The sequence below is a fragment of the Cupressus sempervirens genome, chromosome 2, assembly GCF_028749045.1.
Source record: "Cupressus sempervirens isolate cs-2001-9-10 chromosome 2, ASM2874904v1, whole genome shotgun sequence".
Classification (NCBI taxonomy): domain Eukaryota; kingdom Viridiplantae; phylum Streptophyta; class Pinopsida; order Cupressales; family Cupressaceae; genus Cupressus; species Cupressus sempervirens.
The window spans coordinates 473,080,837-473,152,925 of record NC_143119.1 but is presented as its reverse complement, the minus strand read 5'-3'; the positions used below and the strand labels follow the sequence as shown (position 1 = coordinate 473,152,925).

Below are 72,089 nucleotides of genomic sequence, written 5' to 3'. Positions count from 1 at the left end.
ACCTAACAACAACATCATCCTCAGATATTTCATGTATATTACAAACATTTGCAACCTCTTGGATGTGTTCTAGGGGGAGATGGATATTTCATCAGTAAACTCAGGTATACTTTTAAGAGCTGATAGCTAATAGGAGAGGACTTACACCATTAAAAGTGGAAAAAGCATGAGCTCTAGACATGTAAGCAAATGATTTATTGATATGAGTAGATGGTATTCTAGGTTGAGATCTAACAACAAGAGGAGTAGAGATAGATCTTATAGGAGTATGTGTTACTGCTGCACTCCTAACTGGTAATAGAGATACCCTAGCCTTTCTTTTGGGATTAGAAAAAGAAAGCTCCTGGTATTGGAACTTGCCTCTAGAAGATGCCCTAGTTTTAGCTTTAGGCATGAATCACAACAACTTGGTCTAGAAGCCAGATGTGGAATGAAGTAGAGCTGCCAAGTGCTTAGATATGAGCCTCTTGAAGGCTTGAAAATATTGAGAACAACACTATATTCTCAACATGAATTGAATCTTTACTTCTTGACACTAGTGAACTTGAAATCTTCTAAGCATAGCTCCCATCGGGCGTGCGAAAAAATGTTGTCACAAAAGCTTACACCCTTGTCCAAAGTTTTTACCTAAGGACAACCTTGTGAAACATGGAAACAACCTCCAAACTGTGGGACTTGAACTATGAGGTTGAGTATGCAGAGAAGGCCAACTTCCTCTACTATTAGGATGCACTTAAACTACACTTGAAGAGAAAAGGGAGAAGGAATATATGAAAGCAACTACCTAATACAGTCTATGGAGGTGATGCACCAAAATAGGATGTTCAATCCTACCTTTGCCCATATATGCACAGTTAACCAGTTATAACCTCAAAGAATACAGATTCAAACCTTGTTTACTCTAACAACCACATGTAGATCAGACAACAAAAAAATGCTATAGGAAGAAAATTCACTCAATAGCATTTAGATTCCAAAATAGATACAGCCACACAAATTGTAGACTATAGACAAGAACATTAACCAAAGGCAAAGGAGTCTTGCACAATGTGTTAATGGCTGAAAGAGATACAACAAAGAGTTACAATGAATTAGTGGCAAATGGAATTTAAAATGCACATGCAAAACATGCCAAGGAAAATAGGGAAGAATCTATATCTTGAGAAGTTACAAAAAATGTGCTTTTATAGCTAAAGCATAACTAGATATTTCTGACAGAACCACTTCACAACCACTACATCCAATCACTATTGCAAATCTAGAAAATATCTAATCCTAGGATAAAATCTAGAAATTCATTTTTGCATCAAACAAATCTCTGAGAGGTTAGGAATGATGGTCATTAACTTCTGACTGAATAGATGGATCAACCGATGGCAATGGAGTGTTCCTTTGCATTTATCAGACTTGGTGAATAATAAAAGTGGTTGTAGGAGATTGAAAAGATCAGATCCATCATCAAAGAGCTACTTCTACTGTCATAAGTGCACCAAATTAATTGTGTTATTTGGTCAACTGGAGTCAACCATCAAGCCTTGCCACGTAGACCAAACATCTTTTACTATTTTACCACTCTGTAAAGTCTTCATGCTTTGACCACCCATGATTGTAGCTTCACCAAAACCTTTCTTCAATAATAGTTCTTGTTTGTGAAACCATGACCAATTGGTTATTACTACTTCACAGCCTGCCCTTGGCATCTTTCATTAACCCCCACGACCTTGTGAAGATCAAGATCCTGACCGCATTCACATCGTCACCACCTTGACCCAAAATTCACCTTCTAACCTTGTGACCAAGAAAAAGAAATTTTTTTTCTTGATCACAACTTTAACCATAACTTCCTTCTTTTATGTTGCAGTAGTGCATTGGCCATAAATATGAAAGATCTAATAGTGCGAAATGCATCCTTGAAATACTAAAGATTTTGCCCTTACTGGACTGTCATGATTTTGAGCATTTTTGTGATTAGCTTGCACTTTATTTGCACAAGGTTCAATGCATGATAAAATAATTCAATTATGGGCTATCATTTCTTGTGAAATCAACCAATTCAATGTATTTTATTTGATTCATCATATTTTCTTCATGATTTCATGCACTTGATAGTTTGTGAAGGCAACTTGGAGGTCAAAGGAACAAAAAATTAAAAAAAAATTGTAAAGTGTGAAATCAAGGTGCATATGCTCCAAACCTTCTTATTTGCATTGTAAATATTGATCATTTTTTTCTTCTTCTTCTTCTTCATCATCATCATCAAATAATTTCTTTCTTTTTGTCAACTTTTTTGGCTTGTCTTCCTAACATTGAAAAAAGGGCTTAAAATCAATCATCATAATTGGATTCGGGCTTAAACAGAACCTCTTTGTCTTTTAATCTACAATATCATATTATTTATATTTTATTCTTACATCTTTGTTAAGGATTTTTAGGGGAACTTAAATAAGGGATCTTTATTTTAATTTTTAAGGGTTTTCCTAGAGAAGTGATCACTCTAAGGGAGAACCTCAACTCTTGAGTTCTAACAGAGTATAAATAGGGGGGCCTCAATCTAAAGACAAGCCTCTTGGAAGTAGAAACATTTTTAATCTTGGTTAAGCCCCAAATAAATTTATACTTTTAGGAAGTGAAGGTGAAGATTGGGTTATCGTTTCCTCTCGGTTGTTTGATAGTATTCTCTTTCATCTATGGATTTGGGACCCACCTACGTTGCATATATCGAGGACGTCCCTTAGTCGAGCTTGTACATCCTAGTAGAAAGTTGAATGGATTGTTGCTATGTTTGATGTGCTTGAACTTTTAAAACCTTCCCCACTTGAAACTAAAATGAGACACCTACATCAAATTGAGCCTTATGAATTTCACCTCTTACATAGTTTCATTATGGGTTTTAATTCAAAAAAACAAAAAAAATCATAAAACTTCAAAAGACAAAAATATGTTTTAAAAAAAAGTTCAAAATTTTTTCCTCCAAGCCAAAGTGTCAAAACTATCAACCATCACAACAACAAGATAAATGATTCTTTGGAGTCAAACTTTCTAAACTGAGCTTAAATGTTGTTAACATAGCTTTTTCAATATCATTCTTAGCTCTTTTTGTCCTTTGGTCTTGTCTTAACATGTTAGGATTATCTTTTAATGAAAATTTAGCTTGAGCTACTTGACTACAACCTTGGTTAGTGAATTGTTCACTTATCCATCTTCTCTTAGTATCTCTTTTATTGATTTTATATTTTCTTGTTCGCAAATGTCGTACATAGGGCATCTACCCATGGCTTGGGCATCTTGTGACAAGTTATCTTTTCTACCCTTTTACGCTTTTTCACTTGGGACAAGTCATGGACACTTTACTTATCTTGTTCATACACTGAATACATAGAGTTAGATGAGACAAATGATCCCACCTATAATGCCCACCCATAGTTTACTTTTATGTTTTGATTGTCAAACTCTTTTAGGCCTATTTCATGCATTTGTTAATTTTAGAGATATTTGATTTTCAATTATATGATATTATTTCATGACTTGGATTATAGATATATCAGTGATGGTTACTTAGTCCATTATATTTTATGTGTTGTTTGATAATTATGATTACTTGTGCATCAATGATGTTTTAACGATTCTTGGTTATATGAATGGGATTTTCCTTCATTATGATGTCATATGATGTCTTTAATGATGATTATTTTATATCCATAGTGATGCATTGTTATATCTGAGTATGCATTGTGATACCTCATACTTGCATGTGTATGATGCACACGTCTTTTTCACTTTTTTGTTTGACGTGTCTGATATGGTTACGGGAGGGAGTTGTAGTCGCTTGCTAGTCAGGATCTACATGATGTTTAGTTTATATATATATATATATATATATATATATATATATATATATATATATATATATATATATATATATATGCACATGTACATGCTCATCTTTTATGTAGGATGCAGGTACCAGGCACCGACTTCCCTAAATTGCCAAGATGAGCATGCCCTATCACAATAACTCAATGGTAAGAATGGAAAGATATTGATTAGGTCCAATCCCAACCATAGCCAAAATACTTGTCCCACAAGGAGGACTCATAACTTATTGTCTACCATTTTTTAAAACCCATGAATCTTTTTGTGTGTATGTTGTTTGATGTTCACTTTAGTTGTTTTTTCGTATGCATTTCATGTGATTTGACTATGTAATTTGATTGGTAGAAAGATTATTATGATTTTTGGATTAATTATTGATTTTGAATCATTAAATATTATTTAATTAAAAAGGGAAAAATATTAAATGAGATGATATTTAATGGTTGGAATTATTTGAATATTTGGTTAAATTAAAATATTCAACTCAAAGTCCTAATTTAGAAAATTAATTTGAAAGGATTAAATATTAAATATTGCTTTAGTATGAATATTTAAATATTATTGATTAAAATTAGAGTTGCATTTAAAGAATGCACTTTAATTACTTTAATTGATTAAAATAATAAATAATTATTTTTAATGAGTTTGCATTAAATTATAAAGTGAGCAATAAAATAAAAGAATCTTTTATTCAAAAAGTGAATTAAATGTGTATGAAAAGAATAATTAAATAAAATAATGTTGGAATTATAGATGAAGTAACTGAGAGGGGGGGGGGGGTGAATCAGTTACCACAAGAACAAATCTTGATCCCTTAGATGTCTTAAATAACTAGTTATTGTTGATACATGTTAAACACTTCACAAAAATGTTGTAACTTGGTAGATTAACTTGTTACTGATCTTTAAGTATTCATAATTATTAGCATGCATGCAAAATTAAATAACACAAACACAAGAAACACTAGATTTAATGTGGAAACCTAATATGGGAAAAACCACCAAGTAACTAGCTACCAATTTTCACTCTTCTGAAGTGAGCCCTATTAGGAGCCAACTCTGTTAAAGGTTACAATACACACTGTTAGGTGTGACCCTATTAGAGGATTTAATCACCCTGTTAGGAGTGGCCTTGCTAGAGGCCTTTAGAACAATTCAATTGAACTACCCACCTTGTTAGAGGATTTACAAAATGGCTATTAAACCAACTCTGTTAAGAGATTTTGAAATCATTGCTACAATGGTTAGAAAGTAATAATGAATTGACCTGAATATGATGCAACTAAATTTGCTAATTGCAGATCTCGATTCTGCACCATTAGATCCTCTTTGATCAAATATAGCTTTATTGCTCCTCAATGATCTCTGATCATCCTTCAAAATTTGCTCTTACAATAATTAGTCCTCTTTCATATTCATATCACATCAAATTCATCACACACTTAGAGTTCACAACTTGACCTCTTATATATACCATTTAGATTATCAAGTCGGCTCATTCACAAGTTACATTTACCAATAAACCATACATTAGTTGGCTACAAATATTACATTAAACAAATAAAATTTATTTCATAAAACAATGAAATCCTTCATTAGCTGACCCTGCTCGGTAAATATTGCTCAAAAAAATAATTTCCTGAGTTAACCATCTCAACTCAGTTAACACTGCAAAATCTGCAAAATTCTTTGGCTGTCGAGTGAACTTGGTAAGAACTAAATTTCCTTCGCTATCCATGAGAGCTCAGTAAGAACTGTCTCTGCCATATTTCCCTTTGATGACCAAGTAAGCTCGGTAACAACTAATTTTTCTTTGCTAACCTTGAAAGCTCGGTAACAACTTTCTGCACAAGGTAAAGCCTGAGAATGCTCAGTAGACACTATAAACCTTCTTTGCTAACCTTCTGAGCTCGGTAGACTCTGTCTGATAACTGATATGACATTTGTATAACATCAAAGACAACACATAATTGAACAATTGTATCCAAAAAATAATTACATTTTAAGGCTTTTAGAGAGAGAAAACCTAAAAGGGAGTTAAGGCTCTTTATTAGAGGTTTTTGGGTTATTATTGCACACATAGGTTTTTGGGAGCAATTTCAACAAGGGTTTCACTAGGTTGCTAGATTGTTAGCATTAGTGTGAGGTAGGGTTTGAAAACCCATGATTACATATTGCATTGGAAATGATAGGTTTGCTTCATGTTTTCTATGTACTTGAATCTTGATTTATCATTCCGTCTTATTCACTCTCAATCTGTATGAACGAAATGAGAATCTTATTTGTTTTCTACAAACAAAATTTAGGGAGAAAATGAATTTGTTGGGCTAGCATTTGATTGGAATCAAATTTAGGTTGAATTTACAATATGTTTTACAATTTTACTTTTTTTTATTTGTTATTTAAAAAATAATTACCTTGCTAGAAAAATTTGACCTCTAGACTTGTAGCTACAAGTTTTCAAAAAAAAAAAAAAAAAAAACTATTTTAAATTAGCATGATTAGAATGTGTGTGTATATATATATAGACACACACACACACACACACATACACATTTTAATCAAGCTAATTTAAAATACTTTTTTTTTTTGACCCCCTCCTTGGTTTGTATGCTACAAGGCAACATGCACAACTTCCTTGGCAGCACATGTGATTGCCTTAGCAGTATGTGTCCTTGCCTTAGCACCCCCTTTGTAAAGGAGGCGATGTGAGCCCAATGGGCTATGAACGCATGCCCCCCACTTTGCTTGGTGGTTTTTTTATATAAATTAAAGTAAATTAATTTAATTTAATTTTAAATGATTTTAATATTAAAATTTTAATTAAAGTTTATCTTATTAAATTAGTTTTAAATTAATTAAAGTATATTATTAATTTTTATTAAATTACTAATTAAAAGAAAAATAATAATATTGTATAGTATTTTAGTTGTGTTCAAATATATTTTATTAAATTTTGTTAAATAATGAAATCAATTTATAGTAATTTAATTATGATTTTCAAATAGAAATTTATTAAAATCTAAATATCATTATTTTGCTAAAGAAGTTTGGTATTTAAACACATCGATTTAAACATGATGACCCCTTTGACTTATAACATATAATTTTGTTTGTGAATGAGACTTTGACTGAATTTATATATTTATTTCATAGGGACATTATTTAATCTTGAAACCATATATAACTTGATGATTAAAATGACATTCTATTGGCCAAACCAGACTTCTCAAAACAAATTATTTTAACTACGTTACTTGAATATCTATGTTTTCTCCTTGTGTTTACCTGTAGTCACATGTTGTTCTTTTCATGGTGGTCTTTTCCCTGCAAGTGTTTAGTTTGCCAACTATGACGCACACTAGAGGCTTTTGTGATTCTTTTATGATATTTATGTATTTTTGATGTTGTAATGAGCTTATGTGTTTTAAAATTGAAGTTACATTTATGAGTTTTTCCTTCTGATGCATTTATGTTTACTTAGGTTGGGAGAACCAACTTATTTTTCAAGTGCCTATTAAAAAAACCAAGTTCAATCATTATGGGTGTTGTGGTATGGGAGAAAACTATGATCTATATGCTTAGAAGAGGTCATTTAGGTGCATGTCCTTGGGAGTGGCTTGAAGTAGGGGTCTGGGACCCAAAGTGGTTAGTGCCAGGGTAACCTATTGTAAGTTATGTAATAAGTGATAATCTAGTAATTAATATTTGGAAAATACACTAAAAAGATAAGTTAGAGATATTTACCTCGCCCATGCCTTTAATTCTTATATAGACTAAGGATCGGAATGGGATGATACCTAGTAAGAGGTGTGACTTTCTTTCCTCATCTTTACGAGAGAATATTTTGGTTCCACATGTGTCATGTTGAGGGTCTAAGGTCCAGAGTGACAAGTCTAGGATAACTCAATGCTTGAGGGTCCAAGGTATTATGAGAGACTAGTCTAGGGTAACTTAATTTTTTTGACTATGTGATTACACTCCCTAGAGTGTAGGCTGAGTCTCCTCTGTAATATTTTTATTTGCCTTTGGTGTAGTTATTGGCGTTTTGTTGTGGGATGTATTTATTTTTGATGATTTACTTTCATTGGTGGTTGTTGATGTTCAGTTGGTTATTGTTAGAGTAAATGATTAATTTAATTTAATTTTATTAAATTACCTTTACTCCCTTCTTAAGATTTTCATTTATGCACATGCATTCCCATTTAATAATTAAATATTAATTATTAAATTTCATGTACCTCTTAGGGTTTCCCTTTTAGGTTTTATGATCTCCTTCTATAAGGATTGATCAATTATATATATATATATATTCTTTCAGTCTGATAATATATTCTTGTATATTTTTTAGAGAAAACCCTTTCCTTCTCTTGTCTCTTTCTTCTCTGTGACAGGTTCTTGTATGCAGGTGTTCTACTAGATCTGTGGATTTGTTCTCATCAAATCCTTCATGGTATTAAAGCCATATTTGTTATAGCTTGTTCTTATTTTTAGAAAATGAGGAACAAGGGTTCAATGGAATAGATGTGACTTTTTCCAAGTATTTTTTGTGGAAATAGGGGGTCTCTAATTTTCAGGGCACTTTAAGTCCAAACAGACCTCATGGTTGGATTCAGAGGATGTCAAAACCCCTATTTCCATATAAAACACTTCATTTTTGGAGTCTGGGCATTTATGAGGCAACATTATTTTGCCTATTAGGGTCGTACAAACCTTGGCATGTATTTCTATGATTTTTTATTAAAAAAATACAAATATTAAAATCACGTTTAAAAAAATGTGTTTAGTATTGGAAAATTCCCTCCATGACCACCACAGCCTCCACTCGACAACTGAGCCACCATTGCTCAACCTTGCAGCCACTTCTGCACCACGTGGCATCATTGCTCCACCATTGCCAGGTCACCAACCCCATTTGCAAGTGGTTGGTCACATGATAAGCCATTGGGGTGGGGGGGGGGGGGGGGGGGGAGCTTCTTTTGTTTTGGCCCAAGGTTTTTTTCAAAGCCTTTTTTTTGCCTCTTTAGTACTTGTTGGTTTTTTGGCTCTATTAGGAGCATATGGTATCAAAATTTGGCAAACAAGATATCATCGGAAAGATGATTCTGAGATAGACATAGTGATAGAGGTTATACTAGTGAATTTTTTGAGTAAGATACCTATTTATTCTATCAAAATTAGATGATTAATTTTGCATTCTGAGGGGCATAACTTGCTCATTTTTGCTTCATTTTTTGATCCAGAAGAAGTGTCAGAAATGTCTCTTCAAGATCTTTCCAAATTATTTGTTATTTTTATCATATTTTTTCAAAGGTGCACATGATTATCATTTGAATTTTTTTCTACTCTTCTCATGCATAATCTTTCCTACTAGCTTCTGGGGTTCAATTTTTTGCATTATTATATGCTTGTTTTTGTCATTTACTCTAGCTAGAACTACATCAAAATAAAAACCTTCTAAAGAAATGGTTGAGATCTCTTCTTGTTGAGCACTTCTAACCCCACATAACTATTACACCTAGAAAACCTTGATGATATTACTTCTCCATTCAAAAGGATTATGGTCTTGTTTAGATGATGTGCAACCAGTTTTATAGAGGGCCTTTGAGGTCATGCAACACATGAACAAGATGGATGAGGCCATGGGGCTGATTTCTTTGTAGGTATCTAATAGTTTTTAGTCTCATCTTGATGGGTGTACTACTCCTTGAGAGGTGTGGAGTAAGTTAGAGGGCTTATTTAGTACAATGAATGAGTTTAGGGCACTTCAGATTGAGGTAGAGCTTACATCACTTGTACCTAATGCTTTTCTATCAATTGAGGACTTTTTGGTGAAATTTAAACATCAAAGAACTTTGTTACATGTTTGTGAGAAAGTAAAGAATGATAAAGAGTGCATTTATATGATTTTGTTAAAGCTTCGAGGAAACTTTCAAATTTTCTCTTCTAACTTTTGTTCCACTATGGATGGTTTGGGACCTAGATTTACCATACTCACATTTGTTGTATTCTGTAATTAGTTGACTAGAGAGTGGGCCAAGCTTACATAGTTGGACTCTCTAACAAGATCAAATAACTAGGCATTGGTTGCTTAGACATCTACAGGGAAGCCAAAGAAGAAATTTAAGCCCAAAATAGATTCAACTAGTAGTAAGAGTTCCTCCAATCCATCTCCTATATCAAATTCATGGAAATCCACACTAAAGGGTAAACCTTCAAAGTCTAGTGAGTTTTCCTCCAAGACTAAGAATTTTATAGATGATACTTGTAGTTTTTGTGGTAAGGAAGGAAATCCAGTTTCTAGGTGTTGGAAATATCTCAAGGCTTTAGAGGAGGCCATGTAACAACACATTAGTGATTCTTCGAAGCCACCACCTCCTCCTTTAGGGAAAGGACATGCTCTTTCTACATAAGATTTTCCTTCTTTTGCTACTTGGATCATTGATTTATTCCCACCATATGACACACTCACCTTAATTGGTTACCTCTTTCTTAGTTTTACTAGAACAATTGTAGTTGGTGAATACACACAACTTTTAGTTTCAAGTTTTGGCACTATCTCTTTGGAGGGTGGTTCCCTATATGATGTTTTATAGTTTTGGCCATTTCTACAAACCTCTTGTCTATCTATCAGATTTGTCATTTTGGATTTGGTAAGACAATTGAGTTCTCACCAAATGATGTGGTTATTTGAGACCTCCACAATCTTGATTTGGTTGTTGCTACTAGGAGTGTTGATTTACAAACTCACTTATATCATTTTGATGACTTCAAGAGCTTTGATTCTATAGATGTTTCTCTTGTTTCTCATGCAGACACAGTGATAAAAATTTGTCATGAGCCTTTTTGGCCATGTCAACTATAGATATCTACAATATATGAGTACAAAGGAGTTAGTGACTGGCTACCTCAAATTTCTTGTGGTAATGGTGTTTGTCAAGGTTGTGCACTTGGAAAACATCACAAAGATCCTTTTTCGGTAGGTATATCCACACAAGCTAAAGCACCATTGGAGTTGATACACAATGATCTTATGTCATTCCCCACTCCATCTTTTTCTGGTGCCCAATACGTACTTACCTTCATAGATGATTTCTCTAGATGTACATGAGTGTAATTTTTAAAGTACAAGTTTGATGTGTTTGATTCATTTCAAATCTTAAAGACATTTGTTGAGAAGCAGTCTAATCTTTTTATCAGGTGTCTATGCATTGATAATGGCAGGGAATATGTGAATTAGTCTTTCAAAGATTTTTGCACTGAGCATGGTTTGTAGCATCAGTTCACAATTCTACATACCCCTCAGCAAAATGGGGTTAGTGAGAGAAAGAACATAACATTGCAGGAGATGGCCAATTGTATGATAAAATCTCAAGATATGGGTTCTTCCTTTTGGGCTGAGGCTATCAATTATCCCAACTATACTCAAAATTGGATGCCTCACAAGGCATTATGATATTTGACTCCTAAGGAGGCTTGGGATCATGTCAAACTTGATGTTTCTATATTTTGTATTTTTGGTAGTGCAGCCTGGGCATTTATTCCAGATGCACAATGGAAAACCATGGAGAGGAAGAGCCAACCAATCATATTTTTTGGCTATTGTGAGGATGTGAAGACATACAAGTTGTTTGATTTTGATTCTAGATAGGTCTTGTTTCAAAGAGATGTCCAGTTTGTTGAGTATTATCCTCCAATGGAGATTCCATCACTAGCTTCTCCTTCACTACCTAGTACTTCTCTTCTCTACAAGATTCTTTATCATTAGAGGAATATTTTTATGATGATCCACCTATTGGTTACCAAAACTATAGATTGGAATCCTATGAGTCTTTCCAACTTGATGTTGGGATATCCAACTAGTTATGGCCAACTTGACGGGATTTTGATCAATGTGATCCAAATCCCCTGTGCTTCTGGCTCTATAAAACCAACGCGAGCGTACTTGATCTTCAACAACAACCTTAAATTCAAGATCCTTAAATAAGATTGGTTATAACATAAACACAATGAAAGTTTTCCAAATGGCAAGAATTATAGAAAACTTCAAATTTGCAAATTATGAATTAAGAATAACGAATGAATATATGAATATTTTTAAAATAAAATGAGTATATATTAGTGCAACAAATGAATATATTAATTCTTCAGGGGGAAGATATGAAATAATTGCCAGCATATGGATTATGAATCAAAAGTAATATAAAGACCAATGCTTAATTAAATGGGCAAATAGAGTCAATATTATAAATTGAAACATACAACTTTATAAAGTTCAATGTACTTAAACTATAATTTTTTTAAAAATAATTTAGACATGAATGATCAATTATATGAATGAAATTTTAAACTAGTCTAGGATGCACTTTAACTCCTGTGGTATGGAGACAAACTAGGTATAAATACATAAATAATTAAATATTTCACAATATCTATGTTTATGAAATTTAAAATGCAATAATGACCCAATCCACTTATCTGAATTTTAAAATGTTAATAGAAATTAATAAAAATATTTATGAAGGACACAACTTAATAATAATTTAAAAATCTAATGCAAAAAAATAAAGTATGTCAGAAATAAAAATTGCAATAGAGAGAATCCTTATGGATGATCCATCCAATGCATTTCAATTCCGAAGTCATATAAAAAATTTCTCAGAAATCCACAATCCACAAGCTTAGTTCAAAAATTCATTCATTCACCAATGAAGGAATATAATATATCAAAGTGCATGTCAAAATTAAATATGAATATCTAAGTTTTGAAAATATGTGAATCGTCCCCTATTTTGATTTTCATTGCCTATTTATAAATGTATAGATAGTTATACGGTTGTCACCCAACCATTGTGTCTTTTCATAAATGACAACCAATTTAAAACTAATTGCCCAAGTTAGCCAAATTATATTCTAAGAAAACCTTAGACATATAATTATTTTGCTCTATCTTAACATTGATTTATTTTCCATAAAACCAAAGACAATGATATTCCATATAGAATAAACACTCAAACATTGACATGAGCATCTTGAGTCGATGAGCTTCCATATTGTGCTCCTGGTTCAAACAGAAAAGAGTATTTATAAAATATGAATCTTCTAGTCCCATTCTACACATGTTTGACACTCAAACTAGGATATATCCGACTCTCGTGTCAACTGGTGCCTCATACTGGTGATGCTTCTTCTAATCGCTTATCATATAGACCTACAACCAAAACAAAATAACATTAGAGATGTAAAATATTAATCAAAGCTCCTCAACCATCAATGAAAATCTCCTTACTCCAACACCTTTGTTCCTTCCACAATCATCCCCAAAAATTGACCTTAAAATACTTCCTTGCATTACTGCTAAAGAGGATACATTTATCATTTTCTATAGATGGAGAAGAAATTTTTTATTGGATATAAATTAGTGTGATCATCATTCATGCCTTATTTTCCTATAGCCGTCTGTTGGGTTCCCATGGTTAAATTGCTTCGTATTTTATCGGGCCTCTTCAAATCCTTGGACTGTCTTTCATCAGGCATATATTTGTCACTATTCAATTCTAATTTTCAATCTGAAGTGGCTCCTGTATCATTATTCCTTCTACTTCTTGATTGGGAGTCTATGAATTCCTTTTTATATCTTTCCATTCACTCCTCCCATTTGATAGTCCTGAGATTACAATATAGAATGCACTAATGTTGTTGACTGAGGGTGATATATTCCTCTGGTACAAAAGAAAACTATCCCTCAATCTAAAGAATGCCCATTTATCTTTACTTGGTAGAAAAGACTGTGTGAGATTTGTTCAATCAAATATCTCCTTTCACAAGTGCCGTACAAGGCCTTTTAACATCTTGAAAGACATATCATGTCTGTTCAAGATTTCTTTGGATTCATTATTGAGAATGAAATGTTTATGATCTTCAACTCAAAATCCATGTCATTCGTGAACAAAACTGTGGAAACCAAAATTTCTATGATGACTATTTCGACTAGCAAAATTACTTCAAGCAGTCAACCATTTTGTGATATCTGTGCAAACTATTATAATGTTTTGCTAATCATTTCTTTGTATCACCATTAACCATGTTTGGAAGTTCTGTCTCATACAATCATTATATGTAGATTTTAGAAAAATAATTTATTTGAATCAAAGGAAAAAATAAAAAATAAATTTATATTTCCAGTCCTTAAACTTTAAAGAGAGACATATTTGGTTGTATGCTTCTTTGTCATCAAGTTGAAACAACTCCAGATTCATATACTATTCCATCAAATGTTTTTTGTAGTTCTTAGTAGCCTTAAATATCTATCAAACTTGTGGCATAGTTCAAGATCATTATTCTTCAAATCACATGAACGTAGTTGTTCTTTAGATTTGTATCAGCCATTGCTCTTTCTCTCAGCACTTTCCAATGCAAATAAGTAGCCCCTTTTAATTTGTGTTATGTCCAACATAGTGTGATATTCTTTATTGACTACCTGAGATTGAGATTCAACGCATGACCAAGTGTAGAATGTTCATTTTATGCTCTTGATTACCCAGTCTAATACAATCTGGTCTAGAATTTAGTACTTCCTTAAGTATGTAATTAAGGATGCCCCTTCTCTTTTTCAATATGAATAGGTGTCATTCTCTTTGTAATGTACTCATAATTGGCAGAAGAATCCACTTTCAACAACTCCTATATCATTTCTAAATGTCCATCTTCCCTCGATATGGCCAAGTGTAATGGATCGCTCCAAGCGTATGATATCTTCTGAAGGTAGACACTTTAAACAAGTCTTTCATTCTAATTTCACCATATTGTAAAATATCATCAATTTTATGATTAAAGATTTGAGAGTGCTAAAAAAGGAGGCCCAAAATTTGGGCTCCATCACCACCTTACCCTCCTCCCCTTGATGTTCCACAAGTACCCAAGAGGGATCGTGATATTGTTGATGTAGCTAGACCTATGGTAGGAGATCCTTCAAATTCTCTTCACACCCATGCTTAAACATTTGGTACTACACTTTTGAGTCATGCCATTTTAGATGATCCACCGAGTTTTTCATAGGTGAAATGACACTCAGATTGGGACATGGATATGTATGAGGAGTACTCTTCTATGATGAAGAACCACACTTGGGATCTTTTTCCTCTTCCAAAAGAAAGAAAGTTGGTTTGGTGTAGGTGGGTGTACCGTACCAAGTATGTTGCTGATGGTTCTATTGATAGGTACAAGGCATTTTTTGTTGCAAAGGCATTTTCACATGTGGAGGGTATTGATATAATTCTATTCACCTTGTACTCTCTCTTGTAGTTTCTCAGGGATGGACTATTTTTGAGATAGATGTGAAGAGTACCTTTTTGTATGGAGACCTACATGAGGAGATCTATATGAAATAACCTCAAGGTTTTATGCAAGACTCTTATATGGTGTGAAGACTTCAAAGTCCTTATATGGTCTCAAACAAGCCCCTTAGGCTTGGTATTAGAAGATGGATTCCTTCTTGCTTGTATCACACTTCACACATTGTCATTCTGATCCTATAGTGTGCATATAGTCTCATGGAGATGATTTATCAATACTTGTACTATATGTTGATGATCTCATTATTATAGGTAGCTCACCCTCTATGATTGAGAGTGTTCAACAAGCTTTGAGAGAGCAGTTTGAGATGACAAACCTTGGACCTCTTCACTATTTTTTGGGCCTACAGGTTGTTTAGTCTTTAGATAGGATAGCCATACTTCACCAATAGTATGCCCCTGATATGCTTTAGAGATTCAACATGCTTGATTGCAAGCCTACACCCATACCTTTTTAGTTAGGTGTTGTTTTATTTGCCACTTTCTCTACTCCTACAGTGGATTCCACTTTGTATAGACAACTTGTGGGTAGTTTGTTGTACTTGATGCACATACGTCCTAATATTTTATTTGCAGTTGGGCTTGTATCTCATTTCTTACATGACCCTCTTGAGAGTCATTGGAAATATGTCAAACATTTTTTGAGGTATATTTGGGGTACTACATGTTATGTCATTCAATATACATAAGGGGAACCATACATTATTGGTTATACAGACTTAGATTGGACTGGTGATATTGATAATTAGAAGTCTACTTTTGGTTTGGTTTTATGTCTTGGTTTTGGTCCTATCATATGGTATTGCAAGAAGCAACATGCTCACATTATCACCTACAGAGGTAGAATACATGGCATATGAGCTAGCTAGTAAGGAGGTTTTATGGCTTTGACAGTTGATGACAAAGTTTGAATTTCCCTTTGATAGTTCCACCTTTGTTTTGTGTATCAATTAGAGTGCTATACACATTTCTTGCAACACAGTTAAGCATCAGGGGACTAAGCACATTGAGCTTCACATGCACTTCATCAGGCATTTGATTTAGGATGGGGTGGAAGCACAAACTTGTGTCATCCTTTGTGATATCCGCTAGGGTTCTAACTAGAATAGTTTTAGCCAAAATAGTTTTAGCGGACATACATGGCAATTTCCCATGCCAATGTGGTAGCCAGGGTTCTGACCGAAACAATTCTAGCTGAAAGGGTTTCAGTCAGAACATACTTGATTTTATAAATGCCCCAAAAAATCTCCTGGGTAGTCATTTTCACTGTTGATGCCACTGTAGCGGTCACTAGGGCAGTTAGAGTGTTTCGACTGTAACAGGTAGGTGAATTTTTTATTTTTTTTAAATTTTTTTTTTAGTTATTAGATGATAATATTAATTAAATGGATTATTTTAAAATGTTTTATTAATTAAATTAAGTATATTTTAAATATTTTTTTAGTAGTTGATAATAAAGCATTAGTTACATTTTACAAAACATTAACATAGTAAACATTTTACAAAACATTAGCATAGAGTTTAGTAGTTGATAATAAAACATTAGTTACATTTTAGAAAACATTAACATAGTACACATTAACAACAAATCTATTAGTTACATTTTACAAAACATTAATGTTCAACAAACTTATTAGTTACATTTTAGAAAACATTAACATAGTAAACATTAATGTTTAACAAACAAGTATTAGTTACATTTAAATACACAACATTAACATAGGAAACATTAATATTCAACAAACCTATTAGTTACATTTTTAGAAAACATTAACATAGTATAGATTGACAGCAAACCTATTGGTTACATTTTACAAAACATTAACATAGTATACATTAGTTCAACAAATCTATTAGTTACATTTTACAAAATATTAACATAGTAAACCAATACATGTCCTTTAAATAACATTACATTTTACAAACCTATTAGTTACATTTTAGAAAACATTAACATAGTAAACCTAGATGTACTAACTAACATACATGCATATTTTTTATTCACATACATGAGCTAGATGTGCATATTTGAGCTAGATGTACTAAATAACGTGTGCATATTTTTAGTTACATTTAACTTTGTACATATTTATCTATATACATGTTTTAAATTAAATTTAACTTTCAGTTTTATATGTACTTATGTATGTATATCTTAACTCTAAATTTATAGATATCTAGATCTTTGCATATATCATTATGGCATTTGGTACTGGTGGAGCACCTATGTCCTTAGGGGAGGCTAGTGTTCATGGAAGGGGTCTTAGTGCTTAGTTGGGCACAACACATAGATAGACATCATCTATTGAGGACATACAACACTTATTTATTGATACTCTTGCTAGATTATCTCGTGCTCTTGAGTATCTTGATTCTACATTGTTAGCTTCTACCACTCTCCCTAAAAGGTAAAAGGTTGTTTCTATTAGAGATGAGTTTTTCCAGATGATCAACATGATCTCTGGGTACAACCCATTTGATGATATTAGTATTGAGACATTTTATTCCTCCCTTTCTCACAATGTCATTGGCATTATGAAGTATTCACAGATTGATAGTCAAGTCTCCACCGCTATGGTGAAGACCATGTTTTCCTATTATATAGATAGGCCTAGGGTTAGAGGTTATTTAGTGGCAAAGTGTACAGATTTTCTCGCGGCCACAGAAAGATGAGTTTCCCCTTTATTTTTGCAAACAATTGTTTGCAAAATTTCATTTACATCAGGATGTCGACTATACAGATTTTCTAGGTCATGTTGGATAGGGCAGAGGTAAACTATCAGAGAGATTTAGACTCACGAACACCCCTGCACCCGTTAATAAACGGGCAATGGTGGGTCCAAAACTTTTGGTCATGCCGAGAGGTCCACAGATGACTGTTGTGGGTTTGAGTGTTCCTGATGATACAATCAGGACTCAGATATATTCTAGCATTGCCACAACTATCAGACAGTTATAGGAGATATCTTTAGATAGATGTGGTAGATACATGTTACAATCTCATGGTCCCATTTTGACAGGTGCATCCTCTAGCACAGGAGCTGATGATCTATATGAGATGGTAGATCTACCATTGCCACTAGAGGTTTCAGCCATATCAGATATGGATGCATTGCATCATATGTCATCTTATTTAGTATCTGATCTTCTTGGAGCATATTAGGCATTGTCAATGATCATAGGGATTCCTCTTTGTGACATTGGTGGACACATCAGCCATATTTTGTCATGCACAGCAGGACCACAACCCTCATAGGGACAGAAGGATATCCCTACACATTCTACAACACCTACTCCTATAGAAGGCCATACACCTCCTATCCCCACAGCTCCTATCCCCACAATAGTCCCCACACCTACTTGGGATGCTGTAGCACCTACTCCTGCTCCTACTCCTACTCCTACACAACTTGGCCTTAAAGCAGCTAGATTCTGTGATTCAGAGATCACTCTATCACTACATGACTCAGATATCAATCAGATTGGCAGAGCATTACATTATGCTATGGTAAATATTGTAAATTTATATATGTTTATATTTATTTGTTACTATAAAATTTACAAATATATATTCTTGATTGATTCAATTTAACTTGTGTGTGCATGTACATGTGTGTTCTATAGGGTCTTAGTGATAGTTTGTTTCCTTTTGGAGATCTTCAGACCCCAACAGATCCTCCACAACATGAGTCACAGGTATGTTATGTATTTTTATTATATATGATATATATATGTTTTTTTTTATTATATATTTCTTTCATTTGACGTGCAGGGTGCAGATCCAGGTCATAGAGCCTTTTGGGGTCAAGGATCAGGAGGGGGATGTGATTGATGTTAGTTTACACATACATGTCTATTTCATTGATGTTGCTAGGATATTTTATACATATACATGTACATGTCATTTCAGATACTTTTATATCCAAAGATGTATGTTATATCTCAGATACATGTGTTATTTTATAGATACTTTTATATGGATATATGTATGTTATTTCAAATACATGTTTTATTTCAGATACATTTGATGCATGCATGTGGTACTTTAGAGATATTTGAGGTCATATTTTGGAGACATTTTATATGGCATTTTGGATACATTTTACCCATGTATGTATATATTATTTCATAGATGTGTTATTTTATGTATAAATGTACATATTATGTTCATGTTGAATGTATACATATGTTTTCAATATTTAATCAATAAATTTAATGCATGTATTTAAGAATATAACTCAAGAGTACTAGAACTTAATGTCTTATATATGTACACATGTTAAATTGATCTTTGAATGTCTCAATGTTTTATGTTTATGTACATGTGTTATTCATGTTTATGTATATGTGTTATTCATGTTTATTTATATGTGTTATAAATTTAATACATAAATTCAATATATATACTTTCAATAAATTTAATGCATATTTAATTCAATAAATTTAATACATAAATTCAATATATTTATGTATATTTTATTCCATAGATGTATGTAACTATGTTCATGTGTTAAATGTACATACATATATGTTTTCAATATTTATGTAAATATGTATATGTTATTTTTTTAATGCCTTAATCTAAGTATAATTAACTATATTAAATAATGACATGTCCTAAGGGCAACACATACATGTACATGTGTAACATATAAAGAGTATAACATATAATATAACATATACATGTAAGAACATATAACTTAGAATTTATAAATCTAGAGTATAACATAGAATATAACATAAATACATTTATTAGCAATCATATGTATCTTGAAAACATAAACAATGTATATAAATTTATCCAAAACATGTGTCTAATTTCACATATCCAAGATAAATGATCCAATATATACAAATTTATAAAACAAATATTCTGTCAATGTTAAATGTGAAAGTATAATCTAGCTATATAGACATAGCTAAACTAAAGCTCCACAATAAGTACATAGGTAAACTAGAGCTCCACAAACAATGTATTGTTAGGATCCTCTCTAGTTTTTATTATCTCTAGAAGTTTTTCATGTTCTTCAATAGACAATTTCCACTTTTGATTTCCACAATGTCCTCTTCTTTGTATTGCTTCAAATTGTAACTTTGTTGCTATAACATGGTTACTGTAATGTAAAACTTTTTCTCCAGGCTTGTATTCAATAAATTCAATGCCACTATCAGTTACCCTTGTTTGTTGATAATATGTTCCTTCAATAATAACTGATCCAATTGGATATGATTGTCCATCAGCATCTATAGTTCCTTCTAGCAACTTTTGTTTTTTCTTTTGTACATCTTAAAAGATAATAGTCCACATTTTCCACATTATCTGGTAAGGCTTGAACTGCAAAAATATCTCCTGCATGTATATAAAAATATAGATAAATATAAATTAATTTTAAAATGAATATGCATTTATATTCATTTATATATATGTACTACAATATATACACACAAACTTGCCATAAATAAATTGGAAATGCGCTCATAATCAGCTGAATATACAGGATCATGAATGTCAATGTCAATGTCAGCATCTTCAAAAGGAGGCTTTCTAACTATCTCTTTCAAATCCCAATGTGAAACATATCCATTCACAATATTTTCACATGCACTCACTAGATTGTCCTTAATGCAGTCATCACAAAAACATGTTTTCTCTCTTACTTTAATTATTGGAGGTTTATGGTTTCTTGTAGTCATCACTTGATGCAAACTTCTAATACTAGGGATCGTTTGACAATTGTAAGGATTAGATCGATCTATATCTGTTACAAATACATTAAAAATAATTGTCATATTTCAAAATATTTATATCTAATATAAAATTGAACAATTTGAAAAATACATTTAAAAATAAATATAACTTAGAACTCACCTTTCACTTCCCAAAAGTAATGCTTATTGTGTTCAGTATCTCGAGTAGCAAAATGAACTTTGCACCATTCAACAATTTGATTTGCACTCTCTATCCTATTCCCTGTATGCACATACAATATGCATATATATAAAATTTAAAAGTATATATGCTTCTAGTATTAAACATGCACATTAGGTGCATATATTTACCTGCAAGTTCATGTTGTCAAAGCACACGCTTTATACATGCTCTTGCTCCATCATGCTCCCCTTTTTCGTGTCCACTTTCAAAGATATTCCATAAAAACCTAACATTGGTTCTAGCATGTCGCATTGCTAACCAATTAAATGCTTTTACAAATTTGAATTGTCCTGTGAACATGAAACATGATAAGTATCTACAATTATTTGTGTACATGTATCAAATCGAAATAAGCACACGTGTACAAATAAATATAAGTTAAAATAAAGTTAAATAAATGTGTAAGTTCATGTATACTAACCTGCACATCCATCAGACAAAAATCCAATGCTCTAAAACATTTATTCCACGATTTCTGAGATCTTCAGAGAACATTGCAAAACAATGAGCCACATAACTTCTATCATGAACTCTATCATCACTAATATAGAAATGAACCTCTTTGATGATGATGCATTCATTTTCATCCAACCTTTCTATCTGATCCACCTTGAATTGTGCATGTCTATAGGTCACTTGCACAAATATTGCAACTTGTTCAGAATGATAATATTGCCCTTGAAGCTCTGTTTGAGGTGCAAAAAAAAATATACAACTAAAAGTATACAACTAGGTGGAAAACAATTTTTGGAATCACGAAATTGTTTAACTTGCCATCGTGCACCATGACAATGTTGAATATGTGGATATATCAATGGACGAAACTTGGTCATAAACTCATCATAACATAATTCACTCTCGTTGAATACAATTTTTCTGGATTCATCTCCTGTCTTATTTTGGTATGTCTCATACTGATATCTCATCCATGAGACTAGTGTGGATTCATTAATATTCTCAATTTGTATTTTAGAAAATTTGCGTAAATCTCCACAATCTTCACACTAATTTTTGATGCATTGCACTTTGAACTCATCTGAATCTTCTAATTTATCACATAATATGGACTTCACAAATTGTGTTGTACTGTTAGGGATGACCAAATTAGGATCAAGTATTGCCATAACTTTTTTATATGATTGCAAGTGTAGAACAAATTCAACATGATTTCGACAAAAACAAGTTTCATGCATCTTATTTATGCGTACAAAGGAAGGACACAAACTCTCAAACATTCTCTGACATATTTTGACATTTGAAAATTCTTGCTTGAATGTTTGAAATAATTTACTTTGAGTTATATCCATGAAATGTTTTGGATGTTCAATTTTGGTCCCTATCTCTTGACCTTTAATTTGTATAGTATCATGTCTGTTGGAAGAAACACGAGAATGTGTGGTCCAAAATTCAATAACTTGTCTTTTCACATCTTTAGGAATTATGTCTTTTCAAGGAACTCTACAAATATTCACCTAGTTATTCTCAATGTTATCATCTAGCATATTTCTTCTCTTGATGTATCTCTGAACAGTTCTTCTGGATATATATAGTACATCAAAAATTGCACGTAACTATTTTCTATGTGTCAATTTTCTACTAGATATAGTAGTCATCAATGCTCTACGTGCATTACTCAAATCACCTCCTCGAGTTGTGTTGTCAATTTTGTTATAAGCATTTTTCAAGTTTTTAACTATTGTTTTATTAATATTATGCACATGGTTTTTCTTGTTATCAACACCCAACAACTCTAAAACAGGTCTCATATCTTTTCTCCTAAATAACTTGACAAATAATTGTGCTTGTCCAAATATACTTTTATCTTTGAAATATTCATCCCACATGTTCTGACAATGCTTTCTAATAGTGTTATCATTTATGAAATCTTTAGATGGAATTTGGTTAAAAAGTAGTTCCTCATCCAAATCCATCAAATTTGTTATGCCTTCTAATTTGTTTCTATTAGTAGAACTACCAATTTCTTCCTCTTCATTACCTTCATTCTCTTCATGAATCTCATCTTGTTCAGGAATTTTAGTAGGTTGGTTTTGGTTACGTTTAGTATGACCTTTGAATTTGGTTAAAAAGTAGTTCCTCATCCAAATCCATCAAATTTGTTATGCCTTCTAATTTGTTTCTATTAGTAGAACTACCAATTTCTTCCTCTTCATTACCTTCATTCTCTTCATGAATCTCATCTTGTTCAGGAATTTTAGTAGGTTGGTTTTGGTTACGTTTAGTATGACCTTTCATTTTGTCATCTCTTTTCCTATCATATTTCCTTGATCTTTTCCTTTTACTGCCCATTGAATACTTTTATCTATAGAAAAAAAAGAAATTTATATTTTGAATACTAAATACCAGTTAATGTTTCAATTTAGAATACATAAAAATAAAAATAAGTAGACAAGAAAAAACTCCTTACAAATATTCAATCCTTTGTGATTCTGAGGATTTCTGCAAAATAAATGCTAAAAATGACTTCAAAAATCATCGCCTTTCGAAAATCCTCTTCTATTTTTCATTATTTTCTATATTTATTAAAATAAAATAAAACACAAATGTTGTTTGTTACATGAAATGGTTTGTGATTAAGTTATTTTATACTTGAAACCATCAAACTAACCGCTAGCGATTAGTTGGGCCGACAAGGGTTCCGACCAGAACAATTTTGGCTAGAATAGTTTCGGTTGTAAGTGTTTCAGCTGGAACTACCTATGTGGCAGCCACACAAGTAAAAAATAAGAACTTCTGCAAACTTCTCACTTTGAAGGCCAATTTGACCTACTAAATTGAATTTTTAAAAAAAACTAAAAATATAGTTTTGTAGGTCTCAAAGTCACGATTACGATCATATAATTTTTTTATTGTTTTGATTATGGATAATAAATTATAATTTGAAAAGATTACAAGTAGGTATTTTAAGATTCATGAAGTTCTCTATTCAAAATAAGAAAAAAATAGTAAATCATGTCCATTTTTTTTTTTAATGCTGCACTAGAGGAGAGAGTCTTCTTCAAGAATATGTAATTTGTTTTAAAAAATATGTAGATTTAATAGGAAAAGTTTGATGGGAGAAAAAAATTGTCAATTTATGATAACTTTGACTTTGACCAATTATAACTTGAAAAATATTAGCCAAATTTCAATTTTTCACTAGGTATACATGTCAACTCTAACATATTCAAGAATCAGACCAAAATATGAAAATTTGCATATATTTGTTTGACAGGAAAAAAACTCTATACTTTCAGCATTTAAAAAAAAAATTTAAATTTTAAAATAAATAAAATTTTCACTCAATTTTAAAAAAAATTACAGACATAAACTTCATCTAGTTTTACAAATTTCATTAGTTTACATCATCTTCAAATTCTAAGCACAAATGCCACTTTTATGTCATTAAAGTTGAAGACTTTAAATTCTGATATCACTTCTCCTTTATAAAAGGTGACACAGATTTGTGCTTTTACCCGATGGCTCTCTTTGCTTGGATTATATTCCCAATGCTAAGTAGGCTGCAAACATCTTCATTAAGCCTTTTACATCCCCATGGTATTTTTAGCTGCATTCTATGCTTGGGTTGAAGGAATTTGTGCTTGGGAGATCCCAATGATGAGTCCTTCCTTCCTTTTATTGTTTTTAGCATTCTTCTATCTATTTTTAGAGTAGGGTTTTTCCCACATAGTTTTCCCATGTGGTTTTCCCTATTTCTCCATTTTTCAAAGATTTGGTTGTGTTAGATACCTCATCAAGAAATGATGTTGGGACCCATTTATACTTTCAACATTGTAGTTTTCTTGTTTTTTTCTACATTTTTTGTAGTTGCATTGTTGCTCATCTTGGGGGGGGAGGTTGTTAGAGTAAAAGATTAATTTAATTTATTTTTTTTAAATTACCTTTACTCCCTTCTTAAGATTTCCCTTTATGTACATGCATTCCCATTTAATAATTAAATATTAAGTATCAAATGTCATTTACCTCTTAGGATTTCCCTTTTAGATTTTATGATCTATAAGGATTGATCAATTGTAGACACACACACACACACACACACACACACACACACATTTCTTTCAGTCCAATAATATATTTTCAGAGCCAAACCCTTGCCTTTTCTTGTCTTTTTCTTTTTTATGATAGGTTCTTGCATGTAGGTGTTCTATTGAATTTGTGGATTTGTTCTCATAAAATCCTTTAGTTATTATATTTGATATGTCACTTTTGACTTGAAGTGGATATATTTTATTGACTTTATCTCTTTGGCTTTGAAACTCATTTTGTACTTGGTATCTGTGTGGTGACTTTGGTATGTGGTGTTGGTATTGGTTTGAGTGTCTTTTCAATTTTGTTATCTTTTCTTTATCAGTAGATTGTACACCGTTGAGGTGGATATTTTCTATTCAGATTCCTTGCCTAGGATATTTTTATGATTGATTGACCATTTATGGATCATTCATTATCTTTCCTGCACTGTGGGAGTGTAAGCCTAACTAGGTGACTGCATTGTCTGGAGGTAGTGTCTTCTTAACATTTGGGTCCCTTTAGTTTGATAGATGTTGGATGTTTATGGAGGCAATTGTACTATTATCATTCTTATTCTTATCTCAGAGACTTCTATTCAATTGATGTATATAAGATATCATGTACCTTGTATTATGATGTGCTTGTATCTATTCTCGCATACCCTACGACATGTGTAGTGGATGTATTTTCATTGTATCAATTGTACTTAAATGCATTTTCTTATGAGATAATGTATCTATTATTTCCTTATGATCATGAACATGTACTGAAGACTTAAACTAATTATTATAAACTTCTTAATGGGACTCAACGTGAAGGAACCCTTGAGGAATGGAAATTGTATTTGTAATTACTTATGTGTACTTGATGTGTTTGTCTATATTGCTTCTACATTATTACTTTGATTTTGATGAAAATTTAAAAAAAAAAAGTTCGGTAAACATTGTAACATGATAGGTTCATTTCTCTTGGGTTCTCGAGCAGGCATTACACCACCTACCTTAGTCTTACTAAGTACATAATAGAAATTTAGTCTAACTTTAAAAAAATGATAGAGGAAAGAATGACATCATCACATGAGTTTTCCTTAAGTCCTTTATATGCACAAGTCATATTTCCCAAGATCACATTCATCCTCTTCTTCTAGGTCTATACACTTTAGCTCTTCAAAACATCATTATTTTTCTTCCTCTAGACCTAAGCATAACTTCACACCTTTGGGAGACTCATATGATGTGGTGATCAAGACCTTAGTTATAAAAAATATCATCACTTTCCCAGACAACTCTAAACCTTATGAACCCAAGAGAAAACTTAAGTGGTTGAACGATGATCACTATTGTGACTACCATAGGAGTAAATGTCATAAAACTAGAAATTGTATGAAATTAAAACATAAAATTCTAGATCTTATTGATGATGAGTTAGTTGTTGTTGAAAACTTGATAGACACATGTGATAAGGATGATAATATAGACTCATGTGATGAGGATGCTATTTTTGAGAAAGATCATATTGATGAACCTATGCCTAGTAGTGGTTCCCTTGTGACCTCCACTTCTTCCAAAAATCATGTATCTCCTAAAGCATCACATATTTCCAACATGTCTATATCAAATAAAGAACATAATTCTTTTTGTACTGACTATGCATACCCTCAAGGGATAGCTCCAAAAGAAACCCAAGCTAATTTGCATTTGGTTGCAAGCCTTTTTCATGCTTCTAAGATCAAAGATCATAAACCTTATGCACTATCATGCCTATCACGCCTACTCTAAGAAATACTTCATTACCTCTTCAATATCCTATCATGCAAACCCAAGATACTCCCTTGTCCTTAGAATTGGCTCCATGTCAAGAGGATTTTAAAAAAGATGAAGAAAAGAACATAAATAAAGATCAAGATTGAGATCCCTCCATGATGAAGGTACAACTCTGATACCACTGAAGAAGGGCCACACCACCCTTACCAACTCACAACCAATAATGCAACAATATGAAGACAATTTTATTATACCTGAAAATTCAATAGCAATTACAGTAACATTTTTCCAAGATCTCTCAAGATCCAATCCAAACCCAAGCTAGTCCAGATCCACACTCTGGTAGAAACCTCTGAGATCTCAACTTGTGCTCGCAAGCCACCAAGCAACCTCCTTGTTTCTAAACTGTAGTCACTAGCTCTTCTCACAAACACTATCCAAGATCCACTTGTAAACTGCCTCACATTCGGCGCTCTACCTACACACTCACAAGTCCATCACAATCCTATTGTAAACTGCCTCACATTCGGTGCTCTGTTCACAGACTCAAGAAAACTCACTCTTCACTTCCTCCTTCTCTTTCACACCTTGAAGCCTTCACACTATTCCCAAGCTTCCACTTCCACAACTTTCACCTTTCCAAGCTTCTACTTCTCGAGCTTCTCCTTCTCGAGCTTCTACTCCTCAAGCTTTCACTTCTCAAGCTTCTCCTTGAGCTTCTCCTTCTCAAGCTTCTCCTTGAGCTTGATTAGAAATGCTCATATGCCTTGCTTAAATAGGCACTTACCACCCCATGCATGACTTATCCACAAGCTTCTAGAATTCCTCCACAACCTTCTACAATATCCACAACTTTCTACAATATTCATAACTTTCTAGAATTCTACCCACACACCTTGATAAATGAAATGACAACCATTTATTTTTTTATTTTTTCTATTATGCCACCTATGCACCTCAAAAATAGAAATACTCTTTTCCTTTTTTTTTTCTCCTTTTCCCCTTTTTAAATTTTTTTAAAAATTATTTCTCCTCTAATTTTCGTCACTTTCTCTCTCCTCCACAAATTTTTTTTTTTCAATAATTTTTCCATGCAAGATGCTCTTGCATCAGACTCCCCTAGTAGATAGAAAAGTGTGTCCCACACTTTGATGCCAAAAGAAAGATCTACTACCATCTTCATCTTCACCAAAGGTTTCCACCTCAACAGGGACAACAAAACCACCACGCAAATCCTCCACACTAGCATCTCAACCATCCAATCAACATGCTCATTCCCAGGAACAAATTGAACATAATGCTTGAATATAAAACTCTCATCCACATTAGCAACTAAGGAATTCACACCCATAGCAACAAACCCCACATCAACAGCCACATGTAGATCTCCATCAACACATGCCAAAATCTCAACACTAGCAACCTCATTGCTCACAACAAGATGCTCTGCAATACATAACTCACCTCCAACAATTGGATCATCCACGACCGAGTGCTCTGCAACATACAAGTTACCACCAACACCAACCAGATCATCCACAACCAAATGCTCTACAGTCTCCATGTCAGACTCAACCAACTGATCATGAAAACCAACCTCTGTCCCAACATCAACAACATTAGGAATATCTTCAGCAACAACCTCTAGTTGCTTTGTAGGTTTTGCATTAGGCTCCACAAATTGATCAGCAAAACCATTCTCTTCCACTTTGACCCTCTTAGCTTGATTAGCCAATCTAGCATCCAACCGAGAAATCATCTTAGAAAAATTCCTCTCCACTATATCATGGATTTTTGCAATCATCTTAGGGTCCAATCCTCTTGGAGCGATCTCCCAAGATCTTCATAAACCCTCTGCAACAAATCCTTCCTATGCTCCTTGTGACAACCTCAAATTTTTTGCAAGTCAGATCGCAACTTGCCACCTTGCACAAACAATCAGGAACCACATCACAAGTCTAGGACAACGGATTTGCAATCCACAAGTTCTCTATGATCATGCCTCACAATTTTAGTCTTCCATCTCTGCATCCATCAATCAATCTACATGTCCTTCCAAGGTCCTGGTGCAAATTGCCTCAGCTTCAACAATTTGTTTACATGCTCAAGAACTCCCACTCTAATAAACTTCACCCAACCAAGGTCCTGGTACAAACTGCCTCACACTTCGACGATCTACTTGTACACTCAGAAACTCCTACTCTGATACCACTGATGAAGGTACAACTCTGATACCACTGACAAAGGGCCACACCACCCTTACCAACTCACAACCAATAATGCAACAATATGAAGACAATTTTATTATACCTGAAAATTCAATAGCAATTACAATAAATTTTTTTCAAGATCTCTCAATATCCAATCCAAACCCAAGCTAGTCCAGATCCACACTCTGGTAGAAACCTCTGAGATCTCAACTTGTGCTCGCAAGCCACCAAGCAACCTCCTTGTTTCTAAACCGCAGTCACTAGCTCTTCTCACAAACACTATCCAAGATCCAAGTGTAAACTGCCTCACATTCGGCGCTCTGTCTACACACTCACAAGTCCATCACAATCCTGCTGTAAACTGCCTCACATTCGACGCTTTGTTCACAGACTCAAGAAAACTCACTCTTCACTTCCTCCTTCTCTTTCACACCTTGAAGCCTTCACACTTTTCCCAAGCTTCCACTTCCACAACTTTCACCTTTCCAAGCTTCTACTTCTCGAGCTTCTACTCCTCAAGCTTTCACTTCTCAAGCTTCTCCTTGAGCTTCTCCTTCTCAAGCTTCTCCTTGAGCTTGATTAGAAATGCTCATATGCCTTGCTTAAATAGGCACTTACCACCCCATGCATGACTTATCCACAAGCTTCTAGAATTCCTCCACAACCTTCTACAATATCCACAACTTTCTACAATATTCATAACTTTCTAGAATTCTACCCACACACCTTGATAAATGAAATGACAACCATTTATTTTTTTATGTTTTCTATTATGCCACCTATGCACCTCGAAAATAGAAATAATCTTTTCTTTTTTTTTCTCCTTTTCCCCTTTTTAATTTTTTTTTAATATTATTTCTCCTCTAATTTTCGTCACTTTCTCTCTCCTCCACAATTTTTTTTTTTTCAATTTTTTTTTTCCAATAATTTTTCCATGCAAGATGCTCCTGCATCACTCCATACCCTTCCAAAATGTCACCCCTCCATCTCAAGAACATGCTATCTCTTAATGTCCTATGTCATGTCCATCTCCCAAGAAAAACCAAGATACCACTTCCAACACTTCTAATGAGCCTATTGAAAATCAAGAGAAGTGTGCTTTTCCTATGCTATTGAAAAACACTTTTGAAGATCAAATCGTCCCCACATTGCCTTGGTCTACTTCTTCATATCCACCTAACAAATCCACCATTATTTTTGATTTTTTCTAGGAGAACAAATACCCCCAAGCTTTAAGTGCTTTTGTCAAACATATTTCTTCTATTGAAGCTATGCATGAGTCTATTGGTAGCCTTGGCCATGTTGCTCACTTTGAAGGTGTTGATATTCCTACCCCTTATCCATTTGTATCTTCCAAATCTATCCTTGGTCCCTATCCATCAAAGATAAATCCTTCAATACTCCATCTATATTGGGACCGTATATTCCTCCATCTCTCATACCCTTCACTCGTAGCTCATCATCCAGTTTTCCCATCATACCTCAAGATCAACAAAGAAATTCATCCTTTAAAAATTCTCATCCACTCATCCATCTAAACCTGCCATATCAAGCCTTATTCATTCACAAATCCAAATTCTTTTGGAATAAAATTGGATGTACAACATAAAATAAAGAAATATAAGAATCCATTGAAAAATGAAGATCACTATGTCCTATCTAATTAACCTGTGAATACAAAGAAAGAAAAAATATTCAAGAGACCATAAAAGTCCACTAACCAAAGAGAAAAATCAAAGAATATATGGGTTCCCAAGTCCATCATCAAAAAAATGTGTTCCAAAGCATCCAAAAGAAAAAAAATCAAAATCTATATGGATTCCAGAGTATCTTTTAAAAGACTTGAATCTTGAAAAAAAATCAAAGTTGACATTCAAGCTTCCAAAGGCTTCCACTTCATCTTCTTCCAAACATCTTCCTCAAAATATTCCAAAGGCTTCCATTCATCTTCTTCCAAAAGTCTCCTATCATCTCATATATCAAAACCCCAAACTATTTCATCCATGATTCCTCCATCCTTCTATCACCCTTTTGTTGGCATTAAGTCATGTTTGTTATTAGTGACAACACTTATTCAAGTTTTATTTGGTTACCGAGTTTGTCATTCTGTCTCCAATTCACACCGAGAAATTCAGTGGTTACAAAGTCTCATAGTTCATACTGAGCATTCTAGTGGTTACCAAGTGAATTTAGACAGTGCAAAGTCTAGCAGTTCAGTTCTTATTGAGCAGTCAGTGGTTACCGAGCTTTACAGTGTCTACTGAGTCATCAGTTCTTGTGATGTGAAGCTAGTTTTAATTGAGTGATGGGATGAGTAGTGTTTACCAAGTGCAAGCAAGGTAAACGTGGTATTCAGTTTCTTCTGAGTGACACTATATCTACCGAGTCTCCAATGTTCATCGAGTTCGAAGCTACATTGAGTGATTAGTATGAACCAAGCCTCTACTTATACCAAATGCATCATGATGCCAAGTAATGTAGTGGATGCCGAGTATCAGAAGTTCACCTAGTCAGCTTTTAGAACCCAAGTTTCTACATTTGTGCCTACATAGTAATATTGGTGCTAGCTTGTGTTTTAGCCAACCTTGTAATTAAGAGAATTGAGATGGTATATATGTAATTTATTGTAGGATACCCAAGTATGATGATGAAGTAATGTTTTGAGAAGAGTGAATGCGAATGTGAATCAACAATAGAGAAAGGTATACATCAAGCTCAAATCACGAGCAATCAAGTTTTATCTATCACAAAAAAGTGATCAGTACTTCAAGGATCTAAATCACCAATTAAGTTGTAAGTTAGATCTAATGCTTCATCCTAATAGGTGAATCATATTCAAATCCTTTAACAGGGTAGACTTAACAGTCTTTTCTTTAAATCTCTTTACTGAGTGCATACTTCATTGTATGTTTGTAAAACCTCTAACAAGGTGGACCTAGTAGTCCTAATTTCTCCTAATAGGGAAAATCATCAGAAGTGATCATTGTAAGCTTTAACAAGCCAACTTTATACTGCGGTTTGAAGTTTTGTGGGTTATCAACCCCACCCCAATTTTACTTTCTATTTGGAAGGTTTCTGGGTCACCATATATTGTGTTCATGTGCCATGAATGTTTATCTTTCAGTTTCTCATGCATGCACTAGATTAGATCAATTAATGGTGAATGAATTATGTTATTAAGTGCTAAATTTGTCAAAAGTTTTGAGGTTACTGATTCACCCATCCCCTTTTAGTAACCTAGCTAGTCCTTATTATTTCCAACACCTTCAAGCTGTGTATTAATGTTGATTGTCCCACTTTCTCACCTACCCTTATACACTCTTTTCAATCCTATATTTACCTACCATCCAATCTCATTCTAGCCCCCTCTCCCATGAAACTTATCTGAATCATAAAACCTTACCCTCCATATACTTTTACTTTCTCCATCATCTCCCTTCCATCACCCTATCAACATGTTTGAGCATACCTTTTAGTGGCCCTAGCCTATCATGGCATATCCTTCAAGAGGAGAATTATTTAAAGAGAACAAGGCTTGATTTTTTTCTTCCAAAAATCCAAATAGAAAAAAACTAAAATAAAATAAAAAATATAAAAAGAAATCCAAGAAAACAAAAGAGAGAAAAAGTGCCTTGGTGAAAACCTAGTAAATAGGTACCTTGGTAGGAAAAGTAAAGATAAATAAATTCATCCTATGGTGAAAACCATTTCTTATGGCACCTTGGACAAGTACCATGATAGAAACCTAACAAACATGCATCATGCACAATCTTCTATTCAACTATTGCCTCTTTGCTCTTGACAATGATTGATTTATCCTTGAGTATAGACTATCTTATCCATCAACTATCCTATCATGCTCTTGGTTATCCTAAATTATTCACTCAAAGCCTCCATAATTGTGCTCCATCCTCAATTTTCTATCCTATCATTATTTTATCTGTCTGACCCCTTAGTCTTGATCACAAAGAAGAAGAAAAGCATAGTTCTTAGAAGCCTTTTGACATGCCCAGTCTTTTGGATTGCATGCTTTCATGATATTAGGTCATTATCCTATATGCTACCTCACTCATTGGCTTATGTTTCTTATCCAAAACATGCTTCATATGAATATTTCCCCTTTCCCTAGTTTAAACTAAAATGAATGAGATATGCTTGATTTTTTCTTTGTGTCATTTACATTGGTTTTTGCTCAGTGCTTACTCCTTAGTCTCTCCGAGATGTCACTTGACTAGAGGAATGGGGGCACGGGGGATGTTTTTCTTTGATTTCTTCTTGTGGGTGTAGCTTTGAGGATCCTAGGCGTCTCTTCCTTTGACCCTTTGGGAACTTAGGTGATTTGGAACTATCCTTGTCTATTACATTGTGTTTGCTCATGCAAGACCACACTCATGGTTATCTTGACACTTCTACCTTGGTACAAGTGTAATTTTGCAATATTAAACTTAGGGAATCTACCAGCGCGTCATATCAACCTCTATGTCTTTGATGCTTATGATGTGTTTTCACATTTTAAGTCTTGATGATAAAACAAAGACCTATCTAATTGACCCTTGCAAATGACACTCTACATTTCATGATATCTTACATCATATCTTTTTCTTGGTTTTTCGCTCATCATTAACAATTTTCTTTTATCCTTTCATCATGGGGTTAATCATATCATCCTATCTAGTCTATCCTTTTAGACCCCTTATATAGCATTTTTTAATCTAAATTTCAAAGTCTTAGATTTTTGTAAAAATTGCACCCTAGTCTAATTTCGATGTCCTGGATCCATTTTCAGGATCAAAATTGAAATACAAGTTCATCTTTACTGCCAAAATTGTGATTTAAAATTACTATATTCTATACGTTGTTGACTGACCCTTTTGAGGCAAATCTTTCATTTCTTTTGAGGCAAGCATCATTTCATTATATTCTTCTTTGTTTGACCTAATTCTCATGTTTGATCATTTCAATCAAACTAGGGAACATTCTCAATGCTTGGTGGTCAAACTTGGTTCTATATTTTTATGAATCACTCATCAATCATTATGGACCTTATCTTATCTCGATTTTATTAAATCTATCACATTTTTGCATCTCCTCTACTTCATTTCATTTTTGATCCTAAGGGGGTAGGAATACTCTAATATTTCAATGCTGCAAATTGATTCTACTCTGCTATCTATCACTTGAGGCATCTCAATTTCGTTGTTTCACATCAAGTTGAGATCCTTCAAATCTTCTATGCTCTGCAGAAACTTTATTACTCTTTGGACATATCAGTTATCATCACATCACATCAAACTATGCAGTCAATATTACCTATCTCACTGCACTTCATTAACTGCTAGTTTGAAGTCAAATCTCTTATTAGCTTGACATCATCATTATTTGACTCAATGTGTTCCCATATCACCCACACATTAGTTAAAGGTGGGCAAATGTAATCACCCAAAAAAGTGTCTAGTAAACTATAAGCTCCCTTTTCAAAATTTGAAATCTGTATATTAGAGTATATCTTATGCTTAATTATTTTTGTATAATTTATTAATCATTAATCCTGGTTAAATTATCACTTAATCATTTATTCGATTTCAACATGTGGTTTGATCACTTATCCCAAGTCATTATTTAATTAGAAGAACATGCTCCTTTCTAATTAAATAAAAGTCGCATTTATCTTGTGTGCATGGAAAATAATTTTTCTATTTTAAAAATAAAAGAGAAAGACTTTTTGTCTACACATTGAATGCACAACAAGATAGGTGAAATCTTTTTTGCCTCTTAATCTCTTCCACTCAATTCTTTTGCTTGTTAAACACAACCATTAGTTTTACCTCCTAGAATCTCATTAAAACACCATCTCATATACATGGAATGCTAGATCAATTTTCTCTCTATAAAAGAATAATACAGAAGGGGGAAAATAGAAAAGTAAACCTCTCCGTGATTTTCTACAATATTATTATTATTATATTTTGACATTAAATTAGAAAAACTGCACCAAAAGATTATGAATACCCATTTCATCTTAAATTGAAGGTTGACGAACCCACATAGCTATATTAACACAAAGAGCCCTGAGATAATACTAACCAGCTAATGAGGTCCACACACGAAAGGAAGATAAAGATTCAGCAAAATTAACTCGAAAAGAGATAATATAAAATGTGACAGATGCCTCCCATTTAGGTGTAACCGCCATGGCTGCATTTGCAGGTGTAATTAGCAAGCAGAGTCCCATTGCCTTAATTGGCAGTTGCAGTGGTAACAAGATATGTTGTATTTCAAGGCCTTCATCATGTGTTGCAACTGTTGGAGGCGAAAGGGCATTGCGCTTACCACCACTTAGGGCTGTTAATGCTGGCGGATTTGAGCCTGATTTGTCCGAAGAACCCATCGATTATTACCGCACTCCTGGTGTCTCTGAGGTTTTTACACTTAAATCTTTTCCCGCTTTCCCCCTCTCTATTTATTCCTCTTCTACTTGTATCTTTAACTGGCCAGCATGGTAACAGGATGATTTCCCTTACGGATATGCTGATGGAGCTCACACCTGGCATGAAGGAGACGACGGTATTTCCAATGCCCTTCCTACTCATTTTCCCCTTTTTCATGAATAGGGAATTAATCTCGGGGCTGCCATTTATTAAATATCAAACTGGTAAAGATCATTTTTCAATAATACCCAATTGTCTGTTTGAATGCCCTCTTTGATTTACTTACCCTAGCATGACAAAGAAACCCTCCTATCACTTGTTCCAGATTGATGTAGGCATTCCAGAAAATGGGGTTTTGTCACACTAATAACTATGAGAAGAGATAAAAACAGTAGAAAATGCAAGCTCATTAGAGAGAAGGGCTGTGAGTTATCTACTAATGGCAGCTTGCAAGCTTATATAATCTATTCTTCCTTTTGATGCCTACTTTATTGTGGCCTTCATGTCTTCTGAGTGGGCTCGGATGGGTGAGTGCAGGCATTTTGGGGTATTCTTTCGTAAAAAATGGATTGGGAAGTATTCAAAACTTGGGACCCATTTAGATGATTTATCTTCTGAATTCTTTAAATTCTTGAGATTTGGTAAGATTTTTTTGGGTAGCATCATAAATTGGGACTTATTTAGATGATCTAGCCTCAGAATTCCTAAATTCTTCAGTAGATAGCATTCAAATTTTGGACCCACTTAGATGATCCATTCTTGGAATTTGTAAGTTCTCCATTTGGGACTCATTTAGATGACCCATTTCTATAATTCTTATGTTTTTCATTTGGCAGTACCAAAATTTGAAACCCCTTTAGATGATCCATCCTCAAAATTCTTTAAGTTCTCCATTGAGTAACACCAAAAACACTGAAAGTTAGACCCATCTAGATGATCCATAGAACTCTTAACCATCCATTAGATAGTACTAAAATTTAGGACCTATTTAGATGATCCATCCTCAGAATTCCCAAGCTCTCCCTTAGCCTGGTTTGATAGTACGAGTATTGATTGAACACTAAACACTTTATTGATGGAGCATGACACACTGCCTCAAAACGAGATCATCTGTTGAGATTATCAACCTCCATTGATACTTTCTCAGCCTGTTAATATATTTCTTGTTTCCCAGAGACAAGTTAGTCGCCTTAGCCATTCTATCAGTACAAATGAAATCTAATTTTGATTGTAGCTTGCCACATAACACTTAATGATATCTCTTTCAGAAATTCACAGAATCTCGTTTGTTATCATATCCAAAGTTTTATCAAAATAAACATTTTGACAATGTTAAACTGTTTAATATAGACTCTTGCAACATCGACAGTGTATGTTAAGTTGCTATGAAATTGAGTTACCCATGTCATTCTCCTTAGGCTTTACAACAAAACCAAAAGATATGTTTGCTAGATCAGAAATCTCAGAGCGAGTAGCAGGAATGTCTAAGTGCACTATCTGCCTGCTGAGGGATAGGTCTGTGTGATATAAGGATTAGGAAAATAAATTCAGTGAGCTTTTTTTTGGGGGTGTTAATAGAGTTTATTATATCATTCTTAAGGGAGAGGATCTAGTAGTTGAGTAACCTAACTTCGAGCTTCTAAAAATTCTAAGAGAAATTTTAAATCATTTTCATTTTTCTACAACTACTTGCTTGGCAAGTCCCTTACTTATTGTTAAGGTTTTAGGGCCACATCATCAAATATGATGCCACATCAACATGCTTTTTGATAAGGCGTTCAAAATAGTCATAAAAAAAGTGAAACCAATCATAGCGCATTAGGACCCCATACTTGTGTAGCTGATGTTTCATCACATGATTGGCTATTTTTTAGAACAAGGATATATTTCATTCAGTTATGGGTAGTCATCATTAGCAAAAATAACTTTAAAATCACAACTATTTGTACAATGTTGCCAAAAATATTGGATACTAAATTAGCGAGTGTGAGTATTAGATTAACAACTACTATCAAGACCATTGTAACACATTTAAGTACATCTATAAACATTCACATCTTTTGAATTCTAATTGATGTCAACCGGTGCAACTAATTTAGAAAATTATAAATTGATACAATTTGATATGTTTAAATGACTGAGTTTGCATCCCTTACAACATTATGTCCATCCTATCTTGATAGCCTATATTTTATATTTAATGCTTCTATTTCAATTTATTTGGTCGTGATTTTGTGATTTTTTATAAAATCACTCAAATGCTTCATAATAGTTGATAATAAAAAATTACTTTTAGGGAGAATGTTTTTAAAAAGCTTAATAAGACCCACTTATTGTTAAACATATTAAAATACATAAATACACTAAATCCCACAAACAACTTAAATTCAATGGACCAATTTATAAGAATAGAAACATGATATAAGATTTTGACATGATGTCTAAGTACATAGCCAAAAAATAGACATACATAAGTTGTCATATTGAAATTAGACACTGTTAAATATGAAAAACTAAAATTTGATGAAGATCAATGTAGGTTATAGTCAAAGACTCAAGTATCTCCTTAGAAGGCAAAAAAATCTCATACTATTGTGTCAAAGTAGGCACACTCATATCAAATTGCAAGGAAGGATAGTGTAGAGAGTGAAGAAGAGGATCACAATGTTTCCTTACAACAACTAGAGAAGTATCGTCCTCATCAAAGGGAAGATGTATCAAATCAATATTGTCTCCCGAATCTGCAACATGAGATTCTACAAATAGGCTTGGAACACCTATCAATAATTCATCCCTCAAAGCTATAATTGAAAGATGATGTATATCCTGTTGCAAAGAATCATTATAAGATTTTGATGAAGCAACTCTAAACTCTAGAGAAGCAATAATAAATGAGGTATCAATAAACTAATCATACGAGAAGGATGTATTCACACAAGTTGGGTCAATGCAAATCTTAGTATCATCCATAAAAAACTTGTTCCTCCAAGGAAATATCACTCTCAAATAAATAACCAATGTCTCCATACAATTATTGGATGATGGTCTAAACAATGAAAGACACTTAGTGTGCTCTATATAATGTAAAATATCCTCAGAAATAGTAAGACATATTAGTCCATAGACCTTGTCATTACTATTCAACCATGCATTGATTCTTTATCCCTTCTTTCGAAGATAAATAAATGTTTGAGTTTAGCATGATAGTATAATGATGAAAATAATTATCAAAAGACATGATTAACCCCCTATAAATGGAAACTATAACAAAGTTCATGAATACACAAAATTCAATAAGATAAACTCCTTAAGATAATGATAATTTTCAAGCTCTAATTTTTAGTACCTACAAAAGAAATATTATTCTTCTTTCTAGCAACTGTGAGCTTTGATAACATGTAAAATTTTGTGCACTGACATGTAAAATTAATGGAGCTTTAATACAATATAACCTAAATACTAGATTTGATCTAGTTGTAAAAGAAAGAACAACTTTGCAGATTAAAGAGGAAAAAAACTAGAGCAAAAATAAGAATAATAAACTCTTTCATTGATTTAGAAATGAATAGAATTATAATTTGTTGACTTCGTTGAATTAAAAAGTGTAGGAAAATCAAGAATAAAATTGGAAAATCAAAGATATTACTTAGCTTACTCATTAGGAAACAATAATATTATCTAGATTAGCATAATTATTCATAAAGCATGGATATAACAAATTCATAAATCTAAGAAGAAAAAAAATAAGAAGTTACACTAATCATTCCTAAGACCTTATTACTCGGCTCTATACCCAAGAAATGAAATTCTTCAAGGATAGAAAAGCTTTTGAAGACATCATCAACCATGTTTACCACAAGAAGTTCATTTACCTTCTCGCTTCTTTAGAATGTAGTTTGAAAGAGCACAAAAAGAATACCAAAGTGCCTATTTTTCATGTTTGTCTCATACTATTGATTATCGACCATTTGGAAACCCTTTCCTATCCTATTGAGACCAAGAAATTGCCTAACTAGAGGAAGCATTAAATGTTATTTCCTTTGATATAAAGACTAAAATAAAGGGGTTTGATGAATAAGATGTTGATGTTGAAATGTATTATGATTCCTCGTCGAAGGATGACAAGGCCAAGAAGGTCAAGAGGAACAAGGCCCAAATGTCTTAGACTATGCAGAAAACCCATACATTGGTATAAGCTTGATTTTGACTATGGAGAAAGGTAAAAAGACAAAATTTTGTGATGATGACATTGACAACGAGAGATTCAATCCCAAAAGAAAGGGAAGATGGATGAGATTAGAAAACTCCACAGTAGTAAAAACAGTAAAATTTCATTTGTATAACTTGAGAGTAGTAGGGGAGATCAAGGTTTTTCTTTCAAGGGACTCAAAGAAATTTCCCCAACTCATATAATGTCATTGTCCTGATTAGAGACATTGCGATTGATCAATTCAAGCTCACCAAGTGGTTCTTTCTAGAATTATGAGATCAATGCAAAACATGACATATGCTAATAGGGGTGTTAATAACCCTCTCAGAAAAAGAAGAGGACAAAGAGATCCATTAAATATGAATCTGAGCCTAATGAAAAGTGAATTTGAGAGTTGCATAAAGGTACTAGAGGAGTTTTGAAGGTTAATTTCAATCTTCATGATGGTGCAAAGGAGATTTGAATCTTCTCTATGAAGTTGAGGGATTTCAAAAAAGAGAGCATATTGTTGGTGTTGATATTTTTGAGGACGAGAGTAATGGTGATCAGGACGTGAAGGGTAAATAGAAAAGCTTTTCTCAATAGGGACAAAGTGTAAACACTTGCATTAAAAGTAGTTTTTAAATATGGTTGACCTTCATTAAAGTTTTTATCAATTTGAATTGAAGGTTGCCACTATTATTAAAATGTTAACAGTTTCCTTCTTGTTGTTTGTTTTGGTTGTGTTCTTATTTGTTTGTTGTGGGTGGATTGTTAGTTGACTATGTTAATTTTGTAAGTAGTATGCTTTTAAAACATGTTTAATCTTAATTATAAACTACCATACTTCTAAAGTAAAATAGATTCACAAACCCATCTACCTCATAAATAAGCATATATGTACATATTATAAGAATTTTTTAATAATGAAGACTTTTCCTAAACTCTCTCAATTTGACTATATCAGCCTCTAAGTGGAAATACATGAATAGGTCCTAGAAGTTCATCCTAATGTTTTCCTTATATAGTCCACACCTTATGTGATTTTTTTATTACACCCATGGGTATATCAAACATAGGGAAATATATCTAGTATTATCCCATGGGAAATTTAATTATGGATTTTTTTAATCAAATACTTGTAGCCCAATTACATGACATGAAATTCTAAGGCTAGACAAATAAAGTAATTCAAATTAGAGCTAACTTCTTGTTAATGAAGTTGGGAGTATTGAGTCTATCAATATTCTTATTCTATCTTCTTAAGAAAGCTAGAAAATTTGTGAGTTCCAACCCATGAAAGTGCATGGCCAATATAAATTGGTTTGAAATTTTAATTAAATTTCTAGTTTCTTACCAATCTTCTTACTCACTAACCTATTCAATATATAATAACTTTGAAGCACATTTAGGTCCATTTTTTTTTCCCTTTTACTATTAAAATATCTTTCTTTTATTTTTTTTACTTTAAACTTTTAAAGAGTCAATGTAGTAGGCTACGGGAATGGTTCTAGGAAGCTCTCATTTCTTATTCTACTAAACCCCTACCTTATGGGATCCAAATAAAAATCCTCTAACCTACAAATCACGATAGAATAATTAGATAGAATAATATGTGTATCTCATGTTGGATGCAATCCTTGAGATTGCTAATAAATAACTCTTTCACAATTGAACTTGCTAAATGTAATCCTCAAATTATTTTGTTTGTTATAATTTGGCTATTGAGTTAAAGTTAATTCTTTAATAAACTATTCATATATTCCATGTATAGTTCCTCGTGACAAAAATGAACAATTGATGTTGATCATTTTCTTCTTCTTTTGAGCACACAACCATCTATGACACGTTGATTCCTTAGCTTGTAGATGTAAGGATGTCTCTACAAACTTTTGTTTACATTGATTCTTATGAACATGAAAAGGTTTTCCAATTCCTAGAGCTCCCCCAAGTCTTAAACATTAGGATTAGGAGACATATGAGATCATGCACATGGTATTAGCAATGATATTATCTAGGTAAAAGCTTCAATAATGGATAATTTTATATCAATATCTTATGAATCTCATTTCTTAGTAGTCATTCCTCATTCCATGCTAACCAAATTTCCTTGCACATTGTGGAAGCCCTATTTCTAAAAGAGATGACATAATGTATAAAGTCACACTTAATCCTAACTCTTAATCAATACCATCTTTATTAGAATTTTTTCTTAGCGCATAACAATACTTGGCTTTGCCTCTAGTTGTGACCATACTAGGACGCCATCTACATGTATTTTTATAATAAATTATAAAAAATATTATAAATAAGTTTATAAAAAAAAATCTCTAAGAAAATCAATGCATTGTGTCCTTAGGAGAAAAATCCCCAAATTTATTATAACTCCTTCAAATCTATTTCAAATAACTTGAGATATGGGCTATAATGTCTTTAACATGTCCTTGATCAACCCTCTATATTCAAGGAAATATAAAACATTGAAAGATATGTGTATTTTACATATAACCTCCTAATTTAAAAAAAAGTTGGGTTGTTTCTTTTCTTTTAGATTGCAAGTTCATGCTCTAATACTATGCATAACAAAATTAGTTGTACAAAATAATGTATAGAAAATAAATAAGATAAAAACATTTGTAACCACTTTAAGGGGTAGTCCTCCAAAAGGCATGATGATCACAACTCATAATTGGATAATGATAAAGTAACCTCTATACTCTATATATGACACTTATATCTTGGATGCTAATTGATATGACATAACCACCTGAATACAACTATGCAAATGGTCATATTACTATGAGTCAGTGAAATGCGTTGCAATTCAAGCAATATTTTAAGGGCATAACACATCTTCAGGACCTAGAAAGTATACTTCATATTGTTCTAGACTATCAAACAAAAACACATTTTTCCCTCGAAATATTTCTACATTTATATGATCTATATTATATGAAGATTTCATGATATACACTAGTATGTCTTGTCCTACAAATTTCAATATTGATCTCATCAAAAATTGCTAACTACATTGACCTCATTCAAAATTGCTAACCATATTGCAACATAATTATTTAGACTTATATTGCTAAATGGAAGATGAAACTAATGCCCTATAAAGTCCCATGAATTCGTTAAAATAATTTCCTAAAATTGATATTAGGATAGTGCATCCCAGTTAAGGAAGGAATTCCTTATGAATTCTATATCAAGGAAGGAATTCCTTATGAATTCTATATCATTCTTTGGCTTACATGTTTGGTATGAAATATAGGTTTTGGCAATTGAAAGAAATTTTTTTCTTAAAGATGATCTCATGCAATAAGATTTACAATTGACACTACCTCATACTACTTTAGTGTGAACTCCATCTTTTAAGAGAAAAAAATCACTTGGGAGTTATCATTCTATGATATACATAGAAATTTTGTTAGTTGATCATTTTCTTATTATGTGATTTATAAGGCTATTCTGAACCTTGGTCTTTTGGTTTTTGGGATTGAGACATTGATTTATTATTCTTGTTTAATTCACATTTTGAAAATCCATTTTGAGAGCTAAACATTACTAATTTAATTTCCAAATCTTAATATTCTAATAGAACCTCCCTCATTGTCCACCTTGCTAATATCCTTTCCCTTTTTTTGGACCAAAATACCTATATTCCTATTTTTATAATGCCAATAGTTGTATTCTTTTTTCTTATTTTTTATAAGTTGTTTAGAATATTTATTAACACCATTCTAACAATTAAACATTATAATGTAAAATAATTCAAAATATTGATATCTATGAAGATCAATTTTCTAGTTTAATAAATTGCATATCTCATTACAGTTGTAGTCATGTCAAACTTTTTATAGAGATCTACTAGTCACTTTAACATCAAACTATGTTGCACTTTTTTAAAGTATATTATTTTTCACTATATAAGCAAGGGCAGGCCATGAACCCATATAAAAAACTACAAAGTTAGGCCATTACACCCATTATCTAAAAAAGATGAATAAGTTGAACAACCATGATGTAGGCCTAAAAAATACTAACATATATCCATATTAGCATTTATAAGATAACAATCCATACTAAAGTCGAATAGACTAGAGATGACAAGTAATGTAAACATTGAGGCATGCATTACATAATTAAATACCTGATTTGTCCCTTGACCTACTAAATGAAAATCAACACATATAAAATGTAGTTTTCTTCAGAGTAGTAATCATGTTCTAATATTTTAATTCAGCCGTTTCTTAATCTTTGTTGTCTCGACATTGTACTCTTTTTAGCTTTTCTCGTAATGCCATCACTTTAAGCTTTATATTTTAGTATATAATTTTCATGCTTAAATATTCTCTATTTGATGACTATATTAAAATTTAGAAAACATACTCTTGTTTTTGTTTTTATTTATTAAGAAATTTAGGGTGTTGACCCTTTCATTATTACAACCCAAAGGCATAAAAACACAATACACTAATAGTAAATAAACATCAAAACTACCATAGAGAAAATTAATTAAAATAAATAACTATATAACCATATGTTGTAGTCTTGAAACCTATCATCCTCAAAATTACCACTATAATATAATATAGTACCATTTTAAACAAAAAATAACCAAAACCCTACTTCTACAACTGAAAGCATAGAAAAATGAACTATAGTCTATAAAGGACCCCACATAAATAGGTAAAGTATTATCAAAAAACCCCAAAGGGGGAGGGGTTCACAAACTCAATCCATTGGCATTTAAGCCTTATGAGAGGGTCTAATGTCCCAACCTAATTGGTACAACACATGGTTGTAATCATCCATGAGAAATTTAGACAAATCCTTGTAATTGCTTTCTTCATGTTCAACTTCACTAGGATTGGAGAAGGCACATGCAAGTTACAAAGTTGTGCCTCTCCCAAAGGACAAAATTGGATATAATCCCCGTTTCTCATTCCATTTCCATTAATTTATTCTTCATATTGTTTATCTCACTCTATGGGTTAGTCAAATCTAATGTAGAAGTCAAGTTGGGCTTGGCTAAAATAGGATAAAAAATACCCGTGTTCCTCCTTCATACTTGCAAATATGTGAGTAAAGTTATTAGAGATAGATTTTTTGGTGCTACCATTAACAACATATATTTCCTCGCAGTTTATAGTGTTATTTTTTACACTTGCTCTTACAATTTTTTGGATCCCATGTTCAATGTTATCTTCTAAGTCATAATCAACTAGTAATTTCTCTCATTTATTTACAAACTTGTGGTTAGTCTATTGGATCTATCAGGGGTATTGTGTTGCTCTTTCATCTCCTTGTCATCTTTATTTTCCATGTCCTCAACATATAATTTAGTTTTCGTGGTGGGGGAGGAGAGATTCTTCCCTTTCCTTTTGGAGGTGGACAATACCTTTCTTTTAAGGATCTGGTGCAAGGGTATAGGAATTCAAGATGTTCATGGTGGGAGGGTGAGTTTTAAGGGATCCTGAGTTCCTGATACCTTTCTTTTCATGTTTCCTTGGCATATCAATAATGCAACAGATGGGGAGGACTATATAAGGTAGGGGCCTCATAGACAAAAATAGGTTTAGAAGGGAAAAGAGGTAGGTGAAAATGGTATGAATTAACTTGTAATGACATCTTGATGCAAGGGGATGAGTTTCTTACTTTGGGTGTGGGCACTATCTTTGGTGTCAAGCACACATATCTCTAGTGAATTTAACAAGAAAAAATAAAACATGATAATTTCATGAGTCCTTACATGGATAAGAAGGGTCATGTGGTAAAAATAATAGGCTTTAAAGCATCCTTCAAGCGTGAATTACTTCATTAGCATTAGCAAAACTAAGTCCCAAGGTGGTGGAAATTGAACTCTGTCATATCTTCCTTGCATCTTAACTACACCCTTACTATCTTTAAATGACCCATTCAAACTATCATTATCAACTACCTAGTTGGTCTTCTTCCACTTCCTTTCATAGATAAACAAAAAACTTTCACAATGACCTCACTAATTTCAGAGGAGATGCCCCCACACAACTTTGATCTTCCTAGGAGATAGAAAATTAGATAGAAAAACCCTCATCAAATCCATTAATGGATTTGATCTACAAATATGCCACATTGTGGTGTCATTCCTTAAAGTCATATAGGTTTCCAGGCTTAATGTGGACCTAGTCCCCACCCATTAATATAACACAATCCTTCTCATTGACCCTACAATTCTATGGAGAACTTATTCAAGATGTTGAACCCATAATGGGTATAAGAAGTGAATTTCATAAAGGAGAGAGATTCAATCCACCTGTGATAGTCATTAAAACTACCTTCATGCTTGTAATTTTGCATCGTTAGGTTTCCTTACATGTGTTCCATCAATGCCAACTATTATTTCCTCAAACTAATTCAAGTGATGAGAGAGTATCTTCATGATTCTATTTGCATTGATTTCTTTCCTTTTATAATGTGGTGGTGGTTTCCATTATGCATTGAACCTTTTTGCAATGCTCTCCAATATTGATGAGTGCTAGATTGAGCTTGGGAGATGTGGATCATATGATCTTGTCATCAACACAATTAGGACTTAAACATGTGTCACATAAGTGGAATGACTTATATATTTGTCTCTTGAATCCACATTGAATCTGCATGCATGTCTTTTTGAAGATAGAGGTTTTCCCTGTACTTAATGGAAAGATCATAGTGCCAACACATATATGCTCCAATGTAAAGTGTCAGTAGAAATGGGAGAAGGAGGTCACACAACTTGTAATCTTAAGCAAAGAAAAAATGACTCTTGAAAGGGGAGAAGAAGGAGACCATGCACCTTGTAATATTAAGCCAAGAAAAACTGACTATCATAGATGAAATGTACAATGGTTACAGATCCAACGGAAAATAGTTCTAGATTTGTAGAGTATACTAACACATATAGTTCCATATTTTGAACATGTGAAAACTCTTGGACCATGTCAATTAGCACATGACTAACATTTTTCTAGTTGAGGTTCACAGGGAATAAATTTTAGAGCATCTTGATCTAAAATATGAAGTTTTAGCTAATAGAAGCACCTTTAGATATTTAGAGCCTGGCACACTTGACACAACTTTAAGTGCTAGATTTCGATAACAGGTTCCTTTCTTCAAAAATTGTACCTATGTGTTAGCTATATGATTTTTTCTCACCTTCTTATGTTGAATCTTGTCAATTCTGTGCATTTAACCTAGTTTTTGCATATTGACATCAATATTTTATCAAACACAAAAAAGGGAAATAATCAAATAAAGTATCTTGCACTCCAGTAGGACTGGATTTCTTGTGGGTTATCTCCTCCAATACATGATATTGGCTTGGGATCTTAGTTTGTGTCTCTAGATTAGGACCTAATTTCCCATCATCTCAATGCTTATAACAAAGGTGTTTCTTTCTACAATTTGGCAACGTGCATAAAAAAAGTTTGTTATAACATGAATAGAATGCATGATAGAACTCATTTGATTTTAAGTGTATTTATACGTAATGTTTAATAGTTCATTCATTATGATGTGTAAATACCATAACATCTTATATTTAATTCTTTAACATAAGATACAATCATAGCAAGTGTATCATAAAAGATCCTTGTAAAATTTATAAAATTGGCATCTAAAAATTGTATTGGTTCATTGAAACACTATAACATTATGACTGAATCATAATGACAATATGGTAAATAACTTCTTATGCCTTTTATTTTGTGTTATTGCTGCTATTCATCGTCCTCTCTCTAATTTTTTTTGATTAAGTAAAATAGGTTTTGAAGGGGCCCCTAAAATCCAATACAAAAAAGATCTAAAGATTTATGCCATTAAGCCCATAAGATGAGACAAAACTATATAGAACAGGGCCAACAATGAAACAAGAAGCCAACCAAAAGAGAGGGGATGCTAAAACCACAAACAAAGAGAGCCAACAGAGCAACACCAACTAAAACATATAGATCATACAAAGAACTAGCTTGAACTGACACCCCACAAAATTACACAACTAGCAGTCATAAAGATAAACAAACATACAATAGACCACCTTTGAAGAAAAACAAACAAAATAATTAAGATTTCTACTTAGATCCTAGCTTGTGGGATCTAAGGGTCATATCAAATGAAGGAGAGGGATTCTTTGAATACTTCCCTTTAATTGTAATCCATCCTTCTTCAACCTTGGTCGTAACAACATGCCAAGCCTATAAATCCATAGAACTATTAATTCCAAGAGAAATAGGCTTACTCAAAGAAGTAGAGCCAACACCAATAGAGAAAGGTTTTCCATAAGAAGCATAACTAACACTTTCAGTAACACCATTAGATGGAACATCAACCATAATCAAAGCATTAGTAGCCTTGGTGGATTCAACAAGGGACGTATATCCAACAACACTAGAGTCATCACCATAGTAGCTGGGGTAGTAGGTGCCTTAGAAGCAAGAGGTGAAGTAGAGACACCAATGATAGTAGGATCAACTGAGTTACTATTAGCAAGAGCATCTATCACACCTTCATTAACTAGAGTAGTAGAAACAACCAAAGAGGAAAAACCCTTAGAAGAATCATAATGAGACACACCAATCTAGGATGAATCTAGAGCATTCACAATTTAATGAGAGTGCTCCTTTCAAACAATGTTGTGATCATTAGAAGAACCCTTCCACCATGAGGAAGACTTATTTGGTTTAGATTTCATTAATCCACGATTAGCTTCAACATGCCCAGTCTTGAACCACTTTCTACATTTGAAAGGGAAGCCTTCATACTCCAATGGCTAAGTTCATAGTGTTAGTAGGAATGTTGATGCTATGGGGGAGCATTGCAAAACATTGTTGTGATGTATTTATAACTATGTTTGTCATTGATGAAAACACACTAATAAGTCTGTAAAAGACTGACAGAGCACTAGACTGTGATTTTTGTATTGAGAACATTATATTACTTATCTGATGATGCACAGATACCTAAGTATACTACAATGTGTATTTGTTACATGGGAAAGTGCGCATAACTTGAATCGATAGTATACGAAAGATATGATTGATTTGTAGAGAATTGTATAGAAACAAAGTATCAGAAACACAATTCCCATTGCATGATTGCTACAGTTCATTACAATTCTAGTGAAGGGTTGTGTAGTGAATTGGAGATAGTTTAGTAACCGTTGATGATGTCAAAAAGTGTGCATGTATGGAAGTTGCACTTGTGAAAGTTTGTGTACAACTATGAGCTGACAACATTGATTAAATGGGTATTTCATTTAATTAATGTATGATAATAAAGTGTGAAGTTGACTCAAGGATTTATGATTGAGCATGGTATAAAGGAAAGATGTTTTCGTGTTTTACAAACATGGTGAAGAAGCGAAGACTTGCGAATTACTAAGAAACAAAGGAGAGTAATTTACTAATGCGTGTAAGTGACCTTAAGGGTTACTGTTACTGATCACAGAGTTCCAGATCTGACTGCATGATCTGAAGGTGAAGGAGTCTGACGTACTTGATAGAGGAAGAAGTAAAACCTATTACACATCTATTATTCTGAACGGAATAATATTGAGGTCAATTGGATAATGGGTTTGTTGATCTGATCCTGAAGCTGTTTGGACAGTGGGTTCAACTACCTTCCACAACTCCTAACAGGGTTGGAATCTCCTAACAGGGATTCAAAGTCTCCTAACAGGGACTCTTGTACTAAGTGTTGTAATAGGCTCCTAATAGGGTCCATCCTTTAACAAGGAACATTCATATTAGTACATCATTTTGTGGGCATCATTCCCACCAGGGTTTTCCCTCTGATCAAGGGTTTCCCTAGTCAACATATTTGGTGTAATTGTTTATGTGCATCTCTTTATGGTTGTTTACTTTGAATGGTCAAGATTGTTTAAGAGGTTAAATGTTTAAATGCTCATATAACTAATTCACCCCCCCACCTCAGTTATATTGGTGGACTATTGTTTCTAACAATTGGTATCAGAGCCTTAGGTCCTTGAAGAATTTTTTTAACAACTTTGGGAGATCCATGGAAAATTTGTTTAGAAAGGAAAGTCCGAGATTTGATGGCACAAATTATGGCATCTGGAAGGATAAAATGAAGACTTATCTCTTGTGGATGGGTCCAGGATATTGGCTTGTAACCAAAGCACCTAAAAACATTGTGGAAGAAGACAATCTTGAAAGTTGTACCGAGGAACAAAGAGAAGTAAATATGTACAACATAAGGGCAAGAGAAGCAACAGTGTCTGCTCTACCTGAAAGTGAATATAGCCAGGTAAAACAACTCAAAACATCTCATGAAATTTGGAAAACCTTAGAAGCTAATTATGAGGGTGATACACATGCAAAAAGAGTTAGATTGCAAAATCTGTATTTCACATTCCAAGATGCTAAGATGATGGAAGATGAATTTGTGAGAACCTATATTGGTAGAATATTTGAGATTGTTCTAGGAATCACATCTTTTGATGGAAAGAAGTTTGATGATAAAGTAATAAGGAAGGTCTTGAAAAGTCTGACACCACCTTTCAAGAGAATAACATAGATGATTTGGGTAATGTTACCTTGTACCACTAATTTCACCAAAGAAACATTGCTTGGTAGATTGGAAGCTGAAGAGTTCAATCTGAAACAATCTGGAGAATTAGAAAAAGTTGAGACAACATTTAGTGCCTATAATATTAAGCCAAGTTTGCCAAGGAACATAAAAGCGCAAGGAGACATTGCTAGCAGCAACAAGGCTATTGAGAAAAAGATCCAGGAAGGAGTGGATCTTCTTGTGGAAAGAGAAAAAGATGGTAATAATATCTTTAAATGTTGAACATGTAATGAATATGATCATTATGCATCTAAGCATCCTGAAAGAGAAAGAAAATATAAGGGAATATTCAAATCTAGAAGACCTAGAAATTGTTTATATGCTAATGAAAGAAGAAGAGGAAGAATAATTTGATTAAAAAAAAAGTGAAGATGAATTAGAATTTGTAGCTATAAAGGAGGATGATCTTGATAGAGAAATCAGAGAAGAAAGTGCGTTGATCTCATAAGTTGAAAGGAAAGATTGGATCATTGATAGTGGTTGTTCACATCACATGACTGGTGATATGAGCAAATTTGTCAAATTCAGAAACCATGATGGAGGAATTGTCATAGTAGGGAATAATGTAGCCTACCACATTATAGGAATTGGATCTATCACACTAGATGGTAAAACAAATACTGATGATGTTTATTTTGTTGATGGACTAAAACATAACTTGTTAAGTGTTGGACAACTTATGGACAAAGGTTACTAATTGCAGTTTGGTAATGACACATGCATTATCAAGAACAAGGAAGGAAAACTACTTGGTACTAGCACAAGAACCAAAGGTAATGTATTTCAGTTAAACTCCATTGAAACAACATGTTTGGTAGCTAAAGTTGAAAACAGTTGGTTATGACATAGAAGATTTTGTCACATTAAGTTTGATAACATTGTGAAAGCCATTAATACACTTGCTATGAGAGATTTACCTAAGATCACTAAGCCCACTGACATCATTTGTAATGAATGTATCTTGGTTAAGAAAAAGAAAGTCTCATTTCCTAGCAAGCAGTTTGGTACTACACAAAAGCTAGAATTGGTTCATACAGATTTGAGTGGTCCTGCAAGAACAAGAGGATTCTATGTAGAAAGGTATTTTATGGTTTTTGTTGATGATTTTACTAGAATGATGTGGGTAACTTTTCTTAAGGAAAAATCAGAAGCATTTGAGAAATTCAAGATATTCAAGAACAAAGTAGAGAATGAATTTGGAGTTAAAATCAAAAGCTTAAGATCAGAGAGAGGAGGAGAATTCACTTCTAGAGAATTCAATATCTACTATGAAGAGCATGGAATCAGGAAACAACTATCTTCACCCCATACACCTGAGCAGAATGGGATTGCTAAAAGAAGAAAAAGATCAATTGCTGAAGCAGTAAGAGCTATGTTATTCGAGAATAATGTACCAAAAATCTTTCGGAGAGAGAAAGTCAACACAGTAGTATAAACACTGAATAGAGTACAGATTAGAAAAGGTATGAAGAAACCACCTTATGAGTTATGGTTTGGTCACTGACCATCAGTCAAATATTTCAGGATATTTGGAAGCAAATGCTACATCAAAAGAGACAATGATATCGGTAAGTTTGATCCAAAGAGTGATGAAGGTATGTTTCTTGTCTATTCATTAAAGAGTAAAGCTTACAAATGTTTCAACTATAGAACAAAAACTATAGTAGAGTGCACAAACATGAGAATAGATGAAAAGTTTGGCGCTAAGGAAAAGATGATGGATTATAACTATGATGGAGATGACTACTCTGGGATGACCAATAGATGTAATGAATTATTTATCGGACTTGTAGAATAATGTACAAACTGAAGAAGTAAGAGAAGAACAAAGTGCAACACTTGAAATAAGAGTTGAAGCAACAACTCCTACACCAAATAAAAATTTGATGAAAAATCATCTTGCTGATCAGATAATAGGAAGTAAAGAAAAAAGTGTAATGACAAGAAGTAGAATCAATGAAAAACTATGCCTAATATCTCAAGTAGAACCAAAAGGTGCAGATGAAGAAATCAAGGATGATCATTGGATAAAAGCAATGAAGGAAGAACTTCAACAGATAATAAAAAATGACACATGGGAATTGGTTCCTAGACCCAAGGACAAAAATGTGATTGGTACAAAATGGGTATTCAAAAACAAAATGAATGAACAAGGAGAAGTAATAAGAAACAAAGCAAGACTAGCATGCAAAGGCTACTCTCAGCAAGAAAGAATTGAAGATGAGGAAACATATATGCACCTATAGCAAGAATGGAAGCAATCATAATGTTCTTGGCATATGTAGCAAACAAAAATTTCAAGGTATATCGAATGGATGTTAAGTCAGCATTCTTGAATGGAGAACTTGAAGAAGAAGTTTACATTGAGCAGCCATAAGGTTTTCCTTTGATAGAAGAGAAGGATATGGTTTGCAAATTAAAGAAAGCCTCCTATGGATTTAAGCAAGCACCTAGAACCTGGTATGCAAGGTTAGATAAATACTTAGCAAAGCTTGGATTTGCTAAAGGGACAACATATATCAACTTGTACTTGAAAGAAATAGAAGATGGTTTGCTGATAATCATTGTAGTTGTTGATGATATCATTTTTGGAGGAAATGATGAAGCCAATAACAAGTTCTCAGAAGATATGAAGAATGAGTTTGAGATGAGCATGATAGGGGAATCTTAGGATTGCAAATTGTTCAAAGCAAAGAAGGAGTCTTTATTTCTTAGACAAAGTATTTAAAAGATTTGTTAAAAAGATTTGGTCTAGAAAACTATAAACTTGTTAGAACTCCTATGGTAATTGGTCACAAGTTATCAAGCAAGGATGAGACACCTACTGTTGAACAAAAGAAGTATAGATCTATGATTGGAGGATTGCAATATTTGACTCATAGTAGACCTGATATAGCAAATGTGGTTGGGATTGTGGCAAGATTTTAGGCTGATCCTAAAGAATATCACTACGTAGGAGTAAAAAGGATACTCAGATATCTGAAAAGGACATCTGATTATGGCATTTGGTATGAAAAAAGTAATAACTTTACTCTTTGCACTTATATTGATGCTGATTGGGTTGGAGATAGGGATGATAGAAACAACACCAGTGGAGGAGCATTCTTTCTTTGTGGAAGATTGGTTTCTTAGCTTAGCAAGAAGCAAGATTGCACCTCACAAAGCATTACAAAGGCAGAATATGTTGCAATAGCGAACAACTGTAATCAAGTCATATGGATGAAGCAGCTGATGAAGGCTATTGGAATTACATTCAAAGAACCTGTTATCATTTACCTTGATAACACAAGTATGGTTAAAATGTCTAAGGATCTTGTTTTGCATTCTAAGACTAAGCACATCTCTAAAAAGTATCATGTGTTGAAAGAGAAAGTTGAAGAAAAAAAATCAGACTAGAGTACATTAACACTAAGGAACAGATTGCAGACATTTTCACGAAGGCCTTACCAAAGGATACGTTTGAGTACCTAAGAGGTATGCTTGGGGTTATGCCCCTGCTTATTTCAGAATAAAATATGCAAAAGTGCATCAGTCTAGGGAACAAAGCACCATTAATATACTGGACTGAATGCTGATGCTTCCTGTATGGGGGAGTATCTATGATGAACATAGTCAAAAAAGGACTCTTGGTAATTGGTAATTGGTATACAATAGTTTCTTTAGACACTTGAGTTGTTTATGGACTTACATACAAAGTTGTAAAGCAACAGACCAGCTTGTGGTTGTGCTAATAAATTATTGGATGTTCAAGAAAATTAAACCATTTGTGTAGTATTTGTGACATTGATGTCAATGGGGGAGAAGTATGGCATGAAAAACATTGTACTATGGGCGAGAAGTATTGCAATAAAGGATTTGCATGAAGCAAGATTTGATTGATGAAGAGGATTTGAAAAGACTTGTTGGTATTCTTGGATCTAGATGTTTTTCATCTATGTTGCCATCAATGCCAAAGAGGGAGATTGTTAGCAGGAATATTGATGCTATGGGGGAGCATTGCAGAACATTGTTATGATGTATTTATAACTGTGTTTGTCATTGATGACAACATAGTAGTAGGTCTGTAAAGGAATGACAAAGCAACAGACTGTGATTTTTGTATTGAGAACATTATATTACTTATCTGATGATGCACAATTACTCTAGTATACTACAATGTGTATTTGTTACATGGGCAAGTCTACAGAACCTGAATCGATAATATACGAAAGATATGATTGATTTGTAGAGAATTCTATAGAAAAAAAGTATCAGAAAAGAAATTCCCATTGCATGATTCCTACAGTTCATTACAATTGTAGTGAAGGGTTGCGTAGTGAATTGGAGATAGTTTACTAACCATTGATGACATTAGAAAGTGCACATGTACGAAAGTCGCACGTGTGAAAGTTTGTGTATAACTGTGAGCTAACAACATTGATTAAATGGGTATTTCATTTAATTAATGTATGCTAATAAAATGTGAAGCCAACTCAAGGATTTATGATTGAGCATGGTATAAAGGAAAGATGTTTCCGTGTTTTACAAACATGGTGAAGAATCGAAGACTTGCGAATTACTAAGTAGTAGAGCATAGTGATTTGCTAATGCGTGTAACTGATGTTAAGAGTTACTATTACTGATCACAGAGTTCCAGATCTGATTGCATGATTTGAAGGTGAAGGAGTCCAACGTACTAAACAGAGGAAGAAGTAAAACCTATTACACATCTATTACTCTGAAAGGAATAGTATGAAGGTCAATTGGATAGTGGGTTCGTTGATCTAATCCTGAAGCTATTTGGACAGGGTTCAACTGCCTTCCACAACTCCTAATAGGGTTGGAATCTCCTAATAGGGATTCAAAGTCTCCTAACAGGGATTCTTGTACTAAGTGTTGTAATAGACTCCTAATAGGGTCCATCCTCTAACAAGGAACATTCATATTAGTACATCATTCCCACCAGGGTTTTCCCTATGACCAAGGGTTTCCCTAGTCAACATATCTGGTGTAATTGTTTATGTGCATCTCTTTATGGTTGCTGTTTACTTTGAATGGTCAAGATTGTTTAAGAGTAATGTTTAAATTCTCATATAACTGATTCAAACCCCCCCCACCCCCTCTCAGTTATATTGGTGGACTATTATTTCTAACACATAGTCCAAAGGCTGAAATGTGGGTGTCTTTACATTAGGATCTAATTTCCCATCATCTCAATGCCTACAACAAAGGTGTTTCTTTCTACAATTTCATAAGCAATAAGTTGTATAAAGAGATTATTTTCGTCTCCCACAATTATTTGGTGGTTTTGTTTAAATATAGAAATCTTTCATGGTTTTTGTTAAATATATATGCCCCTAACACTAGAGCAAGGAGATTACTTATTAGGGAGGAGATTTCTAACTTCATGATTGCTAATGAAAATGCCAAATTTCTATGTATGGGATATTATAACATTCCCCTTTACTCGTTTGAGAAGAAGGGATGAACTATAGATTATAATGATAGTATGCACAATCTTTTTGACTTTTTGAGGTGGAATGATGTTTTAGATGTGAAACTCAAGGGCACCCCTTTACCTAGTCCAATAATAGAAAAGGATAATATCTCGCCTAGGTCAAATTGGACTTCCTCTTGTTATCACATGGTTGGGATATTTTGACCTCCTCATCCCTGACGACTCTCCCTCGATCTACTTCAGATCACTTATCTATCCTTCTTGACTAGAGGGACAAACCCTGGAGTGGCCTTAGATCATTTTCCTATGAAATCATGTGACACTCACACCATGAGTTCAAATACTATATGCATGATTGGTGTGGAAACTGGTCAAAGGAACAAATATGTTTAGAATAGCTTAAAAACCTGAGATTGTGAAAAGGGAAGTGATAAGTTGTAGCATGGCATCCTCTTAGGATATTTTTCAATAGAAACAAGAAATTGAAGCTAATATGGAGTAGTTGCAAACTATTATGGTAGATAGTGATATCTCTATTGAAGTTCATCTAGAGGAAGAAGCTTGGAGGAAGAAATTTAAGGAGAATTCAAAAAGAGAATAAGTGTATTGGAAATAGAGATTGAGGATTTAGTGGCTTTTGAAGGGGATATAAATACCTCCTTCCACTACTCAACTTCTAAACACAAGAAGAAGAACACTACTTCTTCCCTCCTCGATGATAATAATGTGGAGATAGTTGATCCAGAGGCACTAGGGAAGTGAGCCTCTTAGTTATTTTTGGACGCTCTTACTTATCCTAATAACGTTATTGATATTGCTACTAGAGATAGGCTTGTTAACTCTCTCTCTTACGTTCTGAGCAATTATGATAATAAATATCTTTTGCACCCTATGATGGAGGAGGAGGTGAAAAAGGCCAATTTTTTCATGAAATCTTATAAATCCTCGAGGCCTGACTGATTTCTCATACCTCTTTCCAATACTTCTAGGGTTTGGTTAAGTTTGACCTTACTAAAATCACCAAGGACTTCTTTAGAACTAGTAAGCTTCTTAAGAATCTTAATGATACCTTTATTGTCTTGGTCTCTAAAATTCTAGAACCTAGAAGTATGGCTAACTTTAGGCCAATAATGTTATGTAATACTATTTATAAGATTTTCTCCAAGATCTCGACAAACATAATCAATCCACAAATTTGATAGATTCATTAGCCCTTCCCAAAAAGGCTTTGTTCCTAGGAGATAGATTCTTGATGCTGTAATCTCCACCCACAAAATTATTCACTCCATGGAGAAAACTAGGAATTCTGTGATGGCCCTAAAATTGGATATCTCAAAAGCTTACAACATAGTTTATTGGTACTTCCTTTATGTTGTCCTATCTAGGATTGGTTTTCATGAAATAATTATCAATATTGTTAGGGAAATGGTTGAGTCTATGCATTTCTCAATTTTGGTCAATGGTATGCCTTGGGGCTTTTTTAGATCGAGACATGGCTTGAGGCAAGGAGATCCCCTTTTCTCATACCCTTTTATCATGTTTGCTGAAGTGTTGGGAAGAAAATTTTTGTCCATGACCAATGAGCATAGTATTAAAGTTATTAAAGATACCTCCTTACTCCCTCTTGAGGTCCTATAACAGTTTGTTTATGATACTTTCCAATTTGGAATCTCATCAATTATTGAAGCTAGGTGGTGGAAGAAGCTTTTGGATGACTATTCTCACTTGATAGGGTAACAAATAAACTTCAATAAAAGCAATATTTACTTTCTTAATATTGTTCCTAACTTGTGTAGACACTAAAAAATGGTTCGTGTTTACCATTTAATCACATTTTCATACTAACATGTCCCTTTTTCTCCATTCACTAATTATGATCTTTTGGACAACTTGATTATCATTCGAGCATATCACGACAATATTCTTCATCACTCACATCCCCTTTCAAATCAATTGTAGATCATTTTGGATTAAGTAGCCATTTTATCTTAGCTTTTCAGAATCCAATCTAAATCATTTCGACATCATCAAAATCTCATTGAATCAACTCAAAACCATTTCAATATCATAGGATTCCTTTCTAATCAACCCAAAACCATCCCAAATCAACCCTATTTGATTTGAAATAGGTCAAATATCTCAAATCAATCACCATTTGTCCAACCCTAGGAATTATCATGTCTCTCAGTGCCTTGGAAACCTATCAAACCTATCAAATCTAACCCTCAGTACTAGGTCAAACTGTCATTTTCATCATTTGATCATTGACATTGTCGAGTCCCTCAGTGTCAGATTGTGGCATTATCCAATCAATTTAATAACATTGACAATGCTCATAGATGTTATTATGATCAATGATATCAATCAATTCCGATCCTCTGGCGTTTACAATGTCCATTAAATTTCAAATGTTCTTAATTCATGTCATGTGTCATTGACACATTATCAATCCTTATCACTCAATCCATTTGATCATGGCTTTGATCTACCCACCATCATCCTAGTCGATCTGCATAATCATCACATTTTATCAAAAGGATAATCCTACATTTATCTAATCAAATTGGTCAATCATTTACTAATTTACCCTATATGATTAGATGACCCATAATCTATTCCTATGTTATTTCAATCATTTTCATCCCGCATTACTGATTATTCTTACTAACCAACATCCTCAATTAGTTAATATTGATTAATTAATTGATTCACCTTTGCAAGCTATGGGAATTCTCAATTTCCTAAGTCATACTTTCCCACTTTTAATTTCTATTTCACTAATTTCCATCTGTGTGGAATTATGAAATTTTAATTCAAATATTCTACCTAGTCTTCACACATGGACATAATGCATCATAGATCCTCTCTCTACATTTGGCTAATATGTGTCATATTTGACATATTATTTCTTACGCATGACTATAATAAGCCACATTCATCATAAGATTCTTGTCTACAAGTGGCTTTGATGTGTCATATGCACATCATAGATTCTCCTTCACTTTTAGCCATGTTGACTTTTATGTGTCATAGAATCCTACATTTGGCATAGTGCATCATATTTGTCATAGATATTCTAATGAATAGCATGTCAAGTTGCACACTCAAACTAAAAAATGTCCATCTCCTCATTCATGTCTCACCTCTTGCGATTTGGCTATAAATTGAGCCATCTTGCACTCATTTTCGGTCTTCAACCCCTATCCTTAACATCACCCCCAAACCATGCTTCTAGTACTCTCAATAGCATTCATCCCATCATTATGTCATTTTCTTTCAATTCTGTGCACTATAGACAATTGGAGCTACATCAAAATGGAGAAGAAAGAAGGACATGAGAACTACAATTGAAGAGGGGTTTTTACTTGTGTTTACTTCCTTTGTTTTAATTGGTTTTCATGGTAAATTAGAAGGGTTTAGCATATGTTGATTGAGTTTTTGTGGTTTCTCATAGTATGCTAGGTTCTAGCCTATTTTATGGTCGTACTACTTGCAAAGGAGGATCACCCTATTGCTTGGTTGTTAATTTGCTAGCCTTCTTGATACTTACTTAGGTCTGCCACTAACTCTTAAGGAGGCGACTTCTCAATATTTGAACACTATCCTTGAAAGGATGCAGAAAAAAAATGCAATATGGAAAGGAATATTTCTAAGTAGTGCAGGAAAGCTTAAATTACTTACAACTTCTCTTCAAGGTATATTAGTTTACTTCCTCTCATTATTTAAAATTTTCAAAACTATGGTGGAATGCTTGGAAAGGATTCAAAGGAACTCCTTTTGGATGGGAACAGAGTAAAAGACGAGGATTATGCTTGTTAGTTGGTAGATGGTTTGCAAACGAAAACCTATGGGAGGCTTGGGTATTAGAAAAATAGGTGAGGATCATCCTTGTTAGTTGGTAGTTGGTTTGTAAACCAAAACCTATGGTAGGCTTGGGTATTAGAAAAATATCAGATCTTAATAAGGCCCTTCTCACCAAAATTTGTTGGCATTTGGATGTTATCAATGGTGGATGGGGTGGCATTATGAAAGAAAAATAGTTTAATCACTCCCATTTCCCTTATCTCTTGTTTGAAAGTGACCTCCCTTAGGAATCTAAAATATGGAATAATATTTTTAAGAATCAAGGGCCTTTGAGGGAGTGCCTAATGTGCATTGTGGGTAAGGGAGACAAAATCAAATTTTGGGAGGACAATTGGCTAAGAAGTAAACCTCTTTCCATGAGAAAGTTTAGCTACATTATGTATGTAATTAACAAGCAGCTCAATCCCTTTGTGATAGATTACATTGGAGGATCCTTGCTAAGTTAACTCATCAAGAATCTAATCTTGTTGTATAATTCCAAGTCTCGATGAGGGGTCATAATCCCATTTCTCCTGGTAATGATAAATTCATTTGGAGCACGAGCCAATTTGGTGATTTCACTATCTAATCCTCCTACCTTCATTTGGTTTGTAGAGTGGAATTTGCTTCATGTTGGAAAATTATTTGGAATGTTCAATTTCGTCTCAAAATCAATTCCTTTTGGTGGGTTTCCCTTTATGGTAAAATTATACCCCTTGATAATTTAAAAAAGAGGGGCTTCTAGCTCCTTAATTGGTATTTTTAATTTTTAAGGGACGAGAAGTCATTAACCATCTATTTATTTCTTGTCCTTTTGCATAGAAGGTTTGATACAAAAATCTTCTCAAGTTGCATCTATCTTGGGTTTTCAAAGAGGACCTGCAACAATTTTTTTCATTAACTCAACTCCTTATAGATCTTTTGTGGAATATGATTCCCCCCTCATGTTTGAGGGAATGTTTGGAAAGAAATAAACAAATATATTTTTAGAGGTATGTAGAGCTCTATGGAGGTGGTAGTTACCATTTCTATCAATCTATTGCAAGGAAAAATTTTGATCTCTAAGTAGAAATTTTCTTCTATTCCTTCACTAAGGGACTTCAGGTGGTGGTTAGTTGGAAATTTCCTAGCTCTTTTCATACTTTTAAAACTTCTAAGATGTTGATCATAGCCAACACTAAATAGCCCCCTGCCCCCATCTCCTTTGATGAAACTTAATTTTGATAGTGCTTCCAGAAATGGTGCTACAAGTAGAGGTGGTATTGTTCATAATCACATGGGCAATTTAATTCTTTCCTTTACTAGAAATCTTGGATCCAATTCTAGTAATGCTGGGAGGCTTTGACCCTATTCTAGGGTCTAAAGTTGACCATCTCTACTGGAAAGTACAACATTATTGTTGAAGAGGATTCTATGTTAATTATAGAAGCTACAAAAAATAATATGGATGCTATATGGTTAGTGTCAAACATCCTTAATGACATTTGGCCCCTCTTAGCTTGACTTGATGATTTCACCATTCATCACACATATACAAACAAGAATATGGTTGTTGATATGTTGACCATGATGGGGTTTGAAGTTGATGGAGTTAAATGTTTGAGGACAATGGCTCCTCTACTAGCATATGCATAATTTCTCATGAGGAGAAAATGAATCTTGACTTCTTAACCATGAGTTTGTTGATTGTGACCGGAGCTTTGAATTGGACCATTTGGGCAGCCATCCATTTCGTGGGGATTGTGCTATATTTAGATTTCAATCTGCCCCATAGAATCATGCTCAAGCACGTTCCTTATGGACATAGTCATGATTTATTTGGAGATAATAAATAGAGCACCACTTGTCATAATGTGAGGATTACGAAAGAGATTTTCTACAATCTTTCAAATGAATCTAAGAAAAGATTTATAGGGAGTGAAGTCATTTTAGATGTGACTAGTTGTTGGAAAATGTGGCTTGCTTTGTTTCTATGCCTAATAATGGTTATGATGTGAAAAACTCTTTTCATACCAGCCCTATGACTATTTCTATAAGGGATTTCTATATTATGGATACCAACAATATCACCCCTCTCTAAAACAATTTCTTTTTGTTCAAAGTTTCCTTAGCCATCACATTGGAGATTTTGGAGAATCATGGGTTTGACTTGAATATGGGGGTAGATATAGTTAGGGTTTAACTGAGTAAGATTGAAGACAAATGGAGAAAATATCCTCGTGCTTGGATGACTATTGAGGAAGGTGGGATACTATCTTTTTTGGAGGCTATCGAGGGTTATGGCAAGATTTATTCCATGCAACTAGTAAATTCTGGGAATGAGAGAAATGTTACAATCAATCCGATTTTTTTTTGAAATAAATGAGGAGTTTATTGCTAAGGCTACTAGTTTATACACTGATAAGAAAAAATGAAAGAAAGTGACTAAGGCATCTGTCAAGATCAGTCTTAACATGTTCTTGAAGAAAAATGAGGCACCTGCCAAACTCCATGGTGGTTTCAATCATGAACAACTCCCTTAATCCTAGAATATGGTATAATTTCTCATCATGAAGTTCTCACTTTGGGAGGATGTTTTGGTGTTAGCTATTATTTTCCCTCTCTTAAATCATTTCGACTACCATGATCTTCTCTCCATTCCCATTTTTCTCCTTCAAGATTTAGAATCTTTTGTTATGGAAGTTTGAGAATGAAGCAGTCTACGAAAGAAATATGTCATTCTTCATCAAGGCCTAATCTTATGACTATATAATTTTCACGATGTACTTTGCACTCCACACTATATCATTAGTCTAGAGTGCTCCTGCTAATACAAATGTTTTTCTTGACCCATCTACCAGTTGTTCTGCCAATCCTACTCCTTATGCAACCCATGTGGCTACCCACTTTTCGATTGGCAATAAAACTGAGAACATTACCCAAGCTCAATATGGTTCTAAGAAGAAAACTTAAATTAGACTCCCCTATAGATCTTCGTGACTTGGATACAAAAATCAGTTAAAATTATAGGCACTCTAATGGAATTTCTTTGAACTAGAGGAAGAAATAGATAGTAGTTAGAAGAAAAAAATGGTGTTTAGGAGGATATAGGTTTTGGCTCTAAGGGAAATGCTAAAATGAAGGTTGGCAGACCAAAGAAAAAAGAGAAGGCAATTAGGATCATACACATTGAAGAGGATGATGAGATGTCCGAGTCTGTAAGTGACAAGGTGAATTCAAAGATGGAAACCACTACCAACAACAAGGACTCTATGCTTGTGTTTGTTAGCTCCATTATTATCATTGTTGATTTTATAGCCACTAAGGAATCTAAATGCCTCAAAAGTGCTTCTCCTATGACAACCACTTTCCCCCTTTCTCCTAATGATAAATACTCTTCTCCTATGACAAACAATTCCACCATTTGTCCTAATGATAAAGACGCTTCTCCTATAACAACCAATTCCCCCCTTGGTCTTATTAATAAGGGGAAGAATTTTTTAGATGATATCCCTAACTTTGGTTGTGTGCAAGATGAAGCTAGTGTGAAGTCTAAAGCTAGTTTCCAGGATTGTGGTTTCCTTATGGAAGAGGTGAAAAGTTTGAAGGAGGAGGTGGACTACCTAGATGGAAAGTTCACTGAATTAGATGAGAGCTTTTGTACCCTGATGGAGTTTTCTATCAAAGTGATGCAGTCAAGAACCACTATGCTACAACTCCTCTAGCAATAGAAGGAGAAGGGATCCAAAGATGACAATGAAAATAATTTCAAGATGTTGTTCAAGTTTCTAGTAGATGATAGTGTTTTACTCTCGAAATCCCTAAAGACTAGCACTAAAAAGAAATAAGTTTTTTCTAGTTTCTACTTAAAATTTCCATTTAGTTTTGTTGTCATTACTCTAGAGTACTTGCCCTGCATGGTTTTGAAAACGTTTTGTAGTTGTTAGAGTAATAAAGTGTTTTATATTAATTAAATCACATTGATTTAATTATTAAGTCACTTATTATCTCTAGTTTACTTAAGCTAAACTTAGCATGTAATAATTAATTTTTTTATTAATTATTATCATGCAACTTAGGTTAGTTATTTGTTAGGGTTTTGATCTCCTTTTATAAGGATTGATCTCTTTGTAATATATATTCATTCACTTTTGATAATAACAATTTCTCTTTTTGCTCATCAATAATATCTCATCTGTGAATCTTGGAATTCTCCTCTCCATAGTTTTTTCTTCTCTCTTTTTATGATAGGTTTCTGCATGTAGGTGATTCGTGGGAGCTGTGGGGTTGATCTTTCATCAACTTTTAAATGGAATCAGAGCTCTAGATCTTCATGCTCCTATTCTATTTATGAAAGGTTTGGCTTGACTTTCAGATCTATGTTTTCTTTGAAAGGGTTTCATTTTTTTGAGTTTTTTTGTATTGGATCTGGGGGTCACCATTTTTTGGTGCACTTTGAACCCAAACGAACCTCTCCATTGATTGCAGAGTGCCCAAAAACCCCTATTTTCATAGAAAATTTGTCCAACTTGGACACAGTTGGAATTTGAGGCAAAAAATATTGCTCCCAAATTGGGCACATTTCTCGAGGTAGTGATTTAACAAAAAAAATGGACTGAAAATTGAGGTTTTTTAGCACATAAATTGAGAATTTTTGGTATGCAAGTCAAGTTTTTTTGGCACACAAATTTAGGTATTTTGGTACGAAAATCAATGTATTTGGCACAAAAACTGAGGCGACTCACCTTTGCTTGCCCTTCTGACTCTTTTTTGACCTACCTATAGTTTTTTGGCAGTAACTTGCTGATCCAAACTCTGCTTTTCGCAAACAAGATATCATCAAAAAGCTGATTTTGAGCCCATCATGATGGTGTAGTTTATTTTGACATTTGATGTTGTTTGGTTGCTAATTTATGCAATTAAATTTAGAGGTTCTACTTTGTACTTTGGGAGACATATCTTGAGACATTCTATTTTCTAGATTCTACTCGAGGAACATCCCATTCAATTTTTTTCTTTTTTGCATTCTAGTGGATATCTTGGTTGTTTTAGGTCTAGGGATCAATTTTGTTGCTTCTGATGATTTTACATGGGTTGTACTATCTCTTGTATCATCCTTATATTTCTTTTGATATTTGTTGACATCCTTTTGTTGTGTTTTTGCAAACACACTAAGATAAAGTGCCAGTCTATTGCATTTTAGGATCTTTCACATCTTTGTGTTTTGTTGTACTCGCACTACATTATAAAGTGCCTTGGGGGGTTTCATGTTGGCCATATTCACCATCTTCTTTTGTCAAGTGAGTGTTCCTTCCACAACATTATCCTCATGATGTGTCCATGACATGTGCCATTATAGGTGTTTGTACTTCTTTTGCACTCATGATGTGCTTAGTTCTTCTTTCTGTCGAAGATATTGCATTCAATTTCAATGTTCATGTCTTACCTCTCACCATTATAGGGGGGGCATGTTGGCTCTATTGCTTTCTTGGTTTGATGGAGTGAGCTATGTATTCAGTATTTTGATCCTATGTACTAGACGATTGCAGTGGTTGGATACCTATGCATTTCAGTGAGATGGATCATTTACCATATAAACATTCTTTCATTCTTTTCTTTTTAGGCCATGAAGATACCTTCCATCTTTGATTAATCAACTCTTCAGACTTAGTCTTCTCTACTTGGTCATGTTCTATACAATGGAGGTTATTTGATTAACAATTTCACAATGTTTGCAACTTCATGCTTCAGTGGTGTTCTTTATGATCATATTTTGTTCCTACTTTTGGAACACTCTTTCCATCTCCTTTTGGAGTAGGGTTTTCCTATGTGGTTTTTTTTATTTCTCCTCTTTTTAGAGATTTGGTTGTTCTTAGGTACCTCATCAAGCCTTGTTGTTGGGACCTAAGTTTACTTTTAGTAGTAGTTTCTAGGTTTTTAGGTACTCCCCAAGTTTATCCTTTGGGGGGGGGGGGGGGGGGGGGAGTGGTGTTAGAGTAATAAAATATTTTCTAATTAATTAAATCATATTGATTTAATTATTAAGTCACTTATTATCTCTAGTTTACTTAAGCTAAAAGTTAGGCATATAATAATTAATTCTTTTATTAATTATTATCATGTAACTTAGGTCAATTATCTGTTAGAGTGTTGATCTCCTTTTATAAGAATTAATCTCTTTGTAATTTATAATCATTCACTTTTGATAATAGAAATTTCTCTTTTTTCTCATCAAGAATGTCTCATCCACGGATTTGGGAATTCTACCCTCTATAGTTTTTGCTTCTATCTTTATGTGACATGTTTTGGCATGCAGGTGATTCTTGGGAATTGTGCTGTTTATCTTTCATCAACTTCAACAATAGTATTTCAAACTTTGATATTTATCATAGTAGTATATTTATTCTCTTTATTATTGTTATTATTATTATTATTATGAATTACACAACTCTCATTTTAGATCTTAATTTCAATTGGTATAGTTGGTTTAATATGCTATTTCTAGATAGATGAGATGTGTTTTTTATATTGAAAAAAGGGATTGGCTGAGATTGTGTTGTTATTGGTTTTTATTGTTTATCTATTGTTAGAGGCTCCATCTCTTGTGTATATTGATGGGCCATCCCCCTAGTTTTGGCTACTTCTTAATATCAATTTTTTTTTATGCCTTTTGTTATTTGATCTTAATGTCAAGTTGATAATTTTTTTAAGGTTTCTAATATGATTAGTGAAGTGATGATAAACTTGATGTGATTGGACAAGTTTAATAGTTTCTATCATAATTTTGGATGATAAATAACAACATTTATAATCTCATTCGTTATATCCTTTATTAATAGGTTTTTTTTGTAGAGATTTTATCACTGGGTAGACATTCTAATTTCAAGGGAATTTTTTGAAATAAGAAAATAAATTAATTTATAGGTTTGAGTTTTGACATTTTTTGGTAACTCATTTTGACTAATAAAGATTTGGGAAGCTAACAAATTTAGTATAGAAAATGGAATAATGCTCCTAAGCCTTTTAATTTTTATGTATGTTGATTTAATTTTGACTTGAAATCATTCACTATAGGAGATTTCAAAGAAGAATTTTTGAAGGTTTTCACAGAATCAGGAGGACCAACTGGTTTTCAAGGTATGATTAAATGTATATTCGTTTGGAAGAATATACGTAATATGAAAGTCAAATGATTGTACCTCATTTTTTACAAATACACTTTTAATTGTAGTTTGTATATATATAAGATAAGAATTCATATTAGTTTTTCAATATGAGTTTAAAAGTACATTTTTGTTACTTAGGTGCTATCTCATGGCTATTTCTACCTGGGCTTGTTGGTGGAATGGTTTTAAATGTTCCGGTAAGAAGATTAGTATATCATCTACACTTTATCAATGATTTTTTTAGATATTCTAAATAATTTATTTTTTTGTGGATTAATTTCTAGGGGGATTATTTGTATATTTACACGGCGCTCTTTGTTTTTGCCTTCATTGGGATTGAGATGGCCAAGCCGGACCAACCTTTCAACTTTGAGCCAAAAATTTATAATATGGAACGCAAGGAACGAGAAAAATTTATGCAAGAATATAATTCCATGGATATTTTTGAATTCAATGAAAAGTACAAGGATACATAGATAACCACACAATTTCAAACTAGTTACTCTTTAAGTAACAATTATTTATGTGATAATGATGTATATTGTGTTCTAATTATTATATCTTAACCACTTCTATTGCATAAGGTGAGAATGGAGGATTGCCTAAAAGATGGGTTTTGAATTTCAATGTCAAATATTAGTCAATAAAAATACCCAAAAAATCTTACTCATATATACTCAAGTAATTTGATATGTACTATACAAACTTTAACACTTTAATAGTTGAATATTTTTCTCTATAAAGTTGATTCCATTTGGATAATTTATGTTAATCAACAATGTAACCCCATTATACATTTTTTGGCATATTTTGTCCTCGACGAGAAAATATATTGTGAATGGATGAATCATTTTTGTGCACCATTGAAACATTTTGACAAAAATAATGTTATTTTAGAATCAGTTGAAAGTTTTTACCTAAGGCCACAAATCTAAAGAAATAGTTAATTGTTTTGTACAACAATGAAAAGCATAAAAAAAAATGAAAACTATATAAGATTAAAATGGTGATAGAATTGAGACCCACCTAGTTTAATAAGAAATGTGTGTATCAATTTCTTATTAATGCAGATCATTTACCATCACTATGATGAAATTTGATCTTATGTTTAAGTTTGAAGAATCTATACACAAATTAGGATTACAATTTTTTATATGCTCACATTGCAATTGCTCCCTTTAAGCAACATTCTATATCACTATTTTTTTCTTAGATCTATGTCTAAATTTATTGAACAAATGCTTAAAAAGGAAAATGAATATTTCCTAATGTATTTCACCTTCATAATTCCATATTAATACCAATTGGGTATCCATACACACTCTTCATACTTAGACAAATCACATTGTTGGAGCTGTGGAAACCCACAATGAAATGAAAACAACTCAATCTCAAGGTTTTAACAAAGTTTGATTGAAGGATCATTCTCTAAATGTTATCAATGCCATAAAACGTTTTGAAAATTGACACTTTTTTAAAGGACCCCCTAAACATAATAGTTTTATTAATAGGGAATATTTTATTTCATATATCATATGCAAATGGAATAAAGTGGCTAATGTATTTGCTAACTTAGCAGTGTTTATGCACTTACTTCAATATGGGGTAAGCATAAACCCTACATATTGATGCTTTGTACATCATGAATTGAAATTTTTGAAGTTGTGTAGAGGTTTCCAATTAATACCATTTTGATCCAAGCTCTTGTAACACACATTTTAGGTTCATTTCCTATATTCCTTTTGATCGGTTCTAAGCAATTCCTATTTCTTGGGTTTGAAAATGAGTGGGGAATAAGTGGGGTGGATCATACTTCTTGCAAAGGGGTTTAGGGGAATAGTTTGGTTTGGAAGATAATTATAGAAGGGAGTATAGCTCCTTACTTGCATGCTAATCATGCATGTGACCTAGAGGCTACCAAATATGTTGCTAGGGGATAGAAGAATCATGCTCTCTAATTTTGGTAAAGAGGTTACTTTTTTTTAAGATCTCCCTTTGAAAATCAATGATTTGTCAATGCAAGGAGGAAAGTTCTTCAAGGATAAAAAGTTAATGGATTTTGCAATCATTTAGGTTTTGAAGATAAAAGAGAAGGAAATGCTCATGAAGTTTTTTTTAGAAGTTATGGAAGGATTTTAATCAAGCCCATTTGGGATGAAGTAGTTGAAAACTAGGAAAATTAGTGTTATAAATAAACATAATAAACCAACAATGAAAAAGCTATAACATTGTGCAAATAAAAAAGCCTAATCTGTAAATGAAGCTATGAAAACTAAATCGCATAAAATCAACGCAAAACATAGACAAACTATATGAAAACCCTTGGTTCCACTCCATTGTATTTATTTCTCCTCTAAATTAATGTTTCTCTCAATATGGACGAGTGAGAATATGATAATAAAAGAGGATAATTTGATAGAGTAATGACAAGGATACTAGAAAAATCATAGTTAGCCAAAATGAGAGATGAGAACCTAATTTATAAACTTAAAATTCAAATTGAACATACAAGATTGAAGTTAATGAACTAGTAGGATTGAATAAGAAGGGGAAAAATAAAGTTGAATAAACAAGTGAGAATTGAAAGGTTTACTGAATAGGAAAAAGAAAATAGAAAAAGTGGGTTTAATCAATTCCCTCAAAAAAATTATAATAGTATAATTAAATAATCCATTTTTAATTGTGATACAAAAGGAAAAAGAGGTAAATAAATAATTTTTTATTCATGTAAAAGTGGGACATGCAAAGACAAGGGAATAATAGTTAAATAATTATTCTCTTAAGGAAAGTCTAATGCTATATTTTGAAAAAATACAATTATTTAATTAAACTAGTGACCAAGGATGAAATACGAGGACATGATCATTTTATATGAAAAAATAAACACTTAATTAACTAATTAAGATTATTTAATGACACAATCAATTGACAATGCCTAGACAAACACATGTTAAAAAGCATAGGCACATGCATTTAACATTTTTTGTAATGCTCTACCTAAGATCCTGTGAGATTAATATCTAATTAGAAAACTGTTGATGCAATAAATTTGTCACATAATATATACATACACGTCTAATTAAATATTGCACTAAACAAACATGAATACAAAAGCAATTGCAATCAAACTTTTCAGTAATAATACTAATGTAGTTTTATAATCTACCTTCTCTAGGGTTCCCATTACGTCACTTCTTTAAATGACATTAACTACATTATTAATGTAACCAATACATAATCATAGGATCAAAGTTGTGATTATTTTTAATCCAACTCCAAATGTTTTGATTACCTTTTACATAGTATCAACCATAATCAACTAAGAAAGCCCATGAGGAACTGTGCATTAGCACCAAACAAAACAAAACAAACTAAGATAAGAAGCCTTAATACAACAAACAAAAAAAAAATAGCAAAAAGACAACACCAGGACAACTATAGGGTCTTTAGTAAGCTAGTAGCCTAATCTGCAAGGATATTCATGTTCACCATAGAGGTCTTCAACCCATCAATTTCTTTGTCTTACACAACCTTTGTCTTCTTTGAATTAGCTCGGGTGCATTTATTAGGGCCTTGATCCTCTTTCCTATCCTTAAACCCATGAATTCTTCCTTTATCCAGTTTGTCTAGCAGAGTTTTGATGTTGCCCGCACCAATCTTCAAGATGGAGCAGGTCTAGTTAGCAAGCTTTTTAACAACATTCTCCATGTTGTCAAATGTTTTCAGTTCTTTCATTTTTCATAATGAAAAGTATTTCTTATAAAGATAAAAACAAAAATATCAAATATCTAAAACCATGACATTTATTAAAGGATCCAAATGTTTTACATCAATATTATCTATAAGTTTATAATTGGCCATTACACATTTACATGTTGTTGTACCATCCTAAAAAGTAAGAACCCTTATTAAGTACTCATTTTTAGCACCATTTTAGTATGTATGGGTTCCCACATTGATTTCATAACTTCCACCACTTATACATCCTTCAAATTAAAGTTGGATATAACTTCTATGCATGATTTCCTATTCTCTATCCTATCACACAATCCATTTTCCACCTACAACCTATGCATTCATTTTTGGATTCATGTATTGATGTTGATCTCCTAGAAAACTATGATTTTAAATACAACTTCTCAACACACTCCTTGACATCTTAGGAGATTTTTAGGAAACATTTCTTGAACTAGGCTAGACATGTCTATGTTTTCCATGACTAGGTTAACCAAGTCAACCTTGTCTAGGGCTAGGTTGACTAGGTTGACCTTGTGTAGGACTAGATTAGAAAAGTCAACCTTGTCCTAGTATCTTGAGCCTCAAATTGGCTTGAAGCCCAATGGTAGGATTTTCTTTGAAGATTTGAAATTAAAGTTGACCTTGACAAAATTTGAGCCCCAAAATGTGTATAAAAGGAAACCTCTTCCTCATTTTCACATCACATTAATTTGCAAGTTATACACATTGACAAGGAATTTATTATCATCTATTGTACACTTAGAGATCAAAAGGAAACTGATCATCCATTAATGAGGGAATCCATCATCGAGCATTCAAGTGCAAGTCAAGAGCCATCAAGAATTTTAAATATTTATTTCATCATGCATTCAAGGCATTTCCTTCCATATTTTTAGCGTCTTTCCCCCATTGGAGGTTACGAAAAGGAGTTTGAAATCAATGGAGGAGTTCTACATTCATCCATTAAGACTCTTCTTTCTTCCTCAATCAAAAATATGAAAAACTACAACATTCATTCAAGGGTTTTGTTTTATGATTTCTTATTGGATTTTTGTTGAGTCTAATATTTTGTATCAACACTTGTGATCACCTCCAAAGAGGCATTTCATCATTGAGGTATAAGGTGATTTATGTTTCAAATCTAGATTTGATTTCATGTTTCCTTATGAAAGTTTAGTTCATTGCAAGTTTAATTCCTAAATAGGGTTCTGACCAAGGAAAACTCATTTCCAAAATATTCTCCCCTTCTTTTATGCATGTAGAAATGGTTTTGAGAGTTGTGGATCTAGATTTGGGTACCTCACAACTAATTGTAGCCTCTCAAAGATAATCAAATTTGTATCTAAATTAGCTAGGTTGAATTTCTTGACCTTGTCTAAGAATAGGTCAACTAGGAAAACCTTGTCCTACACTTCTTGACTAAAAATTTCATTGACGATAGATATAAGAATTATAATCTTGAATATGGAGTTATACCTAATTTTGGCATCCCGATGATAGTAAAATTAAGATCTAAAGGTTATTTTCCTCTTATAACCTTG

The 72,089-nt window shown here is 33.1% G+C and overlaps 1 protein-coding gene across 2 annotated transcripts; it reads left to right on the top strand.

Moving 5' to 3' along the window:
• Nucleotides 1-35,341: 35,341 nt before the first annotated feature.
• PNSB5 (NAD(P)H dehydrogenase 18) lies at nt 35,342-67,393 on the top strand. 2 transcript variants are annotated; one of them, XM_089814264.1, is made up of 5 exons: nt 35,342-35,576; nt 35,664-35,721; nt 66,719-66,781; nt 66,949-67,007; nt 67,152-67,393. In XM_089814264.1, the coding sequence occupies exons 1-5, from the start codon at nt 35,349-35,351 to the stop codon at nt 67,284-67,286; spliced, it is 543 nt and encodes a 180-aa protein (XP_089670390.1). In that variant the 5' UTR covers nt 35,342-35,348; the 3' UTR covers nt 67,287-67,393. The 2 variants fall into 2 exon arrangements, with proteins under 2 accessions (XP_089670390.1, XP_089670389.1); XM_089814263.1 differs by having other exon boundaries at nt 67,095-67,393.
• The last annotated feature ends 4,696 nt before the right edge of the window (nt 67,394-72,089 follow it).

Excerpts from the sequence above, each read along its gene's own strand:
- PNSB5 (XM_089814263.1), top strand. The coding sequence starts at position 35,349 with ATGGCTGCATTTGCAGGTGTAATTAGCAAGCAGAGTCCCATTGCCTTA. Across the intron at positions 35,577-35,663 it reads GCACTCCTGGTGTCTCTGAG|GATGATTTCCCTTACGGATA; the intron begins GTTTTTACACTT and ends GCATGGTAACAG. Across the intron at positions 67,008-67,094 it reads GAATGGTTTTAAATGTTCCG|GGGGATTATTTGTATATTTA; the intron begins GTAAGAAGATTA and ends ATTAATTTCTAG.